At 43.0% G+C, this 72,089-nt stretch overlaps 1 non-coding gene and 1 pseudogene across 1 annotated transcript; one reads left to right on the forward strand and one right to left on the reverse strand.

Moving 5' to 3' along the window:
* The first annotated feature begins 8,106 nt into the window (after positions 1 to 8,106).
* Positions 8,107 to 8,181, forward strand: Trnas-cga (transfer RNA serine (anticodon CGA)). Its single transcript has one exon. It is a non-coding gene; the product is annotated as a tRNA-Ser (tRNA).
* Positions 8,182 to 26,172: 17,991 nt separating this feature from the next.
* LOC126285147 (beta carbonic anhydrase 1-like) lies at positions 26,173 to 58,528 on the reverse strand (annotated as a pseudogene).
* Positions 58,529 to 72,089: the final 13,561 nt, after the last annotated feature.

Below are 72,089 nucleotides of genomic sequence, written 5' to 3' on the forward strand. Positions count from 1 at the left end.
CAAAATGATAAGCTTTGTTGTGCGTATGAAGATCACTATCATTACACAGACGAGTAAGCAACACCATCGAGGAAAATCTCACGAATTTCACAAGTGGCGATGACTGACCTGACATTATGCTTACAAGATAATCGCCAAACATTGAATGCAAATTACATAATAAAATACTGAACACAGTTTGTGGGTTTACGGCTGGGGCCTGATTGACTAACACGTGACCTTACGCAACGATTACAAGCGCTAACTGCTGCTTTGTGCAAAACGTCTATTTATAACGCGCATATTACGGAAATTACAAATTGGTACAGCAAAAACCTTTCATTTTAGATTCAAACATAAAGATAGAAAAAGTGAAAAATACGAGTACTCAACAACCAATGAAGTAAATTGTTTAACCAAATACTGCATAACTAGAAAATGACAAAATAATAGGCACTGTTTTAACAGAGAGAAGGTTGAATCTGCTTAGGGATTCTTGAAGATGACTAAGAAGTTCATAGAAATTCAGACTTTCTGACTGTAATAATAAATACACTAATACGTCATTTCAGTAAAGTTTTGGAACCAGCAAACTGGGACTTCAAACTGTAGCACTGTATTTTGAAAAGAATTATATCTAGATTTTAACATTCTGGAGAACCACAATTATGCATACGGATAACTTTTCAAATAATAAGTTTTCAGGAAAGGTAAACCATTTCTTGAAAGATGACAATAAAAGCTTTTAACAAACCTATACCAATCTTGCAACAAACCGTTTTATCGTAAAAGTATTTAGATACGCACGTGGTTTGTGTACACTGTGAACTATGAATTTTTTTAAAACAAAATATTTCCATATATACTAAGTATATTGCTTTCATCAGCAGACTGTAAATTACACTGAAAAACGAACTTTAGTGAAATACACTGTTGAAAAAAAATTGGCAGTTTTTAGACACATGGTATATGCATTAAGAGTGTAGTGGATATAACATTTTTTTAAGGAGTAGATTGTAGCAAGCGGTAGTATCCCCCCTTGCCATGTTAGTATCCCACCTTGCCACGTACCAACGTACGTAGAGTGACATTCCTATGTGTTGATCAAATCAAATGACTACTGATAATGTCGAGAGGAATCGAAAAGTAAGTACAATTTTTTGCAGCAAACCAATACTTACAGAAGAATGGCTACTTTTCCAAAGCTCACATGTGACAAGTCAGAAAAAAATAAAACTAATTTGTAAATAAGTCGATTACACTCCAAAGATTTCATGGAGCTGCTTCGAGTAAACAAAGAGTCACAGCCTATACGTTGACTATAATTACGTTATTTACTAACAAGTCATTTTAACCGCTTTACGGGGTGCCATAGCAATGGTGGTTGTTGTACAGTTTTTATTATCCTAATGATATTTACCTTCGAAAGTATAATGATAAAGAAATGCGTTACGTTAAAAAATGTGAAAGAGACCGCTATGGCAATATTTGTCATTACAAGTTATCTGATGATCCTGCAAAAACTTTGAAAACGGCTGACTTGCTCAAGGCGTAGCCGCTAGGAAAGTACTTACTTTGTCCTGTATGTTAGCGGCGTTACGCGTGCAACTTTTCCAACATCTACGCGAAGCGTGCTCCAGCCAGAGGCCTTTTCCTCTGGTTGTTTCTATAAACAAGAAATCTTGACGTTACTAACTGGCTACACAATTATATAGGCAAATAAAATGAGGAGGCTAAACCACCATATAAAAAAATAAACTCAGTAGGAGTTTTCATCTGAAAACTGCACGTTATGCAGGGAACGTTTCTGTGTATAAGAACCGAGTTTCTGGAGCGCTGCTAGTGCAGATGCCGTTGAAACTACGTATGTACAGTGTGCGTCAGGCAAAGCGTTTTTCTCTGAAACTTACAGAGTAAAAAGTGAAGGGAATGTGTTTGTATACAGAGGTAAACGTAATAAACGTTGCTGTGTCTGCCGAGTATGAAAGTAGTTTGTGCTCGTAGTTATTTTCCAGACAGTTGCCTCGACCGGTTAAAATTTTTTTGACGGAGCATTACTTTTTCTGTTGTTCAGCTGACGTATTTCAACCACCTGTAAAATTTCTTATTCATATAGCTCGAAATTTATATAACGATATGATCATTTTCGATTGCGCTAACAATCATCTTCAGATCTAAAACTGACAGAAGAAATATTGATCATAAAAAGTTCTACCACCTTAAAATAAGTACGACATAGAAAGCAACGTGATGGAGAATACACAACAATATTATCACTTGCATGTGTAGCTCGCCACCCCTTGTGCGATCAAGTACTGCGTCATTAAAGCAACTGTGTGTTACAGGATGGTGCTCTTTAAGATAGAGACAAACGTACCAAAGCAAGCAAAATTCCATAATGAAATTATCGTTTTAAAACAAAGACAATAGAAAAAGAATGTGGCACTTTAACTTAGGGTACTGGAAAAGTTTCATAATGGATAATACAACATGGGAAAAGTATATAAATAGATAAAAATAATTATTTTAATGTGCAGGCTATTAACTGGTAATGGGAAGGTGCACGTCTGTAAATTACAAAGTAATTTAACAATTAAAAGGCTAGTTACGAAAAGACAAGTAGGTGTTGCGCCGTCTATAGGTTCTTGTATATTTCAGTAATGACTAGAAAGTCCATAATAATATAAATTTGAGAGTGACCATGTTTGTTGTGTTTTCAAGACTAAACAGGGGAAACGATTTCGATGAAATCTGGTATGGAGATAGGCTAATGTAGAAAGTTAAAAAGTAAGACTCCCAAGAAGGTGAAATAGCGAATGGAACATCTTTATTTACATCACGTAACATAAACCATGTTAAAATATTATGAAACGTGTTGCATAAGGCACGTGTTGCGTAAAGCACAGCTACTGCAGGGCGCGTTGCATTACTACACGTTCCTGCCCACGTTCATCCACACGCACCGCTCTGCAGCAGCAACCGCCGCGCATATTGGTGCATCGTGTGTTGTGATGGGGGAGTGGCAGAAGTGAGCACACATCACGAACTACTGTTCCCTTATCAGACAGGCACGAGAGGGCAGCTGACGTTATAACATATACAACGGCTTATGCACTCATCATCACTCATTGTGACTGAACGATGGATATGCTGCACGTAAAATCCAGTTCAACAAATAAAATGTGAAGTATGGAAGGACAGAGAGTGAGCGCTGCAGTGCCAATGTGTTCACTGCAGCCAGCAGGATTTCCTTCCTTTAGGTGTGCTCTATCTCGTTGTCGAACTCAGTTGCTGATTGGATGTGTGGATGTGGTCATGTAATCTTTTTGGCTTCAAAGTATACAGTAAATGTCAGAATCACTCTCTTTCCCAGATATCAATGCACCACATTTTTCACAAATGACTTCATCGTACCATATCACGAGAGTAGCTCCTCATAAATATTAAAGTACTCATTCTGATTATACTCGCACTGTTTACACTTACTACTAACAGTTGTGTTGATGTGCTGCAAACACACGCACAACAGAAGCTAAAAGGTTTTGCAGGCGCTGATGATTTCTGGACGTTGCACAAAAGGTATGGTGGTGATTCCCATTGTAAATGTGACCACCCACAATCATAGAGGTACCTGAAGATGATGTATTGTAAAACCAAAACAAGTTCCATAGAAATAAACCAGTAAATACACTACTGGCCATTAAAATAGCTACACCAACAAGAAATGCAGACGATACAAGGGTATTCATTAGACAAATACGTTATACTAGAACTGACATGTGATTACATTTTTACGCAATTTGTGTGCATAGATCCTGAAAAATCAGTACCCAGATCAACCACCTTTGGCCTTAATAACGGCCTTGATACGCCTGGGTATTGAGTCAAACAAAGCTTGGATGGCATGTGCAGGTAAGCTGTCCAGGCAGCTTCAACACGATGCCACAGTTCATCAAGAGTAGTGACTGGAGCATTGTAACAAGCCAGTTGCTTGCTCACCATTGACCAGACGTTTTCAATTGGTGAGAGATCTCGAGAATGTGCTGGCCAGGGCAGCAGTCGAACATTTTCTGTATCCAGACAGGCCTGTACAGGACTTGCAACATGCAGCGAATGAAGGGTAGATGCACGGGTCGTAACAAATCTGAAATGTAAAGTCCACTGTTCAAAGTGCCGTCAATGCGAACAAGAGGTGACCGAGACGTGCAACGAAGGGCACCCCATACCATCACGTCGGGTGATACTCCAGTACGGCGATAACGAATACACGCTTCCAATGTGAGTTCACCGCGATGTCGCGAAACACGGATTCGACCATCATGATGCTGTAAACAGAACCTGGATTCATCCGAAAAAATGACGTTTTGTCCTTCGTGCACCTACGTTCGTCGTTGAGTACACCATCGCAGGCACTCCTGTCTGTGATGCAGCGTCAAGGTTAATCGCAGCGGTGGTCTCCGAGTTGATAGTCCATGCTGCTGCAAACGTCGTCGAACTGTTCGTGCAGATGGTTGTTGTCTTGCAAACGTCCCCATCTGTTGACTCAGGGATCGAGACGTGGTTGGACGATCCGTTACAGCCATGCGGATAAGGTGCCTGTCATCTCGATAGCTAGTGATACGAGGCCGTTGGGATACAGCACGGCGTTCCGTATTACCCTCTTGAACCCACCGAGTCCATATTCTGCTTTCAGTCATTGGATCTCGACCACGGCGAGCAACAATGTCGCGCTACGATAAACCACAATCGCGATAGGCTACAATCCGATCTTTATCAAAGTCGGAAACGTGATGGTACGCATTTCTCCTCCTTACACGAGGCATCACAACAACGTTTCACCAGGCAACGCTTGTCAACTACTGTCTGAGTGTGAGAAATCAGTTGGAAACTTTCCTCACGTCAGCACGTTGTAGGTGTCGCCACCTGCGCCAAGTTTGTGTGAATGCTCTGAAAAGCTAATCATTTTCATATCACAGAATCTTCTTCCTATGGGTTAAATTTCGCGTCTCTAGCACGTCATCTTCGTGGTGTATCAATTTTAATGGCCAGTAGTGTGTATGTGATGGTGTTTCGATTACTGTATAGAAATATAACATCTGTTGTCCCAACATCCACCGGAAGGTAGCTGTATCGGCTTGTCTCAGAGATCCGCCCAGTTAATGAGCATTATCCAAGTTACCGCACCTTTCAAGACACTTTCCCGGTGTGACGTGTAGTAATTGTATTACTACAATAGAACTGCTGCACCACTTCAAAGCTCCTCATCGGGTATTGATGGAAAAACGTAAACATGCAGGCTGCTGCCCATGTTAGCACGTAGAGAAGAAATCTGGCACAGACGTTGGTCTGCTAAATCAGTCCTTAGGCCGCGGAATAAAAGGCCGCTTTTCCCGCGATACCGCCACCTACCGCGGACCGCGTCTCTCACATCCGTCGTCAAAAGCGCAGCCGCCAACCCCGGACCGCCTGGTGCTTCGCACGCCCCACGAGTTTTCCTGCCAGGTACCACTTGCCTCGTCGTCTGCGAGAGAACCACCTCGCCAGAGACCACTTACAAGCTTCCGGAGGACGCCTTCTAGCCTAAAATAAACGTGCACGGAAGACTGGTGCGATAAGTCGATTCGCGACACGGCTCAGCACTGTTGCCAGATTCCTTTCTTTGTGTCCATTTTATATTTGAAATACACGCAGGAAGATATTATGTTGCAGATGTTGTTGTGCTGTTAGTATCCATGAAATCGCATTGTGACGTCCAAGAACGCGAAGTTACAAGAAGTAATCCAGTCTGTCATGACAGTCCCGCTATGGATTATGCGCTGTATACAGCACAGTAACGATTTCTGTCGGCCTTTGCCGCGCAGTCAAGGACGCCTTGTCACGGTTCGTGCGGCTGCCCCCGTCGGAGGCTCGTGTCCTCTCTCGGACGTGTGTGTGTGTGTGTGTGTGTGTGTGTGTGTGTGTGTGTGTTATCCATAGCGTAAGTTAGTTTAAGAAAGATTAAGTAGTGTGTAGGCTTAGGAACCGATGACCTCAGCAGTTTGGTCCCATCTGGCCTTACGAAAAAATTCCAAATTCTGTCGGCCTTCTCTCTCCCTCTGCCTCTCTCTCTCTCTCTCTCTCTCTCTCTCTCTCTCTCTCTTAGTTGTTACACAGTTGTCAGATACATTCGTGAAAAGTTTCGACTCCAACATTAACAAGTGGTCTTTCAGTGTATTTACCTTTGCGGTAGCTTTAGAATGGCGTTAACCAAAAATGTCACTGTATTTAACAAACGCATATTGCTTCATTATCTCGTTTAATACAAGAGAAATCCAGAAGCCAAGCAACAAACTCACATGCCCCTTTGCATCTATTACCTCTCAAAAACCTCGTATAGATATTATGAAACGTTCGGGAAATAAGTGGGGTGACTCAGTCTACACGCATACATTGAAAGACACGTGACGCGGCAAGGCGGAACAGAGCAAGTCTTATGCTACTTTTACCACTGCAAGGTAACAAGTTACTTTCACGTAGTATTACTAGTCAGCAAACAAGCTTCAATAAATGGATGTGATAGTGATGGCATGGCCATTGAAACGCGCTGCGAGTGTAACAACGTGTTACTGACGCAGAACATTTGTTTTACGTCTGGCCAGTATTTGATCCGGACGCTAACACCTGTAACTGGCACAGGGTATATCAGCAATACTTATCAATACCAACCCTCTGGAGACACTCCATCTGTACTATACGAGAGTCATTAGGGACGTAAGCAGACAAACTGCTGTACAGTAAAACGTTTTATTACACCAATCCGCTTTTTTTTTTAATCTACACCAACTTCCAGGCAGTTGGCCTACCTTCTTACGAGTCTGCTTTTCTTTCCAGTAAAGATTTCTGTGTCTTGCTATCGAAGTCAGTTTTGTATTTCTTTCTTTACCTCATTTATTGAACCGAACAGTCACACTCAGCACTGTTAAGGGACTTACGCAGGAGCGCTCAACTCTTGTTGCCAGTAGTGCAGACAAACACAGCTATGAATTATCGTCTTGGATATTAATAACCACTTCAAATGTATTTAGTCCTTTATTATTGGATCACTACCGATTTCGCGGCAGTAAAAGCCTCATCTTCAGGTGAACATATGACTAGAACATTGGAGTGGAAAAGATCGGAATCTTTTTATCCTACATTCGTTGTCCGCCAGAACAAAATACCACTAAAAGAGGGTATGCCACAGAATAAATACAGCCAGATTCCGAATATTGGGTAAAGCGATTCCGAGTTTTTCCGCCCTAATGTTTTAGTCATGCTTTCACCTGAAGATGTGACTTTAGTGCCACGAAACCGGTAGTGATCCAACAATGACGGACTAAATACAACTGAAGAGGTTGTTAATACCCAAGATCACTTTGTCAATAGTTCCCAGAGTCAGCAGCGCCGCATGAGGTCGATTGGTGCCTTGAAGAACAATCATGCCTTTCCTTTGCCATCCCGCATACTTCCTCTTCAGCCCAGACTTCGCTTTCTACCCACTCACACTTGGGCAGTACGAGCACCAGTTGTTGCTAATTCGTTACTCCTCCGAAAATCGACAATGGGTGCTGTGTGAGGTGGTTTATATGACGTTACCAGCCGATGGCTGTGTTTTGAAATTCTCATGGACAGGTGACTCAGAGTGCCTCCACGTATTGCTTTGACGCTCGGACTCGGAGTGAAAAACATGTACCCAACCTCCACCACACGTAAAAATCCTGTGCAAAAGTGTAGCATCTCGCCTACTGAAATGATACACAGTAAGCTCTCTGAGAAAAAAAAAAAAAAAAAAAAAAAACCGAAAGTGTTAATGTAGCTCACTTTGTTTTGAATCATGGAATGTACTCTCCCTTGCCCCACTTTTTCATCTAACTGGTGTGTAAAACTTACGGATCTGCCAGGAAGTTTCATATGAGCGCACACTCCGCTGCAGAGTGAAAATCTCATTCTGGAAACATCCCCCAGGCTGTGGCTAAGCCATATCTCCGCAATATCCTTTCTTTCAGAAGCACTAGTTCTGCAAGGTTCGCAGGAGAGCTTCTGTAAAGTTTGGAAGGTAGGAGACGAGGTACTGGCAGAAGTAAAGCTGTGAGTACCGGGCGTGAGTCGTGCTTCGGTAGCTCAGTTGGTAGAGCGCTTGCCCGCGAAAGGCAAAGGTCCCGAGTTCGAGTCTCGGTCGGGCACACAGTTTTAATCTGCCAGCAAGTTTCATATCAGCGCACACTCCGCTGCAGAGTGAAAATCTCAATATGGATACATAAGAACTTCTACTGCATAGCCGGCTTCTGTGGCTCAACGATTCTAGGCGCTTCAGTCCGGAACCGCGCTGCTGCTACGGTCGCAGGTTCGAATCCTGCCTCGGGCATGGATGTGTGTGATGTTCTTAGGTTAGTTAGGTTCAAATAGTTCTGAGCACTATGGCACTTAACATCTGAGGTCATTAGTCCCCTAGACTTAGAACAACTTAAACCTAACTAACCTAAGGACAGCACACACATCCATGCCCGATGCAGGATTCGAAACTGCGACCGTAGCAGCAGCGCGGTTGCGGACTGAAGCGCCTAGAACCGCTCGGCCACAACGGCTAGCTAGGTTAGTTAGATTTAAGAGGTTCTAAATCTACGGGACTGATGATCGCAGATGTTAAGTCCAAAAGTGCTTACAGTCATTTGAACCATTTTTTGAACTCCTGCATAAGAAGAAGTTAGCTGAAACAAATACCCAATGAGACGAACAGAAATGACAGAATTATCAAAGACAATAATTATACTGAAGTCACCGCGATTTATGCTGTAAATAGCGTTATTAATTTATTTCTCGTTCGATCTGCCAGATACATTTTACAAAGAACAAATAAGATTAATATAAATCACAATAAACGTTTGGAACGTAGAATGTGGAAACAAATTATATAAGTTATTACATTACAATTATGTCAGGGAAACTACATTGTTGCATTAAATGGAACAAGAAACACATAAATTGAAAACAATTAATTGCACAATAACAGTAGGATTACGGAGCCATTTTCTAGCATTGTCCGTTAACTTGTGGAGCGACATTAGAGAGCCGTCTCTGAAACCATTAACGTTACAAACCAGAAGACGGAGCCGGCCGCGGTGGCCGTGCGGTTCTAGGCGCTTCAGTCCGCAACCGCGAGACTGCTACGGTCGCAGATTCGAATCCTACCTCTGACATGGATGTGTGTGGTGTCCTTAGGTTAGTTAAGTTTAAGTAGTTCTAAGTTCTAGGGGACTGATGACCTCAGATGTTAAGTCCAATAGTGCTCAGAACCATTTGAACCATTTTTTAACCAGAAGATGGTTCACTGTTTGTACCTCGCCACAGTCACAACACGAATCGTCTGTATAGCCCCATTTGATTGTTTGCTGTCTGCATCGTCCAACTCCCGAGCGAAACCTGTTGAGAGCCGACCAGTGTTTCCTGTTGAGATTGAAGCCTTCAATCTTTTTGGTTGGATCATGGATTAGGTGATGGTTTTCCACGACGCGTCTTCTCAGACCCTACCATGCATTCTTCCATTCAGCATCTAGACCCTCTGTGCCCAATGTTCTACTCCAGACGATAGGTTTCCTGGACATGAGTCTCGTGGGTCCGCCCCTGTCGGCATGTATGGGAAGCCTTGGGTTTGCTCCAATTTTTTCCACTATGTGATGGGTTGCTTTCTCTATACGTATGGAAGCTGGAACGGTGTTTGCAAGCCCCGGAAGCCATTCAACAGGGGTTGGCCTGAGAGTGCCGGTGATGGTTCTCAGAGTGGCATTTAGTTGTACATCCACTTTTTTGGCGTGCAGGCTTCGGCTCCAGACTGGGGCACAGTATTCTGGAGCGCTGTCCACCAGTGCCAGTTCAGCAGTTCGTAGAGTGGCAGCATCACAACCCCAAATGGTGCCTGCCAGTCTGTTGAGCAGGTTATTTCTCGTCTTTAACTTTTGGGCAGTATCAGTTAGGTGTTGGCTGAAAATCATGCTGCGATCTAGCTTAATACCGAGATATTTTGGTAAATTCTCGTGGCTGACTGCTTTAATATTTATAACCAGGCGCAGTTCCCTTCTCGGTTCCTTGTTGTTGGGAAATAGTGTGATAACAAACTAGAGCAATGCCTGCTCTCCTACGTGCTCCCATGCTGGCTGCAATGTTGATAAGGAGGCCTTGTGGAGGGGCGTTCCATTCCTCTACAAGAGTGGTTGACAACTGCTGGATGATCATTGGTGCATGTCCACGTGCTTCAGTACGATGATATTTAAGTCGAGGGAACTGACAGGCCAGTCCATTCGCCAAAGATCCTCTACTTCCCAGGGCTCCTCCACCTGCGCTGCTCGATGCGGTCGTGCAATGTTATTCATAACAATAAAGTCAGGGGTGAAGTCAAGTCTGAATAGCAGCACATGGCGAAAGAGTTCAGTTTCACAATGACTGGCAACCATCATTTTGCACGACAATGCTCACGCACGTACAGTGCAAGCTGTTAATGATTTGCTTGACCGATGGAGTTGGTAATTGCTATACCACCTCCTGCTCTCCCCTGAGTTAAGCCCTCGTAAGTTCAACTCGATTTCCAAACTGAAGGAAACACTTCACGGCATTCGCTTCAGAACTGCTACAAATTCGTTGGGCGATAGATTGCGCCGCTCGAACTGTCAAAGAGTTATACACAATGGTGGTGACTACTTTGAAGGTCAGTAACACTTTCAGACACGTATCTATTTTTTACGATCTGTAAAGAAATAGTTGCCACTATTAAAGTTCCAGCGCCTGTATACGGCAAGAAGCAAGGTTACATAGTAAAAGAAATGGAAAAAACGAAAATTATTAATTTGTAATCATTCCACACTAAAAATATCCTTTTGCTATTATAACCGTATACTGCATTCGTCAACAGACAAAAGTCTCAGGAACGCCTGCAAGGATTTTTATAGTTTACAGTAATAGAGGGAGGTTCGTGTATATTGCATTGACGGAAAAAAAATTCCTAAAACCGAGAAATAATCAACATAGAGTAATCGAAATTTCGGGGATACATTTGTCTAGCTTAGATATTTAACAGAACAGCGTTTCAAGTTCTCAGGTAAATGTAAGAGCGAGAAAAGCCATTCCAATCGTGAAATACTGGTACATTAATATCCTGTGTATCCGACGAAATGTTGAATGGAAACGCAGAAATGTGCGTGCTTTGCGTCGTACAGGTGCTGTATGTCAGTCTGTGGGATAGTGCTACACGCCTTTTACAATTGCTTGGTCAATATGGAGGCGGTTAACGCTGCTTATGGGTGATTTTGGAATTGTCATTACTTATGTCCTCGACGGGAGACAGAGTGATCATGGAGCAGACCAAAGAAACGTGTCAACCCCGTGCAGAGCGTTTTCCGTTACAACAGCGGTATGTGGGCTAACGTTATCGTGTTGCAAAACACCCCCTGGAATGCTGTTCATGAATAGTAGCAAAGCTGGTCGAATTCCTACAGTGACATAGAAACTTGCAATAAGGGTGCGTGGGGTAACCACGAGATCGCTCCTGCTGTCATACGAAATCTCACGCTAGACCATCACCCGAGGTGTAGGTCCAGCTAACCTTTTTTCTTTATTCCACAAAAACAGTAACGAATATGGCTAGTTTACAATGAAATGACATAAATAAGGTGACAGATAATTCTAGTCATAAATTACAGCATTCATAGAATGAGGAATGATATTCCGTCTTTACCAGTAGCACACATCTAGCATCTTCACTGTCACCTTCAACTAGTGGCAGTTCAGCATGCACATTTTCTTCTTCTGAAACCTGAGATCCTCACGTCGCAGACAGGTTGGTGGCAGACGCTCACCTGGCCTCATTTTAACCAACACACTGCCGTCACTGGCACCGAGGCAGAACTAGCTTTTATCAGCACAAAAATCAGACCTTCACTCCACCCTCCACTGGGCAGTCGCTTGACAGGAGCCTAAAGTCACAAATTGCGGTGGTTTAGGGCCAGTGGAATGCATGCTACAGGGTGTTTGGCTCGAAACCGTCTTAGAAGCGACCGACGCGTAACAGTTCGCAGTGTCACTGCGTCGCCAACTGCTGCTCACGTTGCTTCGGTAGACGTAGTACGCTGTGCCACAGTCATAGGCCGAACACTATTGTCTTCCTTCTCAGAAGTGCCACATGACCTACGGAGCCCACTCTTCTTTTGGCCAACCATCGCCAGACCAGCGCTGCCATCAATTATGTACAGTGGCTACATTCATGCGACGTCTTTTTGTAATATCGCGGAAGAAACAGACAGCTTCTCGTAGTATTACTACTCGACCTCGTTCAAACCCAGTGAGCTGTTGATAATGGCGTTTTCGTCGCCTTAAATGCATTCGTCACTAACATCAACTCACGACGTACAATCTCAAAGTTAACTAACGCTCACTATCGTTACAGAGAGAATTTAAAGAAAAAATGATTTGCGTCCTCATAGTGACGCTTCTACAGTCCTCTTATGCGACTGGCGAGAATCTGAGTAGACATCTTTCAGGTGCAGAAACACACCTACCAACTTTCGTTTATCAAACTTCCTGACAGATTAAAACTGTCTGCCGGACCGAGACTCGAACTCGGCACCTCTGCCTTTCGCGGGCAAGTGCTCTACCATCAGAGTTATCCAAGAATGACTCACAACCCGTCCTCACAGCTTCAGTTCTGCCAGTACCTCGTCTCCTGCCTTCCGAACTTAACAGAAGCTCTTCTGCGGACCTTGCAGAACTAGCACTCCAGGAAGAAAGGATATTGCGGAGACATGGCTTAGCTAAAACCTAGGGGATGTTTCCAGAATGAGATTTTCGCTCTGCAGGGGAGTGTGCGTGCACTGATATGAAACTTCCTGACAGATTAAAACTGTGTGCCGGACCAAGACTCGAACTCAGGACATTTGCCTCTCTTCCAGGAGTGCTAGTTCTGCAAGGTACGCAGGAGAGCTTCTGTAAAGTTTGGAAGGTAGGAGACGAGGTACTGGCAGAAGTAAAGCTGAGGACGGGGCGTGAGTCGTGCTTGGGTAGCTCAGTTAGTAGAGCACTTGCCCGCGAAATGCAAAGGTTCTGAGTTCGAGTCTCGATCCGGCACACAGTTTTAATCCATCAGGAAGTTTCATATCAGCGCACACTCCATTGCAGAATGAAAATCTCATTGTGGGAATTTTCGTTTATATTTGACAGGTGCTTCTTAGTTTTGGGATTTTCCTTTCTGTCAGTGCTTTTACAAATCTTTCATGCTAACTGACTGCGCTACGATGAAGTGAAGTAACCAGACGCTATGTGAACGAGGCATTTGCTATCTAGTTGTGACAGATGAAAGGCTTTTCAACTACTGCGCCATGCCGCTACTAGCATAACAGATCCATTAGGAATTACTCATTGCAGATACCAACAAATGGCTCTGAGCACTATGGGACTTAACTTCTGAGGTCATCAGTCACCTAGAACTTAGAACTACTTAAACCTTAATAACCTAAGGACATCACACACATCCATGCCCGAGGCAGGATTCGAACCTGCGACCGTAGCAGCAGCGCGGTTCCGGACTGAAGTGCCTAGAACCGCTCGGCCACAGCGGCCGGCTACATACCAACATTCCCTGACAATCACACCCATACGTCCAGTATCTGAAGTCTTTCAACCAAAGTAATACTCGAACTGACACAGGACTGGACTTCCATTCTTTGGGGTCGGATTCCGATATGATAAAAAACACCCGCTGAAGCATTTAACAGAACCATTCGACATTTGTGTAGCAGCAATAGCACTATGGCCAGCGGTACCAAAAAAAATGGTTCAAATGGCTCTGAGCACTATGGGACTTAACCTCTGAGGTCATCAGTCCCCTAGAACTTAGAACTACTTAAACCTAACTAACCTAAGGACATCACACACATCCATGCCCGAGGCAGGATTCGAATCTACGACCGTAGCAGTCTCGCGGTTCCAGACCAGATATGTACCGTTTCCTTCCCTGGAGACATCCGCAAATGCGACAATAGTTGAAGTCAATGCACCAACATTTGCCAATTAGCACAATATGTTAAGATAACACAAAAATTAATGAAATAATTGGAAAATTACAACAGCTAATGCAATGTTAGACAGAAACATTTAACTTAATATTAAAGCATTCTCGAACGTTTAGGAATCCCCATGAGCGATACAGGTTCTCGATTTCCGGGGCGGAACTTAATTAACTTAATATGGAATGCTCAGAAAGCGTATCCGACTCGCATTTCTCCGTTGTTTTGTTTTGTTTCTTCTTTTTTTCTTTCCTTTTTTGACAATGCACGACCGCGTCAAAGAGCGCAGCTGGAGGAACTCGTGGTATTGAAGCATTTTCTGCCATTGAATTGGCCTACCCGTTCATCCAACGGAAGTCCCATCGAGTACGAGTGAAATGCGATGGGAAGACATCACACAGCACTTCCACATGCGTGCAGAAACTGTCAACCGGAACGTCCTACCACATTACTCCTTGCCAACCTCGTGACCACAATGGGAACACTGCTGCCCACGTTGTTCACCTTATTAACAACCACGTCTCGCCTTTTGTAAGGACCAGGAAACCATCATGAATCCCGCTAACTCCAATTTAATTATTATCACTAAATAAAAGTGTCAATTCTGTTCGTCTTATTCCACATTTCTTTCATTTACTTATTGTGCTATACTAAAATAGTTCTTTCTATGTACGGGCCATGTTTCATCCGGCTATATTACTTGGCAGCGACATATGACGCGGAAGTTACTTTCTTTCCTAAGTGTAGCACACCAGTGTATATGTTCGCCTTTAAGTCGTCGGTCTTCTTGGATCAGTGAATCAATACGACCTTGCATCTCTGAGGTCGATGCTGATACTGGAAGTCTGGGAGCGGGGCTCGTCAGTTACACTTTTACAGCCAGCTTCAAGCTTTTCCGCCCACTCGTATAATCTCGTATGGCTCGTGCAACTACTGCCGTATTTTTTGTTCAACCGAGAGAATATTTCTGGCGGTTGTAAACTTTCAGACAGCTCAAATCGGATCACAGAACGCTGTTCATCAAAAGTACGACTACTTCCGTCGAGTGGAATCGTGACCGTAACTAAGATCTTGGGTGTTATGCATACGTAAACATTAATGAAAGAATTAACTGACACTCGTTACAATGTTCCCAACTAACACTTACAAATGTTTCAATTGCCTACATTAAGCTCTCGCTTCACTGTGCTGTGTATGTTATGAGCGCAGTAGTTTTGACTCATGTCATCACAGCTTTGACGTCAGGCAATCACCTCTCTCAAAGTGACCCAAAATGACCTCCTAGCCTCATGGTAGTAAAAGTTCTCTCCTTCTTCGCTTGGCGCAATAAAATTTCCACGGTCTCGCCATTTGCTTAGCAGTGTTGTTGTTCCCGTTGTTGTTGTCGGTACAAGCGCTGTTTCTTAGCTGCTGCCACAAGACTTCCATTAAATTTTAAGCGCAGAAGCGCACTCATAAATATTTATGCTCAGCCGAGCAGTATAGAGCACTCGGAAAACACACTAAAAGCCCTGGAGGCGGACAAACTGTAATTTTTTTCATCTTGGCTCACCTCTTGTGCGGCATACTGATGAAATTGTTTATTCTGAAACTCCTTCATGCGCAATACATCTATAACAGTCGTGCTGAAAAATTCTTTTCTTGTGCATATTCCAAGAAAGTCAGCTGCACTCGCTCAAATTATACACATTTGATTTTCTTACACTAAGTACGCTTGCCGGCCGCGATGGTCTAGCGGTTCTAGGCGCGCAGTCCGGAACCGCGCGACTGCTACGGTCGCAGGTTCGAATCCTGCCTCGGGCGTGGATGTGTGTGATGTCCTTAGTTAGTTCTACGTTCTAGGGGACTGATGACCACAGATGTTAAGTCCCATAGTGCTCAGAGCCATTAAGTACGCTTCCGATGCTCCGCAAACCTTATATCCTGTTTGTTGGTCTAGTCAATCTTTCCCTAAAAAAGAATAATTAAAACAGTTAATTGTAATTCCATCAGTCAAATTGATTTTCTTTGATTTCAGAGCTTACACGTGAAACGCTTTCTTCCATCTCGTCCCCAGAGGTTCCATGAAGCCGATCGAAGAACTTCAAGTTGGTATTTCTATCGAAATTCGCAAAAGCTTTCTTTAAATCTACAAATCCCATAGACGTAGACTTGCCTCTCTTTAACGTATCTTCTAGAATAAGTCGTAGAGTCAGTATTGCTCACTTGTTCCTCCGTTTCTTTGGAACCCAAACTGACATTCCCCGAAATCGGCTATACTCAGTTTTTCCGTTGGTTCAAATGGCTCTGAGCACTATGCGACTTAACTTCTGATGTCATCAGTCGCCTACAACTTAGAACTACTTAAACCTAACGAACTTAAGGACATCACACACATGCATGCCCGAGGCAGGATTCGAACCTGCGACCGTAGCGGTCGTGCGGTTCCAGACTGAAGCGCCTAGAAACGTTCGGTCACAGCGGCCGGCTAATCTCTTTGGCTTTTCTGCCAGATTTCGAGACAGAGTTTCATCGTGGAAATTATTAAAAGCATCTCGCATTGAAGCACGCCTTATATTTCGAACTTCTGCAAAGCTTTGCAACCTTCGGGATTTTGCGTTCTTTTAAATTTGGCATGCTTGGGTCTTTTTAATCCTCTTGTGCCTTCACTATTTTATCTCTCAAAACCTAGCCTTTTTCTAGTTTCCTTACGCCTGTTTCAAACAGTCGCTGCCTAATGCTCCTTCTGAAGGTTTTAACAACCTTTCATTGAATTTTAAGGAAATGTAATTCACGCGTGAAAGAAGTTAAAAAAATGGCTCAAATGGCTCTGAGCACTATGGTACTTAACAGCTGAGGTCATCAGTCCCCTAGAACGTAGAACTACTTAAACCTAAATAACCTAAGGACATCATACACATTCATGCCCGAGGCAGGATTCGAACCTGCGACCGTAGCGGTCCCGCGGTTCCAGACTGAAGCGCCTAAAACCGCACGGCCACCAAGACCGGCTGAAAGAAGTTGCTGAGAAAAATCTTTGTCTGTTTCATCGATCATCAGTATGGTATCCTCACCAAGTCAGATTAATATAATAGGGAGAGAGAAGATGCGTGGAAAAAATAGCTCGTTTCGTTACGGGATCGATCAGACTGTGAGAGAGCATCACGGGAAACCTCAACAAACTCCAGTGGTAGACGCAGAAGAGCTGCGCTGTGTGTCACGAATGGTTCTCTTGAAAATCCGAGAGCGTGCTTTTCCTGAAGAGCCAGGTAACGTAATAGTGTGCATACGAAAGTTTACGCACTTTCTTTCACGCACCATTCGCGAATGAAACACAGGAATTCGGGAGCAGACATTAATACCAGAAGTCTCCTGCACCACACATCGTAACTTGTCTTCTGAAGTATGAACGTACACGATGCCCATGAAAGGGCATCCCAGCTTCAGAGGTATATTGCAACAAATCATACTTCAAACTGAAAGTCAAATTACCTAGTTTTTCTTACAAATTTTTAGTATCTATTCCTTATGTTATAAATTCAATTCTTCCCATACTTTGTTTAACAAGTCCGGAGTGATGGAAGCAATACCCTGTTCAATAGTGTGTCTCAACTCTGACAAACTATTAGATAGTGGTGGAATGTACACACGACGTCTTATACAGTCCCAAAGGAAAAAGTCCGATCGGGTGAGGTCGTATCAACGAGGTGTCATCGGATAAGAGCTCTCTCGTACTAACCATTACGACCCATCCAGCGGTTAGGGACTTTGACGTTCAACCACTCTCGAACAAAGAGGTGGCAATAGGCAGTGGATTCATCCTGTTGGTAAATAAAGTTTTCGAGTTCACCTTCTAGTTGGGGACAGTGCCATTGTTGCATTATATGCAGATAAGCCATCCCTGTTACAGTAGCTTCAGCTAAAAAGTGGTCCGTACACTTGGTGTCACAATACAGCACAGACAACGTTTAATTTTGCGGCGTGTTTTGACACTGTACGATTTCATGAGGATGTTTGGACCACAAATACGACCATTATAGATATATTGCTTTCCACTTGGGCGAAAAGTTGTCTCACCACTGAACACTATAAGATCAACAAAGTCATCTCCCCGCACCAACACATTACTTGCAAGGTTACAATGTACACTGTAGTCACCTGGCTTTAAAGCATATACTAACTGTAACTGGTATGGAAACATGCTTAAAAGTTTCCTTAAAAGTTTCCAAACTGTCCTCTTTGACAACTGAAGTCCAAGACGTTCTTTTTGAACAGACTTCTTAGGACTACGAAGATACGAATAAGGTGGTCTGACACGATCAAAATCCCCTTCAAACATTTTTGGTTGTCCCGTACTTTGATCTTTATACACATATCCGGCCCCCTTCGAACTGACTATACCATCGGCGGATGCCCGTGTCACATAGAGACTCACAATTAAACTTTAAACGAAACACACGTTGAACTGAAATTACAGATTCACTCTTACCAAACAGTAAAACGCAAAATACAACATCCGTGTGTGAATTAGATTCACTCTCAGTAAACTTCCCCATGAATCATGGACCTTGACGTTGGTGGGGAGGCTTGCGTGCCTCAGGGATAAAGAGGCCGTACCGTAGGTGCAACCACAACGAAGGGGTATCTGTTGAGAGGCCAGACAAACGTGTGGTTCCTGAAGAGGGGCAGCAGCCTTTTCAGTAGTTGCAGGGGCAACAGTGTGGATGATTGACTGACCTGGCCTTGTAACACTAACCAAAACGGCCTTGCTGTGATGGTACTGCGAACGGCTGAAAGCACAGGGAAACTACGGCCGTAATTTTTCCCGAGTACATGCAGCTTTACTGTATGGATAAATGATGATGGCGTTCTCTTGGGTGAAATATTCCGGAGGTAAAATAAGCCCCCATTCGGATCTCTGGGCGGGGACTACTCAAGAGGACGTCGTTATCAGGAAAAAGAAAACTGGCGTTCTACGTATCGGAGCCTGAAATGTCAGATCCCTTAATCAGGCAGGTAAATTAGAAAATTTAAATAGGGAAATGGATAGGTTAAAGTTATAGTGCGAATTAGTGAAGTTCGGTGGCACGAGGAACAAGACTTTTTGTCAGGTGAATACAGGATTATAAACACAAAATCAAATAGGGGTAATGCAGGAGTAGGTTTAATAATGAATACAAAAATAGGAGTGCGGCTAAGCTACTACAAACAGCATAGTGAACGCATTATTGTGGCCAAGATAGACACGAAGCCCACGCCTACTACAGTAGTACAAGTTTATATGACAACTAGCTCTGCGGATGATGAAGAAATTGAAGAAATGTATGATGAGATAAAAGAAATTATTCAGGTAGTGAAGGGAGACGAAAATTTAATAGTCATGGGTAACTGGAATTCAAGAGTAGGAAAAGGTAGAAAAGGAAACATAGGTGAATATAGATTGGGGGTAAGAAATGAAAGAGGAAGCCGCCTGGTAGATTTTTTCACAGAGCATAACTTAATCATAGCTAACACTTGGTTCAAGAATCATGAAAGAAGGATGTATATTTGGAAGAATCCTGGAGATACTAGAAGGTATCAAATAGATTATATAATCGTAAGACAGAGATTTAGGAACCTGGTTTTAAATTGTAAGACAATTCCAGGGGCAGATGTGGACCACAATCTATTGGTAATGAACTGTAGATTAAAACTGAAGAAACAGCAAAAAGGTGGGAATTTAAGGAGATGGGACCTGGATAAACTGAAAGAACCAGAGGTTGCGCAGAGTTTCAGGGAGAGCATAAGGGAACAATTGATGGGAATGGGGGAAAGAAGTACAGTAGAAGAAGAATGGGTAGCTCTGAGGGATGAAGTAGTGAAGGCAACAGAGGATCAAGTAGGTAAAAAGACGAGGACTAGTTGAATTCCTTGGCTAACAGAAGAAATATTGAATTTAATTGATGAAAGGAGAAAATATAATATTGCAGTTATTAAAGCAGGCAAAAAGGAATACAAATGCCTAAAAAATGAGATCGACAGTAAGTGCAAAATGGCTAAGAAGGGGTGGCTAGAGGACAAATGTAAGGATGTGGAGGCTTATCTCACTAGGGGTAAGATAGATACTGCCTACAGGAAAATTAAAGAGACCTTTGTAGAAAGGAGAACCAATTGCATGAATATCAAGAGCTCAGATGGGAACCCAGTTCTAAGCAAAGAATGAAAGCAGAAAGGTGGAAGTAGTATACAGAGGGTCTATACAAGGGCGATGTACATGAGGACAATGTTATTGAAATGGAAGAGGATGTAGATGAAGATGAAATGGGAGATACAATATTGCGTGAATAGCTTGACAGAGCACTGACAGACCTGAGTCGAAACAAGGCCCCGGGAGTAGACAACATTCCATTAGAACTACTGATGGCCTTGGGAGAGTCAGTCCTGACAAAACTCTACCATCTGGTGAGCAAGATGTATGAGGCAGGCGAAATACCTTCAGACTTCAAGAAGAATATAATAATTCCAATCCCAAAGAAAGCAGGTGTTGACAGATATGAAAATTACTGAACTATCAGTTTAATAAGTCACTGCTGCAAAATACTAACGCGAATTCTTTACAGACGAATGGAAAAACTGGTAGAAGCCGACCTCGGGGAATATCAGTTTGGATTCCGTAGAAATATTGGAACACGTGAGGCAATACTGACCTTACGACTTATCATAGAAGCTAGATCAAGGAAGGGCAAACCTACGTTCCTAGCATTTGTGGGCTTGGAGAAGGCTTTTGAGAATGCCGAGTGGGATATTCTCTTTCAAATTCTAAAGATAGCAGGGGTAAAATACGGGGAGCGAAAGGCTATTTACAATTTGTACAGAAGCCAGATGGCAGTTATAAGAGTCGAGGGGCATGAAAGGGAAGCAGTGGTTGGGAAGGGAGTGAGACAGCGTTGTAGCCTCTCCCCGATGTTATTCAATCTGTATATTGAGCAAGCAGTAAAGGAAACAAAAGAAAAATTTGGAGTAGGTATCAAAATCCATGGAGAAATAAAAACTTTGAGGTTCGCCGATGAGATTGTCATTCTGTCAGAGACAGCAAAGGACTTGGAAGAGCAGTTGAACGGAATGGATAGTGTCTTGAAAGGAGGATATAAGATGAACATCAACAAAAGCAAAACGAGGATAATGGAATGTAGTCGAATTAAGTCGGGTGATGCTGAGGGAATTAGATTAGGAAATGAGACACTTAAAGAAGTAAATGAGTTTTGCTATTTGGGGAGCAAAATAACTGATGATGGTCGAAGTAGAGAGGATATAAAATGTAGACTGGCAACGGTAAGGAAAGCGTTTCTGAAGAAGAGAAATTTGTTAACATCAAGTATTGATTTAAGTGCCAGGAAGTCGTTTCTGAAAGTATTTTTATGGAGTAGCCATGTACGGAAGTAAAACATGGACGATAAATAGTTTGGACAAGAAGAGAATAGAAGCTTTCGAAATGTGGTGCTACAGAAGAATGCTGAAGATTAGATGGGTAGATCACATAACTAATGATGAAGTACTGAATAGAATTGGGGAGAAGGGGAATATGTGGCACAACTTGACAAAAGGAAGGGAACGGTTAGTAGGACATGTTCTGAGGCATCAAGGGATCATAAATTTAGCATTGGACGGCAGCGTGGAGGGTAAAAATCGTAGAGGGAGACCAAGAGATGAATACACTACGCAGATTCAGAAGGATGTGGGTTGCAGTAAGTACTGGGAGATGAAGAAGCTTGCACAGGATAGGGTAGCATGGAGAGCTGCATCAAACCAGTCTCAAGACTGAAGACCACAACAACAACAACAAACTGGAGAACGCAAAACGCTTTACGGTCATTAGTTTCTATGTTGGGTATGGGGCCCTTACCTAACACTGTTTAGGTACTCTTTAATTTTGATCTTCAACCAACACACTACGACGCTTGCATTTGATACTATTAAAGCTCATGGCTGGGAAATTCTTTAATGGGCATCCTGTGGAACTTGGTAGACGTAGCGTTCTGTAAGGTGCGTCCGAAAAGTTCGGTGAATGGTCTCAGGAAATAGAGGAAACAAGAGTCATAAAATATCTTTATTGGCCTGCAAGGCAGTCATCATTAGTTACAACACACTTCTGGCGTCAGTTGTCAAGCTCTTGGAAGTCCTCTGTGCCCGCTTCTTATGTAATCACTCGAAACACCGTGGTCACACGTTGGTGGATATCCGCAACAACTGCGAATGTTCGTGAACAGTAGTGCTTACACTGTCTTCTGTTGTGATTCACAACGACAACCGCCGACCATTCGCAAGCACCGTCGCACTCATTCCGCGTTGTCTGAGGTTGTGCATGTTGACCTGAACGCAGCTCGTCCCGCCTGTAATGCGTTTAATCCACTCGGACACACACTCTCTACTCACTGTTTCAACACCGTACACTTTCACTGGCATTCCATGAATCTACGTCGCCTTTTCATCCTAATTTGAAGTAAAATTTCATGTTAACACGTTGGTCCACTTTGTGCTCCATTTTGCAGAGACGTGAGTGAGATGGATGCTTGTCGATGATCGGCGGCTGTATTTGAGAGTCAGAGTATAAGAGTGAAAGATAAGCATAGACAGTGAAATGAAATGTCATGTGACGAGAGCCTCCCGTCGGGTAGACCGTTCGCCTGGTGCAAGTCTTTCGATTTGACGCCACTTCGGCGACTTGCGCGTCGTTGAGAATGAAATGACGATGATCAGGACAACACAACACCCAGTCCCTGTGAGGAGAAAATCTCCGACCCAGCCGGAAATCGAACCCGGGCCCTTTGGATTGACAGTCTGTCAGGCTGACCACTTTTTTTCTTTTTTTCTTTTTTCTTTTTTTTTCTTTTTGAAAAGCCTTTAATAAAATGGAACTAAGAAACCAAGTGCCACAGCCACTTTTCATCCTATAACAAAAAAATCTGGTCCACTTCAGGCGTTGGCTCCTGACTAAACCTACCCCAGAGAGCTGCCTCTATACCAGGGGAAATATGGGAAATCAAGGTTAGGGCTATCTTTACAAACAAAACAAAATCTTCCTTTTTCTCAATTTTTTAAATATTTTTATTGTCGTTATGCTTTTTTTGTTTAGTTTTGTTGTGCCAGCTACCGGGGGAGGACAGTAAAGACAGTATAAGCACTATTGTTCATGAACATTTGCAGACGTTGCGGACACCCAACAACGCGTGACCACGGCGCTTCGAGCCATTCCGTAAGAGATGTTGCTGATTGCGTCCAACAGATGTCCAACTGATATTGGAAGTGTGTTGTAGCTAATTGTGAGTGCTTTGATGGCCAGTAATGGTATTTTGTTTGTAATACTAAGACCATTCACCGAACTTTTCACACGCGCCTCGTAGTCTTCCCCTTAGCCGGTTGTGCTACCGCCGCTGTTCTTCTGACAGTCTGGTATGGTATTCAAAATGCTCGCAATAATTTATGTCTCGATTTTCAGAAAACGCTTATCAGGTGACTACACTGTTAAGAACTGCTCTACTAAAGTGAGTAGATAGTCGAAGCACTCATTTGTTGAGACTGTATCTCCTTATACGGTTGTTGACGATCAAATAATCAAATTTTAGGGTTCTGCACCTGAACCGATAACAACGGGATCACTTTGCAGTAGGCTTGTCTGTCTGTCAAAACCTCTTTTTCTCAAGAGCAGGTAGATGTATCAAGTTGAAATTTATGTCGCATACTTAATTCCACGGTCCCTACGCACTTGTGTATCTGTCGCCGCATCAGCAGTGGTGCGGTCCACGGCGTTAAAAAAACGGAGCAAGTGCTAGAGCGCCCGTCACCTCGGCTCAATCTGAAGATAACTGGACGGTATTCAGCCGAAATATTAGAAGAAGAAGTCAAATTTATGCGGCTGCACGCCCGAAATTTTGTGGACCAAGCAATATATTGTTTCATAAAGCTATCAAAATGCCCAAATAATAGCGTCATGTGAATTATATACATGAGGGTTGGAACTTAAATAGTGGTAACTATTTATTTACAGCTCGTACAAAGTAGACAGGTGTTTGAAAGTTTTACTGACCTACAAAGTAGTCACTAGCATTGTGTATAACCCGTTGCCAGCGACGTGGAAGTCGTAGGATACTCTTAGCAGTGCCAGTTGTGCTGACTGTTCGAGCGGCGCGGTCTATTGCCCGGCGGATTTGTAGCAGTTCTGAAGTGAATGCCGTGAAGTGTTTGCTTCAGTTTAGAAATCGACTTGAACTCACGAGGGCTTAAGTCAGGGGAGCGCAATAGGTGGTGTAGCACTTAGCAGCCCCATCAGTCAAACAAATCAGTAACAGCTTGCACCGTACGTGCTTGAGCATTGTCCTGCAAAATGATGGTAAGTTTCTGCAGAAAGTGTCATCACTTCTGTCTCTAAGCTGGTCGTAGGTTGCGTTGCAAAAATGAACAGCATACAGACAAAAGTGATGACACTCATCGATATACACTGAGGTGACAAAAAGGCATGGAACAACGATAAGATCACATAAAGACGGCGGTAGTATGGCGTACACTAGGCATAAAACGGCAGTGCAGTTGCGGAGATGTTATTTGTACTCAGGTAATCAGTGTGAAAAGCTTTTCGGCTTGAAGATGGCTGCCAACGGGTACTGACAGACGTTGAATACAGAATGGTAGCTCGAGCTAGACGCATGGGACATTCCACTCCAGCAACTGTTAGGCAAATCAATATTCCGAGATCGACAGTGTCAAGAGTGTGCCACTTACAACGCAGTGCGCGACGGCCTCCACTTAACGACCGAGAGCAGCGGCGGGAGTTTGAGTAGAGTTGCTGACAGACTGCGTGAAACAAGTGCAGAAATCAGTGTGGGACGTACTCGTTAGGAAAGTGCGGCGAGATTTGGCGTTAAGGAGCTATGGCAGCAGAATGCCTTTGCTAACAGCACGACATCCCTTGCACAGGCTCTCTTGGACTCATCACCACATCGGTTGGACCCTATACGACTGGGAAACCGTGGCCTGGTCAGATGAGTGCCGATTTTAATTGGCAAAAGATGATGATAGGGGCAGACCTCAAGAAGCAACGGATCCAAGTTGTCAACAAGGCACTGTGCAGGATGGTGGTGGCTCCATAATGGTTTGGGCTGTGTTTGCATGGAATGTGTTACGTTCTCCAGTGCAACTGAACCGATCATTGACAGAAAATAGTCACGTTCCGTTACTTGGAGACCATTTGCAACCGTTCGTGGACTTCATGTTCCCAAACAACGTCAGAATTTTTATGGATGACAATGCGGCATGTCAACCGGCCACAACTGGTTTGAAAAATATTCTGAGCGTTTCGAGCGAATGATTTGGCGACCCAGATTGCCCTTCATGGATCCTAGCGAAGATTTATAGTACATAATCGAGAGATCAGTTCGTGCAGAAAATTGCCAAAAATGGGCGGCTATAGAGGCAGCATGGCTGAGTATTTCTACAAGGGATTTCCAAAGATTTAATTAGAATTATATTTTAAAACCTTCAGCTGCTGAGGAGCGTTGATATATATCAACGGAGACAGGTGAAAATGTGTGCGCCGACCGGGACTCGAACCCGGAATCTCCTGCTTACATGGCAGACGCTTTATCCATCTGAGCCATTTTTTTTCCACTTGCATCTACATTCTAACAGAACACAATACCAACTCATTACATTTATGAAACCTAGGAAATTAAAAATGGTCATTCTGACCTCCTACCGACAACCCACGCACGATCTGTCAGTTCACTCCTCATCATCCATCACACAAACTTTTATCAACTGTGGCACACAGTGTACACCCTAAGTACACTTTTACTGATTTTAAACGTAGAGCCATAAATTTTTACTGATGCTTCCCAGACTCTTGTCATACAGGAAATGACATGTAATTATATTAGTATCTCCAAAAGGACGGTATCATATACAATGTTCATTCTCGTCCAAGAATTAGACAATAATGTGTTTTGAAATATCTCTCCCTGATCCTTTTACACATGACGACATTCTCTTCTTTTACACACATCAGATGTTAGCCTAAGACCAAGTAAATCTTTTTAACAATGTGCAGTCATTATATAACATTATACACAGCAATATCAAAAAGATAAATTCTCACTGAAGTATAGAACGGTGGCCATTATGAGTAGTACCTATTCACTTCTTTTATTAGTCCTATGACAGTATGGTCATTTATTTCCACAAAACGTTTGTTTTGCCTACTCAAATAATGGATGTCACCTGTGTATATATCAAACCACGATGCATGTATGTGCAACTGACGTGTTTCCGAACGGTTCTTGAGGAACCCGTAACTTGCGATGCCCTGTAGTTGCTGGAGACAGTTGACCTGTGACAGCTTGTCTTCAATACTGAATTTGTTATCAGGGTCAATATATGCCACAAAATTTGCGCATGGGAGTCTCAGCTTGAAATAACAGTGGTTGGTGAAAACCTCCAGTCTCCAACTTCTCAAATTTCTTAAGTGAAGCATTGGCATGGGCAATGCGCCATGCACGAAGAGGTGATATAAGGCTATTATTACTTGATGAGAATTATTCACACTTCAAGCGACACAGCAAATTCATGGCCTTGCAATCTGAGTGACCACATACTATAACAGGTCTGATGTCAATGATAACACAACCAAGTTCCAATGCTGCTGGTTCAGCAGTTGTAACTTCCTCTGGAAAATTCTATGAATTTGGTATCACATCACCAGCATTCCGGACTTACCAACAAACATGTCGCCGATATTTGTCTCGAGCCACAGAGGATAGTGTGACTGCAGGGACTATCTCGCGCATGCCTCCCGCGAGACCCACATTCTCACCTTGTATGTCCACACACTACACTCGTAGTGTCCCACGCCAACACACTCATTACTCGTGGAAGACATTCTTACCAAGTCCCGTAAGAGTTCGAGTAATATGTGTGCATCTGCACACAAGAAGAAAGTCATGTCCGAAAGAACAGACACCATAACCATATAAGTATATATTTCAAAAACATGGTTCAGTCCATGCCACGTCACGTTGCTCCATTACGCCGGGCAAAGGGAGGTTCGACACGATATTAAGAAGTTCCGAGGGCTTTTGTCACCTCAGTGTATGTCTCATCATTACACAGTATAGAAACTACTTTAAGAATTAAGTCGAGTGATGCTGAGGGAATTAGATTGGGAAATGAGATACTTAAAGTAGTAAAGGAGTTTTGCTATTTGGGGAGCAAAATAACTGATGATGGTCGAAGTAGAGAGGATATAAAATGTACACTGGCAATAGCAAGGAAAGGGTTCGTGAAGAAGAGAAATTTGTTAACATCAAGTATAGATTTAAGTGTCAGGAAGACGTTTCTGAAAGTATTTGTATGGAGTGTAGCCATGTATGGAAAGGAAACATAGACGATAACTAGTTTGGACAAGAAGAGAATAGAAGCTTTCGAAATGTGGTGCTACAGAAGAATGCTGAAGATTATATGGATAGATAACATGAGGAGGTACTGAATAGAATTGGGGAGAACAGGAGTTTGTGGCACAACTTGACTAGAAGGAGGGATCGATTGGTAGGACATGTTCTGAGGCATCAAGGGATCGCCAATTTAGTATTGGAGGGCAGAGTGGAGGGTAAAAATCGTAGCGGGAGACCAAGAGATGAATACACTAAGCAGATTCAGAAGGATGTAGGTTGCAGTACGTACTGGGAGATGAAGAAGCTTGCACAGGATAGAGTAGCATGGAGAGCTGCATCAAACCAGTCTGAGGACTGAAGACCACAACAACAACAACAACAGCTCCTTTTCCAAAAGTAAACAATTTTGAGCCAAATGTTCATTTAACTGATACAAGGTTTTAAACATGCACCAATAAATTTTTAGGAGAGAAAATAAACAAATAAACCCACTGGAGATGGCACATGAAGTGCTGAAACAAATCGGGGTATAAACAGAACATTAAAACAGTGTGTTGCATAAGGCAGAAATCCTCTCAAGTTTTACAGTGATTTTTATTCACACTGCAACTCGCGTATTGCAGAGCAGTGTATTTTGATAATGCCGCTCTTGATAGTAAAGGCTGTTGCTACAGCGCTGGCCTAATATTGGGAAGGATCCCCTTCCACCAGCCTCATTTTGGTTTCCCGCGAGTTCTCGATATTATTACCCCATTGCTATGCTTCCTTTTCGTGAGCCACCTGCGATGTGTACAAGCAAACGGGAGAGTGTGTGACAGGCGGAAGCGGTAGCGCCAGGTAGACGGCTGCTGCGGTATCCGCGCAGACGTAGGGCCGGCACGCCGGCGCCGTGCGCGATGAGGCAGCGGCGCGCGCTCCCGCTGAGGCTGCGACCTGCACGCCTGCCGCGGATCCGCTGCCGCTGAATATGCAGAGCACACGCCTCGTGCCGGCGCTAAGCCGGACCCACGTCCTACGCGCCTGGTTTTACAAATCGCGCGGTCGATAAACAAACCCCCTCGCCGCGATCTGATCCGGCGCGCGCTGCCGTCTCTGCTGCTCCGCAACCGTGGCTGTCCGTCAAGACTAGCGCCTCGCAGGCCCTGCGAAATGTAGGTTGTCCCAGAGGACATGGCGCGAGACTGAAAAGGGGCTTCCCTCAGGAGCACGGTCAAGCAGAGTATCGCATAAGTAACTAGACACTCTGACAATACCACACTTGCAAAATAGGTTAGAAATCAGATTAATAATGAAACTTCCTGGCAGATTAAAACTGTGAGCCGGACCGAGACACGAACTCGGGACCTTTTCCTTTCGCGGGCAAGTGCTCTACCAACTGACCTACCGAAGCACGACTCACGCCCCCGTCCTCAGCTTTACTTCTGCCAGTACCTCGTCTCCTACCTTCCAAACTTTACAGAAGCTCTCCTGCGAACCTTGCAGAACTCTCATTCTGGAAACATCCCCCAATATGTCTTTGCAATATCTTTTCTTTCAGGAGTGCTACTTCTGCAAGATTCGCAGGAGAGCTTCTGTAAAGTGTGGAAGGTAGGAGACGAGGTACTGGCAGAAGTGAAGCTGTGAGGACGGGGCGTGAGTCGTGCTTGGGTAGTTCAGTTGGTAGAGCACTTTCCCGCGAAAGACAAAGGTCCCGAGTTCGAGTCTCGGTCCGGCACACAGTTTTAATCTGCCAGGAAGTTTCATATCAGCGCACACTCCGCTGCAGAGTGAAAATCTCATTCTGCAGATTAATAATGTTGCTCAAGCAGCATATGTTCGCTTTATCTGGCAACATCAAAGTTATTGACTGCGGGTGGTATCATCAGAATGGAAATAATGAAGTCGCTGTAAAAAAGTCATTAATTTTGGCACTTATCTTGAATGGATTCCCACGTAGATTACGTCGAAGTTGTTATGGCTCATCTTGTTGATTCTAGGGTGATTCCACTTTGACTGCTAGAAGGTCCAGATCTGTATTTTAGCAATATTTGAAGACCTAACATATGCGTTTTTCGGGAAATTCTTAATGATTAAACATTCCCAGATCAGAACAATAGTATTGTAGAAATAATTTTTGACTTTGTGTTTACGATCCTCATTTTTATTAAACTTCTTGTAAATTCACATATACTTCTACTTAATTCTCACATCATCAAGAAAACAGTCTCCATCAATCTTCATATATTTAATTCCACTCTAACCAAGCACAAGACTTGACTATTCTTTTACAAAGCGAAGTAACAACTTAACTTATGCAAAGTGAAACAAAGACTGCATTGTGCGCATTCGCGCCAAAACGGTTACAAGTAAGTCAAAGATTGTGACAGTCTCACAGAAATGAATACACACAAGAACCATATCACTGTAATATATCGATACATCGGAGTCCCTATACATTAATAAAACCAAATGTGAACATTGTCACAAAAATATGTCTGTTACTTCGCAGAAAAGTAGTACGATATTACTGGTACCGAGAACTGGGGTTGGAGTGCCGTAATGGTCACGTAAATAAAGAATCATTACAACATCTACGTCTGTATTTACACCTACATACAAGCTCCACAAACCACTGTACGATATATGGTGAAGGGTACCCTTTACCACTGCTAGTTATTTCCTTTTTCTTTTCTACTCCCTCACACAGCGAGGAAAAAACGACTCTCTATATCCCTCCCTAGGAGCCTTAAGCTCTCTTATCTTTACTTTAAGGACCTTATGCGAAATGTACGTCTGTAGACTCATTCTACAGTCAGCCTCAAATGGCGGTTCTCTGAATTTTCTCAACAGTGCTTCTAGAAAAAAACGTCACCTTCCCTCCATTGCTACACGTCTGATAAATAAGAAACTATCAGCCTCGATTGCGGTAATGAAACCAACCTTTACCTAGGTTTCACCCCAGATAATTGAGCCTTCTTCAGAAGATATACCTGAATCTATAATTTGTCTAAGAGGGCATGGTCTAGAAATAAAACTAAAACAGCCTGAATGGGCGTAGTCACATTTTAAAAATGCTGTACATAATCACTAAGTCAACGCCAAGACTTAACTTAATCTCTGGCGAGAGCCTTGTCTTCATGGACGCCGTGCGGTGGGCCTCGGGAGCTCACGTGAAACTAAATAGGACTAGGTAACGCGCTGCAAAACAACATGGGGGGGGGGGGGGGGTGGGGGTGGAACACTGTGCATGTCTGAGACCATGACCGTCAAAGATAAAGGACCAACGCAGTTATATCTTAAAACAAATGACTGATAGAAAGGTTGAAAAATCAACAAGCCTATGCACCAGGTTATGACTAAAATATAATAAACTATGCATGGATTTATATAAGTTCGAACACACTACCCTGACTTACAGTATTAGAATATATCGATCCTTTCACAACGACTGCTGCATAACGCACACATCGTTATTAATGAAAGATGACGCAGGACATAAAACAGTGAAACTCTAGTATGTAAACGCCATGATGCAATAATCTCGGATAAACTGTACACAGATTGTCGAGTACGTGTTTTTATCAGTTTATGTAGATATACTTCTTATTGCTGAGACGCACTGAATTAAGAAAATTATCAAGATTAATTTTTTATCTTATTACTAAAAAAACGCTTGAGTGAACGCACATCGCCACTTCATCGTCATGTAATAGCAAATGACCAGCATAGGTCAAATTATGTTTTACGTGTAAAAAAAATATGGTAATTGCTTGAACGAACGTACAACGCCCTTTCATCGGCCTTATACTCTATCGACCGACAGAGGTCAATTTCACTACGCGGTATAAAAGAGAATTGTCGCTTCTTATATTAAAGGCTATTGTTCATAGATATGATATGATAAAACGTGCTTAACCCGAAAAGACACGTAGGAAATTTTATGGACACTTGACATGGGAAAACGGCATGTTAAACACAGGAAAGAATTAAAAAGAAATAAAAGATAGTTACTGCATTGTTGAAAGTAAAAAAATATCCATCTGAGGTCTAGAAGCATCTGCGTAATATCTATGTGTAGTCCAAACACACCAGTAACAAGTCTAGTAGCCCACCTGTGAATTCCTTCGATGTTTTCTTTCAATACAACCTGATGTGGATACCAAACACTGGAATATCAACACTAAGTCGGACTACTTTACAGACGAAGCACACTTTCCTAAATTCTCCAAACACATCTATACTTCTCAACCCAACTTACTGTGTGTGGTGGAGGGTACTTTACGTACCACTTTACGTCACTTTCGAAGCCTACAAGGTGAAAGGATATCAATGATACGATTCGCTGATGACATTGCTATCCTGAGTGAAAGTGAAGAAGAATTAAATGATCTGCTGAACGGAATGGTCTAATGAGTACACAGTATGGTTTAAGAGTAAATCGGAGAAAGACGAAGGTAATGGGAAGTAGCAGAAATGAGAACAACGAGAAACTTAACATCAGGATTGATGGTCACGAAGTCAGTGAAGTTAAGGAATTCTGCTACCTAGAGAGTAAATAACCAATAACGGATGGAGCAAGGAGGACATCAAAAGCAGACTCGCTATGGCAAAAAAAAGGCATTTCTGGCCAAGAGAAGTCTACTAATATCAAATACCGGCATTAATTTGAGGAAGAAATTTCTAAGGATGTACGTCTGGAGTACAGCATTGTATGGTAGTGAAACATGGACTGTGGGAAAACCGGAACAGAAGAGAATCGAAGCATTTGAGATGTGGTGCTATAGACGAATGTTGAAAATTAGTTGGACTGATAAGGTAAGGAATGAGGAGGTTCTACGCAGAATCGGAGAGGAAAGGAATATGTGGAAAACACTGATAAGGAGAAGGGACAGGATGATAGGACATCTGCTAAGACATGAGGGAATGACTTCCATGGTACTAGAGGGAGCTGTAGAGAGCAAAAACTGTAGAGGAAGACAGAGATTGGAATATGTCAAGCAAATAATTGAGGAAGTAGGTTGCAAGTGCTACTGTGAGATGAAGAGGTTAGCACAGGAAAGGAATTTGTGGCGGGCCGCATCAAACCAGTCAGTAGACTTATGACTAAAAAAAAAAAAAAGTTCTAGGGGACTGATGACCGCAGATGTTAAGTCCCATAGTGCTCAGTGCCATCTGAACCATTTGAACGCTCTTTGGCATCCAAGAAAAGAGTATCCGAACACTGGTCCTGTTTGTACGCATTTGATAATTACGTTCTCACAGCTCACACTTGCACATTTACTGCACGCTCGTCGGAATGAGACGGATTCTGTGTTAATCCTTTCCCTATATGCCGGTACTTATGCACCCGCATTTGATCCGTCATGCACTGTACGGAGGTTGCACGGAAAGTAAGGAACGATCGGTCGCGAAATGGGAACGACAGTGAAAATCAAAATTGTTTTCTTTGCACATTTAGCTACATTTTCCAGGTGCTTCTCTACATTGACTACTTAGACTTTTGTCGGAGCGTTATACCAGATTTCCAATACCATTGTCATAGAAGGCAGCCGCCTGTGCTTTCCGATAATTCTCTACAGCACGTAGGCTGTGCCCAAGCGTTCTCTTCGTGTCCAGCGTTTCACGTGAACAAAGATGATTCTCAGGTCGAACCAATTAGGGCTGTGTTGTGGGTGATCAAACACTTCCCATCTAAAAGGCTGCAGGAGTGTCTTCACTGCCCGTGCAGAGTGCGACTGAGAATTGCCGTGAAGAAGGAAGTGCGTGGCAGTTGTGTTAAGTGGGCTGCATTCATTAAGGCGAAGCCTCTCAGCGGGCTCTCCTACTTGGCGGGAAACATTGTTGTTCTAGGTACATTTACTCGCTCACAGTGCGCTCACAACTGAAATGAGTATCTTGATGTGATCGGCGGGCATATTAGACACACTGCCAAAATGTCTGTGAAAAGCTTAGTCGGATTTTCACAGCGGCTTCCATTTCGCGACCAATCGTTCCTCAATTTTCGAATAGTCCTCGTATGTAAGCTGCAGCAACACCATCGAATCCAAAATTTTTGGTCGTCCCTTACAGTTATACAAGGCTTGGACAAAAACACTGAAACAGCGCGAAAAATATACCCTTGAACATGAGGGAGATGCTAGCCAAACCATAAGGTTGCGCTGCTGTATTTGACCACCAATGTCACCTGTGCAATGTCCTTAGTACATAGCAAGTGCCAGTCGTGGTCAGAACGGTGTTCTGTGTAGTTATGTACGCATTATGTCGGAGCGTAGCCACTTAGAACGTGGGAAAATTGTTGGTGGTCGTCTAGTGGATGATTCTGTAACCAGTTATGGCGTCTGCAGTGAAATAAAACGAAAATATTGTAAAAAAAAAGTATTTATAAAGAAGAGACATATAAAAATTGAATAATATGTATTTTTATCATTTCTCTGTGTAAGTTTCGAGGGCAAAGAAATATAACAAAATGATCTAAAGAAACAAGATACGCTCTTTTGTTAATTTTTTAGTCGCCTTCACTTCTTCTCTTGTCTTGGTTGCGTGTAGATGGACATCTTGCGAGTGCTAGCAAATGTAAGCATATTTGTACGAATTAAGCAGATAATATATTGATTTAATATCATTGTTCACTTTTAATTTGTAAGAGGTGATCCCGATTTCATGTCCACCTTCCTTTGAATTAACCTGCATTCGAGTAATTTACAGTTCAACAATCGCAGCGGCCGATGCAGCCAAACACGCCATTACGTTGCGATATTAACTTATAAAAATTAGCGGTAGCGAAAAACTCGCCCGCCATTAACTTAATATTCATTTTTCACCACAGCCGCAAGAAGTTGCAGAAATACGTAGCTTTCAGATTCTTATTTTCAGTACCACAGCCGAGAGCCGGAGCCAGGACTCCGACTACAATGCAGTGGTTAACGGGGGTAAGAAAAAATACACTCGCGCGTGTGTGGGCCGCAATTGTAATTAATAACTAAAGGTTTTTCTTTATTTAAAGTGAACTGACTAGCCAAGGAAATTAATATGAAAAGTTTATTCCATTGTTCAACTTATATGCTCATGTCTTAAGATTCAGCGAGTCTAACATTCATTAATGTAACAAATAATTTAAGATTAATATTGATAAAAGGGAGAACTTCACAAAAGCATTGAATTGTACATCAAAATTCAATGAAATATCGTTTTTATTAAGGCCTACCACGTAAGTCGGCAACAATCAAAATAATAATAATAATATATTAAATTACGACGGCCGACGGATGCGAGACAGAGGAGCCGAAGTGTTCGGTGTCCGAAGAGGTGTCATGTCGAAGATTCATACCGCATACAGGTAAAGAGAGAAAGCATCATCTGGTAAGTCACAAAGCGGAAGAAAGTGTGGGTTGAGTGATTGTGGCGGATCGTCAGTGAAGAAGATTGTGACGAAAAATAAGAGGATGAAAACTGGAAAAGTCACTGCAGAAGTAAACTTCGCACTCGCGTATCCTGTCAACATCGTAACAACTGGCAACTGCAGGGCGAGCTAGAATTTCAAAACCACTCATTAGTGATAAAAATTCCACTAAGAGGAAAACGTGGTGCTGAAGCCATAAAATCGGAACTATGGAGCAGGAAGATGTTCATGTGGTAAGATGTGTCTTGTTGCACACTGTTTCCAATTTCTGGGAGAGTTTACGTGGCATGGCGAGGGTCGGTGATGATTTTGACGACCATATCGTTTTATTTTAATCCCCCCCTCCCGTCCCCAGGTACTCCGTGAGGTCGCATTACTGCAAGGATTATGTGACCATTTTCGCTGATCAGGTCTATTAGACGGTACATCATCTGAAATTTCCTGGCAGATTAAAACTGTGTGCCCGACCGAGACTCGAACTCGGGACCTTTGCCTTTCGCGGGCAAGTGCTCTACCAACTGAGCTACCGAAATACGACTCACGCCCGGTACTCACAGCTTTACTTCTGCTAGTATCTCGTCTCCTACCTTCCAAACTTTACAGAAGCTCTTCTGCGAACCTGGTCGTACTTTGGTAGCTCAGTTGGTAAAGCACTTGCCCGCGAAAGGCAGGTCCCGAGTTCGAGTCTCGGTCGGGCACACAGTTTTAATCTGCCAGGAAGTTTCATATCAGCGCACACTCCGCTGCAGAGTGAAAATCTCATTCTGGTACAATATCTGTTTTCCAGTGGTGATGGCGTGTTCCAAGACGACGGGACCCGTTTCCACACATTTCGCATCAAATTTGGAAATTTGTGGTAAGTTCCTATGGGACCAAACTGCTGAGGTCATTGGTCCTGAGGCTTACACACTACTTAATCTAACTTAAACTAACTTAGGCTAAGGACAACACACACACACATGCCCGAGGGAGAACTCGAACCCCCGAAAGGGGGAGCCGCGAGAACCGTGGCAAGACGCTCAAGACCGGGAGGCTACCCCGCGCGGCCATCTCGCATCATCTATGAACGATCTCAATAGCACGAGGATGAAATGCCGCATCTCCTCTGGCCAGATCTCCATGTTATTCAGCTTTTGTTATCTACTTTGGAGTGACGGTTTGCGTGATCGCTATCCACCACTATCATAGTTACCTCAACTTCTCAATGTATTGCACGAGAAATAGTGTAATATTCCCTTTAAAATCACACAGGACCTGTATTTACACATTCTGAGATGGACGGACTCTTTGAATGACAACTGGCTTCCTGCATGATAGGAACGATAATGTGTTGTGTTATGGATGTTTTCCTATTTTTGTCCACATCCTGTATCTGTACTAAACAAATTTGTTTGCCATATGTACCCCACACAGCCAGGTAATCTGAAAATGTCTGAGTTTTTTTTGTTAAGAGCGCTCAACTACTGAGGTCATTAGCGCCCAGTCACAATTGTAAGAGCACATCGAATCTAGTAAAACTCAAGGGGGGGGGGGGGGGAGGGAACAGAAAGTTCTTACAAAGATGCAGATAAAATAGGTGAAAGAGTTAGATGTCTTTGGACAAGCCAGTCAAAGTAGTAAAACGAAGAACACGAGCAGCTGCTCGAGCGTCATCAGCTAAAATATCCTGTAAAGTAGATGGCAGAGACAAGACAACACGAGATTGACTAAAACGGGGACACGACAATAAAACATGGCGCATTGTCAAAGCATGACCACAAGGGCACTGCGGGGCTGGGTCACCGGAGAGCAGGTAGCGGTGGCTAAACCGGCAATGCCCAATCCGCAACCTGGTCAGAAGGACCTCTTCTCGCCGAGATGGTCGGGAGGAGGTTGTCCAAGCAGTTGGGAACGGTTTTTTCCTTGAAGTGATGACCAAGTATGCCACCACAATGACACAACCTCTTACAAATAACCCCACTAATGTCAGATTACGGGACACAATGGGAGGCTGGCCGAGGCAGGAGGACTGCAGATTTGGCTGCAGCATCAGCAGCCTCATTCCCAGGCACTCCTACATGGCCGGGAACCCACAGAAAGCTGACAGGAGAGCCACAATCAGCAAAATAATGGAGGGACTGCTGGATCCGTTGCACCAAGGGATGGACCGGATATGGAGCTCCAAGGCTCTGAAGAGCACTGAGTGAATCAGAGCAGAGTACATACGATGAATAGCGGTGACGGCGGGCATACTGAACGGCCTGATGGAGAGCAAAAAGCTCGGCCGTAAAGCTGGAACACTGGTCGAGGAGCCGGCATTTAAAGGTGACACCATCGTCAGTTTTGGAGCCATCAGTGTAAATAAAGGTGTGACTGGCAAGTCGCGTACGAAGTTCGACAAACCGTGAGCAATACACTGCAGCCGGAGTACCCTCCTTCGGGAGCGAGCAGAGGTCGAGATGAATATGAACCGGAGCCTGGAGCCAAGGTGGTGTCGGGCTCTCACCTTCTCTGAAGGTGGTAGGGAGGGCAAAATCCAGTTGTCGAAGCAGGCTACGAAAGCGGACTCCAGAGGACAGCAGGGCAGACACGTACAAGCCATATTGACGGTCGAGAGAATCGGCGAAGAAGGACTGATAAGAGGGGTGGTCGGGCATTGACAACAGCCGGCAGGCATACCGACAAAGCAGTACGCCGCGCCGGTAGGTCAATGATAATTCGACAGCTTCAGCATAAAGACTCTCGACGGGACTAGTGCAGAATGCTCCGGTCGCAAGACGTAACCCCCGATGGTGGATGGAGTTGAGACGGCGTAAGAGGAATGGCCGAGCAGACGAGTAGACGAGGCTCCCATAATCCAGCTTTGATCGGACTATGGACCGATACAAGCGAAGCAGGACAGTGCGACCCGCTCCGCAAGATGAACCACTAAGAACTCTGAGGACATTAAGGGAACGTGTACAAAGGGCAGCCAAATAGGAGACGTGCGGAGACCAACAAAGTTTCCTGTCCAGTGTGAGCCCTAGAAACTTAGTTGTTTCCACGAATGGGAGAACAACGGGACCGAGATGGAACGCTTTATATCGCCAATAGTTGATGCAAACCGTCTTCTCTTCAGAGAACCGGAAGCCATTAGCCACACTCCATGAGTATAGGCTGTCAAGACAACGCTGAAGGCAGCGCTTCAGGAGGCATGTTCTCTGGGCACTGCAGTAGATCTCGGAGTCATCGACAAAAAGAGAGCCTGAGACATTAAGCGGAATGCAATCCATAATTGGATTGATCGCTATGGCAAAAAGGGCTACGCTCAAGACGGAGCCCTGAGGCACTCCGTTCTCCTGGAGGAAGACGTCGGACAATACGGAACCCACACGTACCCTAAACTTTAACTGTTAAAAAGGAATCAATAAAAAGGGGCAGGCGACAGCGTAGACCCCACCTGTGCATAGTGCGTAGGATACCTCCTCTCCAACAGGTGTCATAAGTCTTCTCCCTCTGAGTTTGTGTGGTATCAGAAGCTATCTGAATTACTTAGTCTCCACCGGCACATATGTAAGATCCACAGTGACGTAGGCGTATCTACATAGCTGAAAAGGCTAGCTTAATACACGAGCAATTAAGGTCACTGCTTAGGCTGTTTCACTCTAGCTTTAGATACAATTAAGTACAATTAAAAATGAATGGGGTACTTTTGAGTTCGTAGTTACAGAGCGATCGCACGTAGAGGTATTGCAAAGGTAGAAAGATTCATTAATCAAGACAAGAGAGAAGGTTAATAAATTCCAGTAATTCCAACTTTACACAAATGCACTCAAATTCGATATAATGATCAAAGTTCACAGAGATAACTAGATGCTTCATGAGTAAATACAGTTCAAGAGACTACCTACATTTACATCCCCAGCGGATACGACAAACAAAAGAAAATTAAAAAACATAATTATATGTTCCTGAAACATCATCTTATGACTCGTTATGATTTGAAACAAGCCTCTAAGACCTTGAATGACTAAATTAGAAATGGATACAGATCCTCATGTGCTCTAAAGGAGTTAAAAACATCAACAAAGGCGTAACGTTCCCATATCAAACGCTATTGCAAGATTTATCGCGAGAACGAACCTAATTCTGTTTCATCATAAAATGCACATAACTTACAATCTCGTAAATGCAGTGCAAATGTAAGAAGCCAGCAAGAATCTAATGATAAACCATAGCACAGTCGTTTGAATGGAGTCATCTATAACTAGACAAAGCGTGTATACTATGAAAAAAATCGGCACCCCTGGTCGTCACAAAAGGAGGAAAGGAAGTGCCTTTGCGTTGTGGCCACGGTGTCTTCCAAATAAATTCTGCCACATAACGTTTATACTGGCTACCTCCAGTCAATGCTCAATCGAGTCTTCGAGATATGTCTTACAGTTCCTACCCAGAGAAGCTGCATGGTAGCAGACATATACGTGGCTGCAGATTTTCGAGACTGGAAAGCGTTTGCGCAAAAGCAGCACCTTTCAACTCCACGCCCACCCCTTTTTCTCTGTTCCAGTCGCTAACCGTCCGCAGGAAGAACGATTCCTGCTATATCTCCGTGTGAGTCGGAACCTTTTTCGCCTTTTCGTTAAACATATATGGGGCGATCAAAAGGTTTCCATTTGAGGGCGTTGGTGCAGCGTATATACCGCGGAGCACAACTTTCATGTGAGTATATTATAACTGTCTTGTAGGCAAGGGATTAGTGCGGCACTGGTGTCTTTACTATGTACATGCGGTACAAGAGGAATCGTGAATTACGGCGATGTTAATTTCTGATGCCTACTAACAGGACCAACACGATGTTAATTTTTTCTCTGCTTCCGAAGGACAAACATCGGTAGAATCCATAGGAGAATGAAGTATGTATATGTGTTTGTCGAAAATCGCTATTGGGGAATGGTGTCCACGAAATGTTGATGCCCCATGATAACGCACGTCCCCATATCGCAAATGTCGCAACGCAGAAGTTCACGAACCCAAGAGGTAGACACTCGAACACCCACTCTGTAGCCCTGATCTCTCCCCAAGCGATTATCACGCCTTTGGTTCCCTAAAAAAGGCCTTGGAGGATCGACGATTCATGTCAGAACGATGTGCAGCTGGCAGATAGGGACTTCTTCACGCAGCAGGATACAGTGTTTTAACAAAAGGGGATCCACAACCTGGTGGGTCAGTGGCATGATTGCCTCAACGCTCACAGCGATTTTGCCTAATTCGCATATCGATTCTGGACTGTACGGCCGCAGATCATGTAAAGGGGAGCAATATATTGGTTGGCTCTTTTAGGAACGTACACTCTCGAAATTTATACATTACACCACACGGCAGAGCAGAACCCCCCGGTTGTAGCGTCTCTCACTGACGTTGGCTGAACACCCCTGCTGTTACTAAATCAACCTGTAACTAAATGTGCTGCTCTTCTTTGTATCTCATACATCCACCCTATATTGTGCTTTCCTTTGCTAACCACATGCCTATTAGTAGTTAGTGGCTTTACTAGTTAGAATCTTTTACTTAGCTGGCAGTATTGACGCTCGCTGTATTGCAGTAGTTCGCGTAATGAAGATTTTTGTGAGGTAAGTGCTTAATGAAATGTATAGGTTATTGTTAAGATTTCTTTTTAGTCAGGTCCATTCTTGTGACTTAATCATTTGAAGTCACGTGTAATTTTTTTGTGTAGTCAGATTGCGTTGCGCTAGAACATTGTGGGTCAGTGTTCACATGAAAAGAAAAAGTAAAGAAAATTAGGCTCAGAACGTTCAGTTTTACTCAGCTGTTTCAGAATCAAATAGCGTAGAAGTTTCATCTTCTCAGCCATTCTGCAATTTAAATACCAACACATTCATTTAAATAAAGAAGTTTCAGCTTTAATACGGTTTTTGTTAAAGACCGATTGCCAATCTCTGCACAAACTGTCGATCATTTGTAGGTCTTCCTGCATTTCCCTGCAGTTTTCGACTTCCCTGTACACGTCATCATCCGTGAAAATCCTCACTCTACTTCCGACTAGATCCATTACGTGATTTGCAGATATTGATATTTTTTCGTCCGAAGGTTTCTCTGTGTTGAGAATGATAAGTTGCGTTCTGTTTGCTGGGAACTCTACAGACCAGTCACACAGTAGGTCCGATAGTTACTGTGGGGCGCCTTCAGGAAGCCAAGGACCATGGCACCAACCTGCGCGCTGCTATTTGCTGCTCTGTGGATCTTGTCGACGAACGGAGTGAGCTGGATTTAACTCGGTCGCTGTTTTCGAAATCCATGTTGGTTCGTACAAAGAAGGTTATTGGTCTCCCGAAATGGCACAATACGCGAGCATATAATATCTTCCAAAATTGTATAAAGCATATGGAAGATGTATGTAGAATAAGGACGCAGCAAGGTTTCTGGTTTAACTTGCCACCAACAGCGAGGTTATTTGAAGTGTTAAAGGTTCAAATGCCTCTAAGCACTATGGGACATAACATCTGAGGTCATCAGTCCACTAGACTTAGAACTACTTAAACCGAACAAACCTAAGGACTTCACACACATCCATGCCCAAGGCAGGATTCGAACCTGCGACCGCAGCAGCAGCACGGTTCCGGACTGAAGCGGCCAGCGAAATGTGGAAGGTGGCCATGTGTTGGCAACCTGCCACTACTCTCAAATGTTTACGTTAAGTTGTTGATGTGTAGAGATGAGATTTTGTTTCTCTCACAGTCGACCTCTGTGGGGCTTGGATGTGTTTCAGACCTGCGTTTAGACACGCGGCCCACTTCGCTTTGTAAATGCCGATTCACATTGGATATGAGTGCAACAGTACGGTCGGCGGCGTCACCGTCGAATGGTGGAGCGTAAGCAGTAGACTGAACGTCAGCTCAGTGTCACTTCGCGTAGCGCAGTACGACGACGGTGAAAGTGAGGCTGTGGAACAAAAAACTGGAATACAGTGTAAGTTGGGTATATCCTTAGACATCTTAGATGTAGCTCAGTTATGGTTAATTTTTAATATTTAAGTTAATATCTGAATTCTCCCCTATACTCAGTACCCCTTTGATTTGATTCTTTGCTTACAAAAGTATTGTGTAGAATCAAATCGTACTTAAAGGTACTGTGGTCTCACGCTATAACGTGAGAAGCGCATGTTTAGCTATTGTGAACATTTACACAGCGCTCGTGTGATCATAACGTGGCAGGCAGTCTGATACACAGTACTAAATGGATGCCAGTGGTGCCATCGGAACCTGGTGAGGGTCGTAGAAATACGGACAAGAAAGAAAGGCAGAAGAGACAATAGTAAGTCAATTGAGAAAAATTGACAATTGTAAAAATCATGTCGAGAGAACAACCAAGGAGTGGGTGTCACGACTGAATAATAGGCAATGTACTACGTCCATTTCAGTGTCTGTAGAAGAGTCTAATGTGATTTGCAAACATGGTGAATCGGTGCTAGCTCTTCATGTTAATAGCTGGTGCTAAGAATCTATGTGATTAATAATAATTCGTTACTCAGGAACGAATACGATTGTTGCTTTCTTATCTAACATAAGCATCGTCCCAAGAACATCACGACTAAAATTTATGATATCGCCGTGATATGTTCGCCGCCATGATACAGGTAAACCAGGGCACAGTAGTGACATGCGTCGGAAACAGTCACTTCAGGTATGGAAGACAGATCAAGACGCACTCTCAACATGAGTACATTGAGATTCAGTATGCACAAATAAACGTTGCTTGAAGAAAATTCGAATCATTACAGATTAACTTCATTGCGCAACAATAGGTTAAATGACAGCTATACAGGTATAAACATTAAGAGATACAGTTTTGTACTACAGACTATATATTCAATACTAGCATAGTAAATTTATGCTTGTTTTTTAGCGTCAGAATAAAATTAACTATTTTATTTCACTGCTATTGTGCATGGCTTTCAGAGCCAACTTCACATTCAGTAATTGCACTCGGAATGTATTGCCTGACAAAAAAATTGAAGCACTCCTAAGATATGATCGGATATCAGTGCAATTCTGTACACCCACACACCATCGGGATATGTAAATGATTAGAGCTGCAATTTTTTCTCTGAGAGGTAGAACGGCCACTACAGCGCTTTAGTGACGTTCGTGCTAACAGTTCTCACCCGGCCTGGTAGTATATATAAGAGGTGTGATCAGCGTCAGATGTTGAGTGATCACAGAGAAGGACGCAGAGGTGCCACGTAATCGTGTGAGACAGCATTATCAGGACCTGAGAGATATTGAAAGCGGATTAATTGTGGGTCTATTTTTCGCCGGATGATCGAATTGTGAATATCCAGATTTGCGGGGCATTCAGTTGTGCTGAGTCTACATGACTGCTTATAACGCACTGATGATGGCTGGGCTGCTGATAGAAATCTATTATACCGGTATATGTTGCAAAAAAATGCAGATGAGATTGCGAACCGATGCTGACCTTCTTTCTGTCCTAGATTACATTTCGGAGCAAAACTATTCGCTCGGAATCAAATCTAATATCTTCCTTATTCAGTTTCATTCTCTATTCCGTGATAATCAATGAGAAGGCTGAGCTTCCAGTGAAATGGAATATCACTGACTTTATAACTACGCTTGCAGGAACACTAAAATAATAATATAACGATAAATCAATTTGAGCGTTAAATGTGAGATCGGAAGTACAGTTTACAGTATATTACCTCAATGAGCTAAATACAGAGATCTTTCTCTTCTTAAAACATTTTGTAGACACATGTTGTTTTGTCATTTCACTTCAACATTTTTCCTGTTTTGGAAACCTGCATTATGTCCTTCCGTTATATATAGGTTTTATTGATACAAGCAAAAGCTTACATGCATTCTGCTCACCACACAAACCGAACGTCAATTGAGTGGAGGAGGCCTTGGTGCAAGGTACTTAGAACTCCATGAGGAGGGACTGCTTGGCACAAAGACAGTGCGTCACGTGGTAATTGAACGTTTGAGTCATTTACTGCATGATTGGGCACTTAGAACAAGCCTAGAGACATGCAACAGAGTACGGAGAACACGACAGCTCTGAAAACGCTTTATTTGAAGATATGGGACTTAGATCATTTGACATTTCCTCTACAATACTTAACTAGCTCATTACCCAGCGTTGCCTGGGTGTGTATTTATTCCAGTTCTATTGGCACATTTCGTTCCCCCATTCTCTATCCCTCTCCTCTTGACCCTCTCTCTCTGTACGTATGCCACTCCTCCCTCTCTCCGTCGACTTGTTCCTCTCCCCCCCCCCCTCTGCCCATCCCCTCCTCACCCTCTCGCTGTCCATCTCCTCCTCCCTCCTCTCTCCGCCTATCTCCAGTTCCCTTTCTCTGCGTCTAACAGCGTTCTCCAAATCACGTCACATAATTTACTACCTGATATTTTGTGCGCGGTCATAACTGCATCCCTTAGTGAACTGTCATGCGTCTACACTGTGACACCTGACCTGCCGCTCAGGAGAAAATAAATATTAATAGCTTATTTGTGCCACGCTTACTTGGAGGCAACAACCAACCTAAAAATATATTGTTCGTGATATCTGCAGTTATTAGCCTGCAAATGAAGTAAATAATGATCCAAAATTGTTCAGTAATAATAATGAGCGCATGGCATTGGTGGCGGGGAGATCCCTTCGCGGGGCGGTTCGGCCACCGCTCGACAAGTTCTTTAACGCCACTACAGCGACTTGCGAGTAAATGAGGATGAAACGATAATTAAAGACACACAACACCCAGTCATCTCGAGGCAGAGAAAAATCCCTGACCCCACCGGGAATCGAACCCGGAAACCCGCGCGCAGGAAGCGAGAGCGCTAGCGCAAGACCACGAGCCGTGGACAATTGTTCAGTACACTGTCCTCATCCACCAAAACAATACCTGCACTGACACCGCTAACACCCTGTACATTTAACATATTTCACACATTTTTGTACACAAATTTCACCTGCATCGCTAGCGAATTTCGCCCAACAGTTTCGTTATCACGCAGTTCAATTATTATGACGTTATACCACCTGGACCATATGCCGTACAATAATATAATTTTGCACGTAAATACACTGGTGTCTGTGAATACCGTCTGCAAACTGTGTTGTAACTATAGTTAAAAGTGAAAAGAAGTAATAAATAATAAATTAAGAAGTAATAAAACGTCGTGTTTGTTGTGGCAGCTCTCTACGTGAACAGCGAAAACGTCGTAGGCTACACACCTTTTTTTCTTTCATCATTCTGTGGGATTTGTCAGCAAGAAAAAGTTTCGTTGAGGTCTGAGATTAAGTGTAAAGTTTGTTGCAACTCATTAAGTGCTCTAATTATCAAATAGAGGATGAATAAAGTCTGGGTATTCACTCGTCATGGGCTACATTTCTTTTTCACCACCCATCCCTGTGATAGGTACGTGGTTCTTACCCCGACAGCGATTCGTTCCCGACAGTAAGTGATAAATGTACCAAGTTTGGTTGAAGACGGTCCAGGAGTTTAGGGGGAGATGTGGATCATACATACATGCATACGTCCATTTTTATAGCATGAGGAGTCATTCAATAATTAAAAAGAAAAATCGGACTGGGGAAAAAACTGTTAGTAGCGAAAGCTTCGTACTTTTATGGCTTTAAGTTGGCATCACTGGGATGAGCCCTGATCAACTCAAGTGTCAACATTGTTTTATTTATAACCTCAAAAATACATTTCAAGATGGTGAGTGCGCTTCAGACGTCCACATTAGTGGCAAAACGTTCTGTGACTCGTTTTTTACTAGCTGAAGGCGAGAAACGAGTGAATATATACTGTAGAATCTCTAAAGTTTATGGTGAAGGTTGTATGAATCGTCTAAATTCTTACAAATGGGTAGAGCAGTTAAAAAATGGTCGCTACTTTGTGACTGACAGCGTTCTGGTCGACCTAATGCAATTTCAACTTCCTCACTTAAAAGTCGAATTGATGACATCAATCTTGCCGACCGCCATGTGACTGTGGAAATGATAGTTGATAAGGTTCAAGCTAGTACTGGTACAGTTAATAACATTATCTCTAACAAGCTGAAGTACCGCAAAACATGGGCAAGATGGGTCCCAAAGGAGTTGACGCGGCTACGCAAGGAAACAAGGTTGAGAGCGTGTACAGAGCTAACGGAACGTTATGAAAGAGACGGTGAGCACTTCCACAACAAAATTTTAACTTGTGATGAAACTTGGGATCACCATTGTGAGCCAGAATTAAAAAGACCAAGCATGGAATGGAAGCACACTAACTCACCTGTCAAGAAAAAATTCAAAACTCAAGCTTCAGTAGGAAAAGTCATGTTGATGGTGTTTTGGGATACTGAAGGTCCAGTTTTTTTGTGATTATTGAGAAGAGCAGTGTACAATGAACAGCCAGTACTACTCGGATTTGCTTTGAAACAAGGTGAAGCCAGCCATGAGAGAGAGACGTCGTGATCTCAGAGGAGAGATGTGATTATCCAGCAAGACTACGCGTGTCCTCATATTGCTCAAGTAATCCGTGAAACCATAGCCAAAATGGTACTGTCTCATCCCCCTTATAGTCCTGATTTAGCACAGTGATTTCCATTTGTTTGGTGAACTGAAGGAGGCATAACGTGAGAAGTGATTCCAGGACAACGAGGATGTGAAAAAGTTCGTGGGAAACTGGTTCAACCATCAAGATAAAGAGTTCCTTGTAGCCGAAATAAAGATGCTTGTAGCCTGTTGGAACAAGTGCATAATTGAAACTTCCTGGCAGATTAAAAGTGCGTGCGGGACCGAGACTCAAACTCGGGACCTTTTCCTTTCGCGGGCAAGTGCTCTACCAACTTTTTTTTTCTTCTCATTTTGTTCGATTTTGTTCGTTGCATTTGCTCGGGGCGGACATCGTAAGACATCCGTTTAAGTTCGTTGTTGATCGATTAACTCAGTTATTTTTATTACAGAGGGAGATAACCCTCTGACTGAACACGTTGAGCTACCGTGCCGGCAACCTGCGTAAGGAGAGCTTCTGTAAAGTTTGGAAGGTAGGAGACGAGGTACTGCCGGAAGTACAGCTGTGAGGCCGGGGCGTGAGTCGTGCTTGGGTAGCTCAGCGTGTTCGGTCAGAGGGTTAGCTGCCCTCTGTAACAGAAAACTGAATGAATAGGTCAACGAAGAACATGAACGGATGACATTGGACATCCGCCCAAACAAATTCAACGAACAATATAGAGCAAAATAAGATCACCAAAAAAAAAGTTGGTAGAACACTTGCCCGCGGAAGGCAAAGGTCCCGAGTTCGAGTCTCGGCCCGGCGCACAGTTTTAATCTGCCAGGAAGTTTCATATTAGCGCACACTCCGCTGCAGAGTGAAAATCTCATTCTGGAAGTGCATAAATTTTCAAGGGGACTATACTGAAAAGTAGAAAAAGTATTGTTTTGTAAAAATAAACGCATTTTTCTCCAGACCAATTTGTCTCTTTAATTATACAGCAGGTCACCTTGGTGTTTCATGTATGCTTCGTTCTTTTCGCATTTGCACATCCGAAAATATAATGTTACAGTCTAAGTCGGCAATCACTTTAAATGGCAACTGTGACTGTAGTAATTATCTATTATAAACTTCCAACGTTTCCTGCACATGTCGATAGCCGTTGTGTCTGCCTTTTTATGTTGACTGAATCGTTATGTCTACACAGGCGCTCTAGGAAGCCGTATGATAGCAACGCGTGCCACTGCGTCTGCCACGTCATTCCGAAGCTACATCTCTTGGCGAGGCGCGACAGACAGCTGACACTCGCCTGCAATGATGGCCGCCCCGGCGAGCCGCTACACCGCAACCCGGAAGGACGCGCGGAGCACCAACTGCCGACGTTTGACAGGTACGATTGAAATTTCTTTTCTGTGTTTTGAACAATACATTCGATAAATTCGAGACCTGACGTCGCTCGTTGGAGTATTTCATGAGCGGCGCAGCGATTGGATCAGCACACAAACGCTGCCGCGGGCACAACGCAGCCGCACTACGTCACGGCTGCCAGCGCGATCTTATCGCAGTGTAATTTTTTAACTGATGCCGTACGATTTTATCAGCGTCGAGCCTCTGCCCCGGTCAGCACGGTACGCGAAATTTTTTTTTTCACTTCCAGCCATCCCACTGCTGAAAAATTTATTGCAGCAGCATGTCTGATTCTGTACTTGGCGAGCACGCGATGTTTTCTGCGTTTGCGCGATGGTAAACTCTTTATCCCGATATCGTCAGCTGCCAAAGAACGGGAATTTTATGATGAAGACTAACTGATGGATGGAGAAAGTGCACTTCATGTAGTATCGATTTGTCGATATTATTGTTTGTCAGCAATATTTAGTTCGCAAGCAACTTTTCGGTGTCTGGCAAAGTGAAATTCTGCTACCACAAACCCTTCCACTTGCGAATAATGCTCGGTAACTCTCTGTATTAGCTCGAATTTTCTTGGTGTGGTCACTTTACGAGTTTTATGATTCAGGAAGTAATACGTTGTCCTAATATTCCCAGAAAGCTCTCTCTCTAAACTTCAGTAGTAAACCCCCGTGCCGCCCAGAGTAGCCGCCCGGTCTCGGTGCCTTGCCACGGTTCGCGCGGCTCCCCCCAACGAAGGTTAGGGTCCTCCCTCGGGCAGGGTTGTGTGTGTTGTCCTTAGCGTAAGTTAGTTTAGTTAAAGTATGTAGAGTGTAAGCCTAGGGACAGATGACCTCCGCAGTTTTGGTCCCATAGGAACTTACCACAAATTTCCAAAATCCCCTTGATGTAGATTCTCTCTCATGTAACGTCAGCAAATGGAATTTATTGAGCAACCCGGTAACGCTCGCACGCCGACTAAACGATCCCGTGACGAAATGCGCCGCTCTTTGTTGGGGCTTCGCTATCTCTGGTAAGGATCCCAGATAGATGAAAATATTCAAGAGTCGATCAAGCAAGTGCCTTGTATACCACTTCCTTCGTGGATGGGTTACATTTCCTTGAGATTCTTCCGATGGATGAGTCTTCCATCTGTTTTTCCTACTGTTTCCTTTATGTGGTAATTTTCTGGATACTTACTCCTAGATACTTTACGATAGATACTGTTTTCACCTGTTTGTCAGCAATAGTATAGTTGTGCATTACTGCGTTTCTTTTCCTATGTGTATACTGTGTCATATTTATTTACGTTGAGGTTCAACTGCCTGCACCATTCATCAACCCTCTGTAGGTCATTTTGCAAATCGATAACGTCTTCTGGCCTTGCTACTTTCTCACAGACAACAGTATCATATGTGAACTCCCTTAAAGAGCATACGACGCTTTCTTCTTCATCACTTATATCTGTTGTAAGTAGTGACGATTCTATCATATTTCCTTGGGTTGGTCCAGAAATTACCTTTACATCTGACGACTTCGATCCTTTAAGAATGACGTGTTGTATCCTGTCTGCAAAGAAGACTTGAATCCAGTCGAAAATCTGTTTCGATACTTGGTAAACTCTTATCTGTTTCACTAATTGGCTGTGCAGGACACCGTCAAATGCCTTCCTGAATATCAAGGAACACGGAATCAACCTGAGTGCCGTTGTCTACAGCGCTGTGGATCTAATACAGGAACAGAGCGAGTTGAGTTTTTGCACGACCTATGTTTGCAGCAAACATGTTGATTTTTATACAGGAGATTTTCATTCTGCAAAAATGTCATACTTCTTTAGCATAAACCATGTTGCATAATTCTACAACAGTTTGCCGTCCATGATGTAGGCGTATGATTATGTGCATATGTCATTCTACCGTTCTTGGAAATGGACATGACGTGCTCTTTTTCCATTGACTGGCAACCTTAGTTGCTCCAGCGATGTACGATGTAAATGTAAATGTCGTGTGACTAGGGCCTCCCGACGGGTAGACCGTTCGTCGGGTGCAAGTCTTTGGATTTGACGGCACTTCGGCGACTGGGATTAAATTATCATGATTAGGACAACACAACACCCAGCCCCTTAGTGGAGAAAATCTCCGACCCAGCCAGGAATCGAACGCGGGTCCTTAGGATTGACATTCTGTCGCGCTGGCTACTCAGCTACCGGCGACGGACAGCGATCTACGATAATTTGCTGCTAGAAGGGGAGCAAGTTCTTCCGAATAACATCTGTAAATTCTTAAAGGTATCCCATCTGATATTGATGCCTTTTGACTAGTAAGCGATTATGCTTATTTTCTAGTCTGCGATCAGTTATCACAATATCTGCCATTTCGGCGTACGTATGACAACATGGAACCACAATTCGGGCTGCACGAGAAGGGGAAATGCCATTCATGTATTCACTATTATGGGAACATTATATTTGTTTATCTGCTTGTATTGACATCTAATCTGTTGTCTAGTTACAGCAGTTGATCATTTTACAACCATCACTGCATTAACGGGTATTCTACGCTCCAGCAGAGTGAAGCTTATTTTATGGTAACATGACTGTATATTACATCGAAGCGAGAATTAATGCGAGGATTACATGTAATCCATCAAAGTTAGCATACTAGCACATTCTCTGTTAATTGGGCACAATTGGCATCGGCTACTAGATTAAGCCTCTTGAAGAATTTTCCAAGTCTTGCGCACGCTAGGTGTTAGGAAGTCTTTTCTGATGCTATGTGGAGTGTAGCTTTGTACCGAAGTCAAACAAATGCGACTATCGGTTCAGACAACAAGAGATTAGAAGTTTTTGAAATTTGGTGCTACAGAAGAATGCTGGAGATTAGATGGTTAGATGGAAGAATGACTAATTGTTGAAGCTAATTAAGGAGAGAAGGGATTTATGGCATTAGCTCACTAAATGACGGGGTCTGGTGACAGCAAGAGTCCTATGGCATCAAGGACGCATCAGTTTGGTTATGAAACCGTAGGGTGTATGTTGCTGTAGGTATCCAGAAGTGAAAAAACACACACGGGATAAACTTGGGTGAAGAGCGTCATGAAACCAGTCTTCGAACTGAAGACGACAATAAGCATGTTTCATAGTGTCATCCCAAAAAGTCACCGTCTCAGTCTACACACAACTCCTGAAATCAAGCAAAGAATTACCTGGGCTCATCTGTCTTTAATTCCCTAGCTAAACGCTCCCTCAACTCCCAACCGTGAAAGATTAAAGCATGAACACTTGCAATTGCTTTGAACAGACATGAAAATTTCCAAAAGTAATTTCACTGAAGAGAACGATGTTCCGAGTCGCTTGAACAGAAGCTTCAGGAGACACAGATTGTCACTGGGGAACTGCTGAGTTCGGGTTTCAATACGTCAATAATTTCCACCCAAAGAGAGACTTGAGGGAATAAACGTAAGGTCTTAGCTCGCCGCCCAAGATTACAAAACATTTGTGGCGATTTCCTTCACATATTCTGTAGTATGAGACATTTCTGCGCGTTTCAAGAACTGAAATATTTCCAGTATGGTAACCGGAAACCAGTGTTGATATGACGTACATGCTGTAGTTTAACAAATCTGAGCAACAGAATCAAAGGGTTACTCTTTCGAAATCCCCTAATAGTCTCCCATTGCCAATCATTAGTTTTAATTTGGCTGAAAGGTACCTACAATCTCCCTCTCTAATTTTTCAAAAGCATGTCGCCCAGCCACGTAACACACACCTCAAACAGCAAGGTGTCAACACAAGGGAGGAAAAGGCCACAGCTCAGAAGATCATGTGAAGTATAAGATGGGTTAATGACGTCACGTTGGCACCAAACTCCACCACAATTCTGCCGACGCGGTTGTGAACGTGTCACTTGATGGGAAGTTCGTCACAGAACCTCCACTCCTTCTGTGATGAAGGTTAGAACTGCGACGCCCAGCGCGGTTTTCTTATGAATGGCCAAGGAAAATATTCCAGACACGCTACTGCGCGGAATCGCCACGAGAGGCCTCAGTAGGTGGAATAAAGGGGCGTCAGTGGAAGATGTTCTCGACAAATTTGTCATCCTCAGACTATTCCAACCTTCTCTCAGGACATTGTGGGGCTGCATCTCCATTGAATGTGAACTTACCCTTTTGGAGCGTAGCGCAACAGCAATTTTTGCTCTGGCGCACAGGCTGGAACCACTAGGGACGAAATTTGAACGTGATCTGTGACAGGAGAAGATATTTAGGTATTTCCGTTTCTCCCCGCCATGACAGCGAAAAGGGTTCAGAGAAACATGATATTGAGATCTGTGGGAGCCTACAGAATATCTCCTGGAGGAGCCCTATTAGTCATAATGGGGCTCTGCCCCCTGGATATGAAAATTCGAGAACACGCTGAGTGGTTCTGGGCTAAAAAAGGGAATACCGCGAAGATAGAGGATATATTAGGCATTGGGGTTGAGTATAAGGGTGACATAAGGCGAGCAGTTATCGCAAGAATTATGGGAAGCAGATGAAACAGGTCGCAGAACAGTCGCACTTCTCCCTGACGTCAGGGAACGACTGGGCATGAAATACTTTGAACCTACCAGAGGGCTGATCCATTTTCTCACTGGTCATGGGCCATACCCGACATATTAATGTAGGTTTGGCAAGCGGGCCACGCCCGCGTGTGAATGTGGTGCATCACAGGGTACTCCCGATCATGTGGTCTACGAGAGCGCCCTTTTCAATGATGTAGCATCCACATTAAATGACCAATTACCCGACCATGACACATACCACTTACTCAGACGAGAAGACACTTTTCAAACTCTCAACAAATAAGCTGACGAGGTTTCACGAAAAGTGTTAAAAGAATACCTGAGAGACATAGATTAACAACCTGAGACATACCAAACACTAGCTGAATCCAGCGCACTATTCCCATATCGCCTGTGCGTGGACAGGCCGACTTTCCTCACAGTCTGGAATCCGCCGCGTACGGAATAGGGGGGAGTGGGGTACAACACCGCCGATACAGGACAAGCACCGGACTTGACTTAGATTAGAACTAGTTAGTAGGACTTAGATTTGGGAAATTAGTAACTTAGGAACCTGCAGCGAATAACAGCCTTGGCCTGCCCAGAGACAGGGGCACGCTCATCGAGATCAGTTCGATGAGCAAGGCTCTACAAATAGGTTTATGAACTACTGACACCCCTGTGACGCTGCAGGCAATAGAGATTAGTTAAGCGTAGGTCTTACAAAGTAAACATTAATAATAATAATAATAATAATAATAAATGAGTTGCCCATTGTTATCCACTTATAGCTGTAGCTCACTTACTAAATTTGTAATTAGCTGCAATTAATATTGGATAAAATTAAGACCCACTAATCATTTAAAGAAGTGGGTTAAGATTGTATAATTATTATAAAGTTGTATTTCCATCTCTCCTACTGCGCGTTCGCCTGTGGCGTGATCATGGGGGAGTAGGGTTGAGGGACGTGCGACATTGACGCACGCGTGAATAAAACGGCAAAGAGACCGTGTAAGATCTCCCAGTTCGGGAAAGCCCTCAGTGGTACATGTTCACCTGAAAGTAGTCTGAGGTGCCTGCAGGTAGGCAACTCATTAACACACCTCCAAACCCAATTGCCTGCCTTCAAGCGCCTCGGACTACACTCCTGGAAATGGAAACAAGAACACATTGACACCGGTGTGTCAGACCCACCATACTTGCTCCGGACACTGCGAGAGGGCTGTACAAGCAATGATCACACGCACGGCACAGCGGACACACCAGGAACCGCGGTGTTGGCCGTCGAATGGCGCTAGCTGCGCAGCATTTGTGCACCGCCGCCGTTAGTGTCAGCCAGTTTGCCGTGGCATACGGAGCTCCATCGCAGTCTTTAACACTGGTAGCATGCCGCGACAGCGTGGACGTGAACCGTATGTGCAGTTGACGGACTTTGAGCGAGGCCGTATAGTGGGCATGCGGGAGGCCAGGTGGACGTACCGACGAATTGCTCAACACGTGGGGCGTGAGGTCTCCACAGTACATCGATGTTGTCGCCAGTGGTCGGCGGAAGGTGCACGTGCCCGTCGACCTGGGACCGGACCGCAGCGACGCACGGATGCACGCCAAGACCGTAGGATCCTACGCAGTGCCGTAGGGGACCGCACCGACACTTCCCAGCAAATTAGGGGACACTGTTGCTCCTGGGGTATCGGCGAGGACCATTCGCAACCGTCTCCATGAAGCTGGGCTACGGTCCCGCACACCGTTAGGCCGTCTTCCGCTCACGCCCCAACATCGTGCAGCCCGCCTCAAGTGGTGTCGCGACAGGCGTGAATGGAGGGACGAATGGAGACGTGTCGTCTTCAGCGATGAGAGTCGCTTCTGCCTTGGTGCCAATGATGGTCGTATGCGTGTTTGGCGCCGTGCAGGTGAGCGCCACAATCAGGACTGCATACGACCGAGGCACACAGGGCCAACACCCGGTATCATGGTGTGGGGAGCGATCTCCTACACTGGCCGTACACCTCTGGTGATCGTCGAGGGGACACTGAATAGTGCACGGTACATCCAAACCGTCATCGAAGCCATCGTTCTACCATTCCTAGACCGGCAAGGGAACTTGCTGTTCCAACAGGACAATGCACGTCCGCATGTATCCCGTGCCACCCAACCTGCTCTACAAGGTGTAAGTCAACTACCCTGGCCAGCAAGATCTCTGGATCTGTCCCCCATTGAGCATGTTTGGGACTGGATGAAGCGTCGTCTCACGCGGTCTGCACGTCCAGCACGAACGCTGGTCCAACTGAGGCGCCAGGTGGAAATGGCATGGCAAGCCGTTCCACAGGACTACATCCAGCATCTCTACGATCGTCTCCATGGGAGAATAGCAGCCTGCATTGCTGCGAAAGGTAGATATACACTGTACTAGTGCCGACATTGTGCATGCTCTGTTGCCTGTGTCTATGTGCCTGTGGTTCTGTCAATGTGATAATGTGATGTATCTGACCCCAGGAATGTGTCAATAAAGTTTCCCCTTCCTGGGACAATGAATTCACGGTGTTCTTATTTCAATTTCCAGGAGTGTATTTTAAAGGTGGCGTCTGTACATCTTCATTTTTAAAATTCCCAATAAAGGTGGGCAGGTGACACTGAGGATTTGTCGAACTAGGGATCTTAGGGAACTCTTTACTGTTTTATTCGGGCACATTTCAATGACCCCCCACCCCACCACCCCCGTTATCACGCCTCAGGAGGATGCGAAATAGGAGGGATGAAAAGCCTTTGCTCCTTTGCTCCTTTGGATCACCTTCAAATTTCGTCGAATGGTTTTGAACGGTGTCGCGCTGCGCTCCGGTCATATCACGTTTAATGTGGAAGCAGAATCACAGTGTCCTTAGGGAAGAGTAGAGTAGTACGAATGTGTCAACAGTGCCAAAGTTTATCAAGGACATATTCGCGTTGCTCATCGTACTGCAAACTCTCGTTTTCGAACGCGAAATATGTGGCAATCTACGCCCTAAAGAAAGGGGTGGTTCCACTGAAGCCCTTAATGTCACTCCCTGAGATCTTTTCACGTCGATTCTGAGCAGCCGTGTGTCTAGAATGCTCTCCTCGGTCACCACTAGGAAATCGCGTGATTTCAATGCTAAGCGTCGCGGTTTAACCTCCATCCCAGAGGCTCGAAGATAAGGGGCGAAATGTGGGTAAGAGGGTCTGCGACGACCTTCTTATCACGTTAAATCTCCAAGGTGGCGTAGGGCAGAATTGTGGTGAAGTTTGCTGCCAATGTAACATCGTAAACCTACCTTACACGTCACATGAACTTCTGACCTGTGGCCTTTTGTCGCAAGTGTCGTCACCTTACTGTTTGAAGCGAAGTCGAACAAGAGGGTAAAATTGCAGGGTGCCATGCCTCTGCACCGTTAGAGAGGAAGGCTGTACATATCTTTGAGCCAAATTACAAACTTATGCGTCACAATGGGCGAGAATTACAGGTTTTCGAAAACGTATCCCCTTAATTTAGTTGTGCGTGTGCATAGTGGGCACAGCAGGTAAGGGTGGCAGCCGGCTACAGCAAGTCCAGACAAGCAACTGCGTGTCTCCACTGCCGTGTAGGTGTGTCTTTCTGAAATAGAGACGTAGGAGCACACCACAGAACTGCAGAAACGCCTTAACAAATCTGTGTTTGCAATTCGAGTGTTAGCAGACATAGGCGACATGAAAGTGAATAAGCTTGCATACTTTGCGTACTTTCATTCCATAATGTCATATGGTATAATATTTTGGGGTAACTCTTCAAGTCAAACAAAAGTTTTCGGAGTTCAAAAGCGTGTAATACGTATTATTTGTGGAGTAAACTCACGGACGTCTTGTAGAAACCTCTTCAAAGAAGTGGGTATACTAACTACTGCCTCTCAGTATATTTACTCCTTAATGAAATTTGTCCTAAATAATATATCTCTTTTTCTAACAAGCAGCTCAGTTCATACATACAATAACAGGAACAAAAATGATTTGCACACGGACTTAAAAGCACTTACTTTAGTTCAAAAAGGGGTCCACTACTCAGGAACACTCATCTTCAATAATTTGCCAGCAAACATAAAAAATTTAGTTACAAATAGAGATCAGTTTAAAAGGAGCCTGAAAGACTTACTAGTGGCCAACTCCTTCTACACCATTGATGAATTTTTAATAGAAACAAATGATGTGTTGTATATAGTTATACTATTAGTATTGTTATTTCAGCTTAAAAAAAAAGGTGACATGTTCCACATCCACGAGGATTTCCTCAACACGGATCTATGGAACGAAAAACTAATCTAATCTAATCTAATCTAGGTGAGACTTTCTGAAATAGAGACTGAAATAACATTGCCTGAAAAGCGAACTTGCAAACATTTCATGCATCCACTACATGCAAAACTAGGTCACCCTCATTCTGAGTTGCCGGCCGCTGTGACCGAGCGGTTCTAGGCGCTTCAGATTGGAACCGCGTGACCGCTACGGTCGCAGTTTCGAATCCTGCCTCGGGCATGGATGTGTGTGATGTCGTTAGGTTAGTTAGGTTTAAGTAGTTCTAAGTTCTAGGGGACTGATGACCTCAGACGTTAAGTCCCATAGTGCTCAGAGCCATTTGAACCTTTCTGAGTTCGCAGGTGTGCAGAGTAATTATGTGTTAGGTTAGTAACAGAGTATTCATTTTAAGGTAATGGTGAGACAATAAATGGAGAAGCATAAGCTGTAGACAGATGAAACGACACAGATGGAAAAGAAGTAAATGAACTGTTTTTTATTTCAAAATTAATCGTCATAGCTGATACGTTCGTATCGATATGAAATGGATAAGTCGCCGGTAGTGCTAAGGCTGTACGGAATGTCCTATGCTTACAGTGTTAAACTGAGCCACAAGCTTGGAACATTTGCTCATGAATTATTAAGACTACACTCTGGATTTTTTTTAATCTCACGGACATATGTTCTACGTTTCTACTACATTCGTCATTTTGGGAAGAGAAAGTTTACTTTGTGAGATATTTCATTCTTTCTAAATGTTAAAAAAGTAATATTTTTCAAGTATTATAAAATACAAAATAATTTCACAAATCTTTTAAGTCAGATATATTTGAAGGCCTTGAAGCAAAACTTCTGAAAATTTTATCTTTCTACTGCAAATAGACTCTGAGAAAACGTCCCTCACACACATATCAATTAAAGTTCTGGGAAATGAGCTTCAAAGATTTTATTTCAGTGCATGTCTGCTACGTAGCTATTACATCGGAATTGTGCAACAGATTCTTCTTGATGGCTCTTCTATGCTGTCTAGCCATGTTTGAAAAGATATTTACTGCGTTACCTGAAGACCTGAAACGTTCCTTGTCTAAAGAAAGTATTGCCGCTGCTGCTGTTTATAATCCCAAGCATACCCCCGTCTTCTGCAAAGCTTTGCCCTTTATTATACTGCCCTGACTGAATGTCGAAACAGCATCACAGAAGCAAAAGTAAACAATGTTTACACCAAAAAAACACAGTTTTAGGTAGTCCGTTGCACACCACCTCCTTGGAAAGTATTGTCACATCAGCTATCTAGCCGGTGTCCTCACTTGTAGCCGTTGCAACATCGTTCAGAGCTGTGCGATCTCTCTTCTGCCAACTCCATTCAAAAGCTATGGACAAGTCCCTGTTATTATTATTTTCAACAACTGGTTAATCAATAGCATCCTTCATATTTTCCTGTGCTACATCTTCAGAAACAGAGGCTACTGCAATGATGTGTTTGTCAAATTTTGAGTATGGAGCAGGAACATTCTTCAGACCACCTAACATGGTACCTGAAACCGTGCCCTTACCTTAACTATAGACCGTAATTCATAAACCAGTCTAAAGTTTGTATCATATTATTTACCTGTATCCGCAGTAACTTGTGAGTAGTTAAAGAAAACAACAAATAATTCCACATGAATTCTAATTTACAAGCAAGTCCTACATGTATGTTTTTTTGTGAAACACCATATTTTCTATATAATGTGCTGCATACATTTATTTCCAAGACATCAGATAATAAAGACACAATAATTATATTTTGTAGGCTTATCGTTTAGTTTCTTGTATTGTTCTTCAATTCCAGTTAGTTTTCCTTTCGAAGAACTTTCATGTGTGATGGCAGCAGTATCACTCAACGTACCACTTCCCAAATACAGTTTTAATGCTATTGGGATATCAAATACTGATGTAGACAATGATTCAGACAAATTCTGATTGCCCTTTACTCTCTCGCGCCAATGTACACGCTTTTTAATTACCTTCACAATAGGTCTTGGCATGTTGAAGGGAAGGGAACTGAATGACTCCAGCAAATATGACTTTCACAAAAATCACATGTATTTACTCACAAAGCGAACAATATAAATAGTGCAGAATCGATTGTCAACTGTCTTGCTGTCATACCAACAGAAAAGGTAACACTCTCGTGCACAGTTGTATCCGTGACGAGGCAGGCTGTATCAGAACTGTTCCGCATCTCATAAACACTGTACGGAATATTGTATGCCACAATTTTTATAAAACAATTTAAAGTACTTCTATGCACTGCATCTCAGTATTTTAAACATTATTTCAAACGCGAGACTCTAAATATTTCTAACATTCATTTCCTCAAAAGTTGATTTTCGCATCGAAAAATTTATTCCCTATACACTTAAATTGGAGCTGTTTGGCGCACAGCGAGAGCATGTTGTTGCTGACGATCGGTGATGAGCCACTAAGCAAGCGAAGAGAAGGAGAGCGGAACCAGTCTGCTGGCTGCTAGAAGCCAACAATACATGGGTGTGGTCCGGTACAGTAGCAGTGACTGTGTTGTGTGTAACCACACTTCGAGTCGTCGCTTCCATCGGCCATCTCCACTGCTGTTGTGGAACATCCGTTGTGGTGAAATCAGGTTTTAATTCCTCCACGAACATGTTTCATCGAGTTTTACTAACTGCGATGCTGTCTGGTAGATATCGCCATCATCTAACAGAAGTTAACGATGAGCTCTTCTCTGTTGTATTGCATAATAACTGAGTTTTGTCGGAGAGTAGTAAACTTACTCGACCTCGTGCAAGTTTATTGGATTTTATCAGGATTATAAATGTAACAACGATAATGTATTCTACTAAAATTTCCACAGTTTTCATACAGGTCTAAATAATTAACCTCATTTAGTGTATAATCTACAACTTCTTCCAATTTATTATATTAATTTACTGGATGTACCACCTCTCCTTCAAATTCATCAAATTTCTATCTGTCCTCCATTATTTCCTGTGGTACATCTTCCTCTCTTCTTCCTCTTCAGTTTATACCCATCTTTAACATATTCATTTTTGTATTTCGTCCGAACTGGTATTAGTTTTCTTCGAAATTCTACTAAGCTAATTCCACCTTTGCATTTAGTGCAAGTTTTAAGTCTCAACCAAACAGTAGCTCTTACCACCAGATTCTGGTTTTCCTAATTTTCTTTCAAATAATATTAAATTTTTTGTTCACTTATATTAACTACAAGATTTTAATCCATCTTCCTTTATTTCATCACAGACATATCTGCATTTATACATTTCTTACAGCTAGTCTTATTTTTCCAAATTTTCTATCAGATTCTTCAAAACTTAAGTGACTTTGCAGTAACTATAATTTACCATATTGGTTTATATCATCTGATACATGTGTCTTACTCTTCAAATTATTTCTTTAGTATTTGCATTCATACATTTCTTGTAAATAGATAGGATTTTTTAAAAAATTTATTACGAAATTCAGTTTCACTTTTGGTTTGATACACTGTATGAAAGTTTTCAAATCAAACATTCATACAGAAAAAACTTTTAATTCACAAATCTTAACTCCATACTTTACATTTGATAATCCATTAGGAAATCGCGTGATTTCAATGCTAGGGGTCGGGGTTTAACCTCTATCCCAGAGGCTCAAAGATAGGGGGCGAAATGTGGGTAAGAGGGTCGCCAAAATAACATTTCAACCACAGTTTTTAACATGAACAGATCTTTTACATTTAAAAATATTGGTTTCTGCATCTCCTTCATCTGCTTCATCTTCTAAGTTTGGTGGATTCCGCCTTATTGCCTGTGGATTTTCGTAGTATGAAAGGACAGAAGAATGCAGGTCGATAAAAGGTGAACTTGACAGTTGAGAATGAAAACCTCTGTTTTATCCCATGATACATCAATACATCTATATTAATATAATGACATCCAGAGTGATTAATCTCAGTAACTTGATGGTTGTAGAACTTGGAAAAGTAGCTAGGTCTCTTATATAAATGGTTTTCATAAAATGAGAGGAAATGATTAAATTACAACTACACTCCTGGAAATGGAAAAAAGAAAACATTGACACCGGTGTGTCAGACCCACCACACTTGCTCCGGACACTGCGAGAGGGCTGTACAAGCAATGATCACACGCGGACACACCAGGAACCGCGGTGTTGGCCGTCGAATGGCGCTAGCTGCGCAGCATTTGTGCACCGCCGCCGTCAGTGTCAGCCAGTTTGCCGTGGCATACGGAGCTCCATCGCAGTCTTTAACACTGGTAGCATGCCGCGACAGCGTGGACGTGAACCGTATGTGCAGTTGAGGGACTTTGAGCAAGGGCGTATAGTGGGCATGCGGGAGGCCGGGTGGACGTAGCGCCGAATTGCTCAACACGTGGGGCGTGAGGTCTCCACAGTACATCAATGTTGTCGCCAGTGGTCGGCGGAAGGTGCACGTGCCCGTCGACCTGGGACCGGACCGCAGCGACGCACGGATGCACGCCAAGACCGTAGGATCCTATGCAGTGCCGTAGGGGACCGCACCGACACTTCCCAGCAAATTAGGGACACTGTTGCTCCTGGGGTATCGGCGAGGACCATTCGCAACCGTCTCCATGAAGCTGGGCTACGGTCCCGCACACCGTTAGGCCGTCTTCCGCTCACGCCCCAACATCGTGCAGCCCGCCTCCAGTGGTGTCGCGACACGCGTGAATGGAGGGACGAATGGAGACGTTTCGTCTTCAGCGATGAGAGTCGCTTCTGCCTTGGTGCCAATGATGGTCGTATGCGTGTTTGGCGCCGTGCAGGTGAGCGCCACAATCAGGACTGCATACGACCGAGGCACACAGGGCCAACACCCGGCATCATGGTGTGGGGAGCGATCTCCTACACTGGCCGTACACCTCTGGTGATCGTCGAGGGGACACTGAATAGTGCACGGTACATCCAAACCGTCATCGAAGCCATCGTTCTACCATTCCTAGACCGGCAAGGGAACTTGCTGTTCCAACAGGACAATGCACGTCCGCATGTATCCCGTGCCACCCAACGTGCTCTAGAAAGTGTAAGTCAACTACCCTGGCCAGCAAGATCTCCGGATCTGTCCCCCATTGAGCATGTTTGGGACTGGATGAAGCGTCGTCTCACGCGGTCTGCACGTCCAGCACGAACGCTGGTCCAACTGAGGCGCCAGGTGGAAATGGCATGGCAAGCCGTTCCACAGGACTACATCCAGCATCTCTACGATCGTCTCCATGGGAGAATAGCAGCCTGCATTGCTGCGAAAGGTGGATATACACTGTACTAGTGCCGACATTGTGCATGCTCTGTTGCCTGTGTCTATGTGCCTGTGGTTCTGTCAGTGTGATCATGTGATGTATCTAACCCCAGGAATGTGTCAATAAGGTTTCCCCTTCCTGGGACAATGAATTCACGGTGTTCTTATTTCAATTTCCAGGAGTGTATTTCAAGTTACTTCCCTAATGAAAGACAAAGTTAATGTTTTTCCATTTCTTACTGAGACTGTAAAAGAAGAACATAATCCAGACTGGAAACAGTTAAAGAATCTATTGCCATTGAGCCAACGCCGCACCTCGAAGGCTGGTGTTTTGTTAGGCGACAGCACAGTCGGGTTATGAGCGTATGAAGTGCCATGCATAAACCAGCACATGGTATTCTCACCTTCAGTTAACGAAAGTGTTATTTAATACTGTGGGACAGAGTGAAGCTGTTCACATGTGAAGTTTATGCCATGTGTTACCTTGGATGCAAGTATAGTAGCTTCATTTATGGTATATGTTCGCAGTGTCATGTGGAAGTAAAGTGGTGTTTCAAGTTATTTCTTCACTATAAACTGAGCAATGGTGTAAAAGTGTTACGCTTGGAGGACCACCTGGTTTTATGTCTGGATTACAAGCTGTTAATACACTATTGACTGCACTATCAGGATTATTTTAAGTTTATGAGGCACAACAAGAAAGAATCTATCATTTGCTAAGTTGGCTGAATTCTGCCTTATTGCATGTGGATTTTCGTAGTATAAAAAGTATGGAAACCAATAAATGGTGAACTTCACAGTTAAGAGTTAAAACATTTCTAAGATTCTGTTATTAATGTATGCCAATGATTAACTTTGTTTAATACTCTGATGATCTTTGGAAATGATTGCATTCAAGTTGTCCACTGCAAATAGTACACTTTGATATCAGTGTGTTCACTGACCTCTCCATATTTGATTTAACTAAGTGCTATTAAGCATTTACTAATTTTGCTTGTTATTGATGCAGTGTTTTTAAAATCATATATGGTCAGGCAGCTTTATACTGGCTAAGAGATTTTAAAAATTTTAATTTGTTTTAAGGGGAGACAGTGGCAGAAATAATGAAAAAGTTACAAATTACTTTTATTTGCTTATTTGATAGTAAATATAATTGAGATTATTATCCCAAATTTTTTCCTTGAAATTCGAACTACAAATGGCATTAAAAAATGAAAACCTATGCAGTGTAACGCGCCAAGTCCGCTTTTCAATGTACAAAATTGAGGAAACATTTTATTGCAGAATTTGGCCAGTGAATCAAGAAAATATAGCTTTAGAAGGCTGTGATATTTTGTATACATAGCAGCAGTGTTAAAGGCTTTGGAGCCATTGTCTGCTTCAATCAGTGTGGTACTGAAGGCTGTGGAGTGTTGTAAACAGGTTTTGTGCTGTTCAGTGGAATTTGAGTGACGCTTGACTTATTGTGCCATTCTTTGTGCTAGGCTGAATCTGGTGATCCCTTTTTACAATGCCTAGGCCTGGTAAAATATTTAAAAAATATAGTAAGTCCCATATTTCCAATATAAAGCGAAAAAATGACATTGAGGTTGGGTCAGGCCTGCAGATGAAAACATTAGCTTGTCTCTAAGTGCATAATACTAGGGACTGGGATTGTGTCAGAAGAAACAAATTATGTTAGAAATACAGGTTTCAGAATTGTGGAACTGGATATGGTGGCAGAAGCACTTAGAAAAGCCTGCAAGTACCCTGTTTGTGGAGGAAATGTGGATTTCGTTGATGGTAGAAAGGGAGAAGGCTTGGTTTGCACATAGCACATTTTGTGTCTAAACTCTGATGCTGACAGACAATTCACGACATCAAAGGTCAGTAGTAGAATCTCTGAAGCCAATATGAGATTTGCTTATGTACTAAGACGTGTAGGGATTGGAAGAGATGGTGGAAACCTTTTATGTGGTATTATGAACATACCTGGTTCTCCCCTAAAATGTTCTGCAATGAATACTGCTCTCCTTAATGCAGTTGCAGAAGAAGGTGAAGAGAGCATGAAAATGGCCATTCCGGGGGGAAATTCAAGAAAATTGTGAAGCAACTAATAGCAATGATATAACATTTATTGTGACAGTTCCTGGATGAAGAGGGGGCATACTTCACTGCATGGAGTTTCAACAATCATTAGTGTCGACAATGGAAAATTTTTAGACTTAGAGGTGATGTCTAAATATTGTTAGGCATATTTTTTGCACAAGAAATATATTGATGCAGGTAGAGAAACAGAATGGCAAGAATCCCATAAAACTGTTTCAGAAATTATGCAGACTCCAGTGGTGGGATGGAAGCTGCAGGTATGAAATTCATTTTCTATACATCTTTGCAGAAGTATGGAGTAATATATGTACAGTATTTAGAAGATGGAGACTTTAGTGCTTTGAAGAATATAGTTGAAAGGCAGCCCTATGGAAAAAGATTGCACTATTGAGAAACTGGAATGCCTAGACCATATTCCGAAGAAAATGGGTGGTCGACTCCAAACACTTGTTGCAGACAATATAGGCAAGCTACTAGAGGATGGGAAGCCACTGGGAGGTAAAAACAGACTAACAAAGAAGAGAATTGACAGCCTGCAATTCTATTATGGTGCTGCAATTAGAAGTAACCTCACAAGCTTGGACAGTATGAGGAAAGAAGTATGGGACATTTGGTTTCATTACTTGTTGAAAGACACTACACCTCAACATGGCCTCTGTTCTAATGAATGGTGCAAATTTTTGAAAAGTAAGGAAAGTGGGGAAGCTTATACCTATAAAAATAACCTTCCTTGTGAGGTTTCAATGGCCATTAAACCAACTTTTAGAGCACTAGCTTCACTAGAACTGTTAGAAAAATGCCTGCATGGGAAAACACAGAACCCAAATGAAAGTTTCAATGCTCATATTTGGAAAAGATGTCCAAAGACTGTAGTGGAGATTTCTGCTTTGGAAGCTGCAGCAGTGTTTAATGATGGGAATGTGGCAAGACTTCACTTCCTCAGCAAGTTGGGCTTTACTCATGGAATCTTCACTGAGCAGATACTGCAGATCATCGATAAGCAAAGAATCGCATAGGCGCAGACTTCAGTCCAGAACATACAAAACATTGCTAGCCAAGGAGCAGAGAAGCTAGAAGAGCTGTAGAGGATGATGAGGAAGAAATGTAATATGGATATGGACAGTTTTAGCTAAGGTATGATAGTTTTTCTTTTTTTACATTTCATCCAAACAGTGAAATGATTTTTCTGCAACTTAAGGTTTTCTGCCTTCAGGCCACATATATCATAAACTACTGGAAGGATTGCAATGAAATTGGGCACACCTATTCTTTTACTTTGAAGCAATATTTAAGTGGAACAAAATTTTAATCTAGATATTATACACAGTTTTATGGTAGATAATATATTGAAAAGTTTGCTTGTAAAAATGTTCGAATCCAAAATATCACAGAAAATAATACCATTAGTTCCAAAAAGTTACTGCACTTAATTGTACATGCATTAGTGTAGATTATTTTACCATTAAAAAAATTGCCAAATTTTCCTCAAAATTATGAAAAAGTGTACCTTAAAACAATAATGCAATAAAAAACTCAAAATTAACTCACTGCATTAGATTGTTATTAAAAATTAAGATTAAAAAAATCATATTACATCTCTATACATAACTGTGCAAATTTTCATAGATTGAACAAAAAATGGCAAAGATATGGATTTACAAAGACTGCCACTGTCTCCCTTAAAAAGGAGATATATTTGCATAGTTTTGTTCTTTGTTAAGATTAGTAATCTATTGTTTTCTGGAGAAACGTTTTTGGCCAGCTCAGGATTTTTGTTTCCCTAGAGATTCTTTTGAAATCATATTTTGGGAAGGTTTCCTTTTATTTGTTTCACCTCTCGTGATATGGTCAATTATTAATGAAGAAAGCCATAGTCAAGGGTTAAAATTTTACTGAATGTAGGCCCTCTGATTTAAAATCTGTTCTAGCATAATTCCTTGGTTATCAAATTACATTTCCCAAAATGTTTGAGTGTCTTTTTACCAAATGGATACAGTGTTCCCTTACCTTTGAGTGTAAAATGTTTTAATGCTCAGTCTCTATACAACATTCGTTATAACTGCTTTTTATGTGTATTTCAAATCAGTTTCTTTGGAAAGAGAATGTGTTTGAAATGAAAGATACAGCAGTTACTCTGTAACAGCTGTTGAAAAATGTTGCACCCACCCCACAGAGGTATTGTTATCTAATGTAATGTACCAGTTTTAAAGACAGCCAACGGCATTGCTGCACTAATAACACCAGTTCCCATCAGATCACCAAAGTTAAACATTGCCGGACTGGGCTAGCACTTGTATGGGTGACCAACTGGTCTGCGGAGTGCTGTTGGCAATCTGGGTGCACGTAGCCTTTGTGAGGCAAACTGAGGAGTTACTTGATTGAAAAGTAGTGGCTCTGATCTCGTAAACTGACACATACGGTCAGAAGAGCGGTGTGCTGACCACTTGCCTCTCCATATCTGTATCCAGGACGCCTGTGATCTGAGGATGAGACGGTTGGTTAGTACTGTTAGGTCTCCATGGCCTTTTCATGTGAAGTTAAGTTCTTTATATTTTCAAGTACTATTATTATTTTGGTGGCCTATATTGTTGTTACTCAAAATTCTAAGGTAGCTTCTTTCCTTGGAGTTAAAACGGAAAATTAAAATTATTAAAACTTTTATATGTTTCTTTCTGAGTATGTACAATTGTTGTTGTTGTTGTTGTGGTCTTAAGTCCTGAGACTGGTTTGATGCAGCTCTCCATGCTACTCTATCCTGTGCAAGCTTCTTCATCTCCCAGTACCTACTGCAACCTACATCCTTCTGAATCTGTTTAGTGTATTCATCTCTTGGTCTTCCTCTACGATTTGTACCCTCCACACTGCCCTCCAATACTAAATTGGTGATACCTTGATGCCTCAGAACATGTCCTACCAACCGATTCCTTCTTCTAGTCAAGTTCTGCCACAAACTTCTCTTCTCCCCAATCCTATTCAATACCTCCTCATTAGTTATATGATCTACCCATCTAATCTTCAGCATTCTTCTACAGCACCACATTTCGAAAGCTTCTATTCTCTTCTTGTCCAAACTAGTTATCGTCCATGTTTCTCTTCCATACATCGCTATGCTCCATACAAGTACTTTCAGAAACGACTTCCTGACACTTAAATCTGTACTGGATGTTAACAAATTTCTCTTCTTCAGAAACGCTTTCCTTGCCATTGCCAGTCTACATTTTATATCCTCTCTATTTCGACCATCATCAGTTATTTTGCTCCCCAAATATCAAAACTCATTTACTACTGTAAGTGTCTCATTTCTTTATCTAATTCCCTCAGCATCACCCGATTTAATTCGACTACATTCCATTACCATCGTCTACCTTTTATTGATGTTCATCTTATATCCTTCTTTGAGGACACTTTTTTATAATGTTCAAAATTCTCTAAGACCTTCGTTCATTAATGCATTTCCGTTTAACTTAAATGTCAAGGCATAACACAATGTGCAATAACATACATAGTCAGAGCTTGTACAGGCTCCCCGACTAAGTTTTATGCCAATGCTTAACTAATGCTTCTTTCTTTGGCTTTTTTTTAATGTCATCGCATAGTGGTGGTGTGACTTGCAGTGTCACCTAGTCACTTATTCAGTTCTCTAGTAAGGAGCTAGAAAATTCCGCTTTCTCTGCATCTTGCCCCTTCGGCAGCTGATGGGTGCTTGTCTTACTTCCCACCCATTTCACATCAGAATTGGTGGTACGGGTCCTTGCTTTGAACACTTGGGTCAAGGAACAGACATTGGGCATCTGGATGGACGGTGCATTCAGCCAGCTGTTGATGCGCTACAAAAAAAAAAAATAAGAAAAAAGAAATTTCACAGTAAAACTTTGTTAACGCTGAACTTCTTGTGTCATAAACACTTAGCTCCCCATTCCCTATTTCCCACGCTTTCTGCACGTTTGTCGCCTGAGTTGTTTACATTTACTAAGAACAGCTTCCTTGATTTTCCGTCAATTACTGAGGACTGCGACATGTCTTAGACGAAATCATGAATCCATTCGCACAGCTGAGTCGATATTCCATAGGCATCCAATTTCATTGAAGTCGGTGGTGAAGAACGGCGTCAAAAATCTTCTGGAAATCTATCAATGTGGAATCAACTTGTGATGCTCTGTTTGTAGTAATAACTTCTTCGTGTCTCAGTCCACACTAGCTATGTGGAAATAGTTTTCTTGGAGATATTTCATAATTCTGGAACACAGTGCATCTTCCCAGATATTACTAGATATCGGTTTCAATGCTGGGGTCTATACTACAGCGGGCTACTTCCACTTCCATTCGTGTTTTGATGTGATCTATGTAACTTACCTGTCTTTAGGTACGGATCTCTTTTTCGAGAGGGTGAATGTATATGATTGATGCAAATAAAGTAAAAGGTTGTATTGCCCAAGCTGAGAATTAGTCAGAGATTCGGAAGGAAGAAAGCGTTTCAATGCACGCGCGCGCCTGACTGTCTGCAACCCTCACGATGCGCGTGCAAAGCGGGCTGGCGAGCGACTGAAGCAGGCGTTGCAACAGGTTGCTCTCAAATGAAGAGCACCCGCACGGCTGCACTTCGGAAAAATACCGCTTACAGCCGAGCCACGGTGTGGGACGAACAGGGGAGCGGGAAGTCCTTACCGTTCTCCCCTCTCCTCCCCTCCCCTCCCCTCCCCTCCCCTCCCCCCTCCCCCCTCCCCTCATAACTCCCATCTGGGCGGTACAGCTCTTAATCCCCGAGCAGTACTTGAGAGCTAGCAGGCGGCAGCTGGCATGTTCTCGGCACCATCACGCATTTCGCTAAGCACTGCTACTCCCTGTTAGGCAGCCACAAACAGGGGACCAAGAACGCAATACTTAATGTGTCGCAGCAGTCAATATTCGTTTGGAACTGCACCACGAGAAATCGGCTACAGGTGACTTACAGAGGTCGGCAACATCAAAATATTATGAATTATCTCGAAGAAAACGGTCTATTGACACACACAGTCAACACGAATTTAGGAAGCATATTTCTTGTGAAACACAACTAGCTCTTTACGCGCATGAAGTATTGAGTGCTATTGACAAGGGATTTCAAATTGATTCCGTATTTCTGGATTTCCAGAAGGCTTTTGGCACTGTACCACACAAGGGGCTTGTAGTAAAATTGCGTGCTTATGGGGTATGGTCTCAGTTATGTGACTGGATTCGTGATTTCCTGCCATAGAGATCACAGTTAGTAGTAACTGATGGAAAGTCATCGAATAAAACGGAAGTGATTTCTGGCGTTCCCAAGGTAGTGTTATAGGCCCTTTACTGTTCCTTATTTATATAACGATTTTAGGGACAACCTGAGCAGCAGTCTTAGGTTGTTTGCAAATAACACTGTCTTTTATCGACTAATAAAGTCATCAGAAGCTCAAAACAAATCTCAAAACCAAATAGAAAAGATATCTGTATGGTGAGAAAATTGGAAATTGACCCCAAACAACGAAAAGTGTGGGGTCATCCACATGAGTGCTAAAAGGAATCCTTTAAACTTCGGTTAAACGATAAGTCAGTCAAATCTAAAGGCAGTAAATTCAGTTAAATACTTAGAAATTACAACCGCGAACACCTTAAATTGGATGGAACACACAGAAAATGTTGTGAGGAAGGCTATCCAAAGACTGCGTTTTATTGGCAGGACACAGGAAATGTAACAGACCTACTAAGGAGAATGCCTACACTACACTTGTCCGTCCTCTTAGAATTCTGCTGCACGGTGTGGGGTCCCAGATAGGACTGACGGAGTACATAGAAAATGTTCGAAATAGGGGAGTGTGTGTCACTGAAATGACACGATTTAGAATGGACATCATTAAAACAAAGACGGTTTTCGTTGCGGAGGAATCTTCTCACGAAATTCCAATCACCAGCTTTCTCCTCCGAATGAGAAAATATATTGTTGATGCCGATCTACATAGGGAGGAACAATCATCATGATAAAATAAGGGAAATCAGAGCTCGTACGGAAGGATATAGATGTTCGTCCTTTCCGCGTGCTGTACTAGGTTGGAATAATAGAGAATTGTGAAGGTGCTTCGATGAAGCCTTTGGCAGGAACTTACATGTGATTTTCAGAGTATCCATGTAGGTGTAAATGCAGATGTAGAAAATCACAACGCATGCCCAACATGACGTAGGAAACCCATTGCCACTCAAAGCAGCTCCCAGTCGTGTCGAACTGAATAAAGAGAGGTCCTGTAGTCATTTCAAAGGACTCATATACGATTATTCCTGCAAAACAGCGGCACGTTCAGGCAACTATTACGAAGGTGGATGTCAATTACACATAAATCTCTCGACAGTAGGCCACAAAGCCTTAATATTATCAGACCTGGAGAGTTTGGTGGCCAGGGAAGAAACGACAATTCATCTTCATGTTCACAAAACCAACGCTGGATGATGCAATTTGTCTGAACAGGGCACTGCCCTCCTGAAACATAGCTTCACCATTGGAGAATAAACATTGTATCGTGAGATGGAACTGATCATCCAAAATGGTCATATAGTCCTTGGCAGTAATGCCACCCTGCAGACCATGGGGACCAAGTAGTATCACGATACAGATGCTCATATGATCACCGAACTCCAGCCATGTTCCACTCCTGGGAAGTAAACTCGGATGAAAGCTGGAAACAGCTCTAAACAAGACTCATTCAACCAAACGACTTTCTTCCAATGCTCCATAGTACAGGATTTATGGCTTTAGCACCACGTTTTCCTGTTAGGGGCGTTTGCATCAATGATGAGCGGTTTTCGAATTCCAGTCCATCCTGATATTCGCTGTTTATGGCACTCCTTCCGTGTTGTTTTGTTGCTGACAGGATTTGCGAGTACGACATTCAGTTCTGTAGTGCCGTTTTCAGCTGTCGTCCTCTACTTTTACATCACAATCTTCTTCAATATCCATGCGTCACGATCACTCAGCATACACTTCCGTCCAGGTTGTGACTTAGCGGATGATGTTTCACTACTTTCCTGGTATGTATTTCAATCTGTTACATGGCTCCTCTTCACACAGCAACCACTTCGGCTTCTTTGGTTACGCAAGCACACACAGAAGGAACATCAAAAATTTGCCCACATTCGAATTCAGTTAGCTTGGGCATAATACACCTACAACTACGCGGACAGTGTCCTGACCGTGACCGACAGTTGCACGTTTTGTCGGCACTGATAAGGTGGTTGAGTGTTTATTTATATTGGAGCGGGCATTTCTCAAATGTTTCCATGTTGTTGTCCAACACCTGTAAGAGTCGTTACAATTTCTGCCATCTACTACAGGTGACGGGAGGTTTGATAAAGTACCTCGCAACAGATTACTCCCATGGGATATTAAATAGATTCCTCCGCTGGGGAAACATAAACCTTAGACAAGTCTCTCAGTTTGGTACGCAGTCCAGCTCCATTATTTACCTGGATACGTTGCACACTAAATAACATTGGACAAACGCATGTCTACCATAATTTATAAGCTACAGCTAACGAGTCTCAAAAATATCGTACTAACTTACTACTTCAGTATGACCAATAATTCGGCAAATAAAGATGTTCAAAGTCAATATTTTCTAATAACTAGGTGTATAGAAGGAATCAAACCATGTCTGAACATACACTGCAAGAAGGAAATATCACAGAACGGAAAACAGATAAAAATGTAGCGTAGGAGACAAGGTCGCTCATTACGATATTGAGAACGTAAACTAAAGAACATATGTCTCGTTGGAACTATGTGTCAGTCCACTGAAAACTCTTTCACCGATACTGCTAAAAAATAAAACTTCGTTCTCCTTCTCGAGCGTCTTTACAAGGTAGTGGACTTTTAGGAAGTACAGGTTGTCCCACTCACTCAAACCTCCGAGATTTCAAGGACTCAGGAGAGAAAAACCACAGTACATACGACAATGAAACATGCACCACATTGTAGAGCATTTCAAAGAATTTATAATACTGTTTCATAAGTGCCAAGTATCGTCGCCAGAGTGCAGAATGGTCGCATGAAGTGAAAATGGCAACTGCACAGCAGCACGCAAGAAGTAATGTGATTTGCAGAAACAAAATCGCCGGTTACTGTGCAAAGAAATTATCGTCGTGTGTATGAATGTGATACACCTGATATGTAAACAATTAAGGAATGGTATAAGAAGTTTCTGGCAACA

This window comes from Schistocerca gregaria, chromosome 8 (assembly GCF_023897955.1).
Source record: "Schistocerca gregaria isolate iqSchGreg1 chromosome 8, iqSchGreg1.2, whole genome shotgun sequence".
In the NCBI taxonomy this organism is placed as follows: Eukaryota; Metazoa; Arthropoda; class Insecta; order Orthoptera; family Acrididae; genus Schistocerca; species Schistocerca gregaria.